The following is a 72,089-nucleotide window of genomic DNA, read 5'->3' as shown; positions in this document are numbered from 1 at the left end:
CTCCTCAGAGCAGTGCAGGAGAAGAGGCGGCTGGACACGGCTGAGCCCTGGCAGCTGCAGAGAGGTGAGTATACATTGGTTTTTTTTTATTTTTACACATTTTTAGGATGGTTTTCAGGGAAGGGCTTATATTTTAAGACTTTCCCTGAAAATCACTGCAGCGCTTGCCAGCAGCCCATTGCTTTCAATGCAGTCGGCTGTATTGCCGACTCTATTGAATTCAATGGGAGAACATCTTTCTCCTCTTCCACAGCTGTGACAGCTATGGCAGAGGATCACTATCTTCATATATGTTCTCAGTGGGGTCGGCACTGCTGCCACCGGCCACATGAAGCACAAGGTGAAACCCCCGGATGCGACAGCATACACAGAACACTGGTTTGTTCTATAATTTTCACCGCAGGCGTTTTTCTGCATGTAAAATTTGCCCATGTGATCACTCACATTGAAAAGCATTGGTTCTAACTGGTGCGAATTTTTGGACGTGCGGAAAAACGCCGGTTACAAACGCCCGTGTGACTGCGCCCTAAAGCTGGATCTTTGCAAAACTTCATACAGGTGGTGTATGAACAATGAACATTTTGTAAAAATTTCAGAAAAATTGAAAATATTCGAGCAGGGACCCTCTCCCAAATTAGATCATTTGACGTGGAATGACGCACTCCCTACATTACCACAGAGATGATGTCCCCCTGCGCAACAGATGAACGCTGTGACCAATAACATTAAAGGGCTTTTCTGTGCTCAGGATAGGTCATCAATAGTTATCAGTGAGGGTCCACTATTTGGGATCCCTACCAATCAGCTGACTGAAGAGACAGCAACACTCAGATAAGAACCTCTGTCACTTCAGTCCATGCCAGGCACAGCACCATACACTGTATAGTGCCTGTGGCTGGTACTGCAGTTCAAGTGAAATGGACTGAGCTGCTCTCTAGCCATGACCGATGAGCGTGATGTCACATGCCTGAGAAGAGGACGTGGCACTCATCAAAGCACAGCATTTCAATTGGAGGGGATCCCAAGCCCTGGATCCTCCATGATCAACTATTGTTGACCTACTTTTAAGGATAGGTCATCAGTAGTGTTGTTCTGGAAAACCTTCTAAGTAGTAACATACCTCTTGGCTCCTTGAAGGTTGTGACACAGCAACTTCATCGTCCTGATTAGTTTGTTCAGCATCTTGAAGCTCTGGATGCTTGGGTTGTTTTTTTGCTGCGACCTAGGGCCATAAATAAAAAAGTAGAGATTTGTGAAACGTTGTATGGATAAGATACAATATAGCCGGCTTCACACGGGCGGGCCAGATTCCGCATGCGGAAGGGCCTGCAGCCGATTCGGGCTATGAAGCCGGTGACCCCACTTACCTGAATTTTCTGTCCGTCGGTCATGTGCAGTAGTTTTTTTTTCCTTTTTTAATGCTTGTATTTCCGGTGCAGTCGCTTAGCAATGGCGTGGATACCCGCGGGCCATACACAATGTTAGCTGCGTATGGGCTGCAGGTTAGACTGACTCCACTGACTTCAATGGAGGCCGTCTGTGTGGAGTCCGCAGCAAAATATGGCATGCGGCAATTTTTCCCCTGGTCACGGAATAGATAATTCATATCTGCGAGTGTGAGCAAAAATGTGATTTAACATGGTTTACAATGTGGAGAGCGGGACTCGGGAGCCACACTTCATCTGCCGCAAACCTGGAAGGACCGCTGCAGGCCCCCACAGAGAGAGTAGCAGCAGGCCACACACGGCACTCCTCATACCGCTGGTAGTGGGAGCTCCGGCAGCTAGACGCAGCTCAGAGAACCACGTGTGAGGGACCAGCGGCTCCCCATCAGGGACAGAGCGGGAGACGCTCACAGCACTCCTCTGCAGCTTGAGGTACTCCCGGGTGCCAGAGAAGACCCCCTGACCCCGGGAGAAAGAAGCTGCACAGCCAGGGTTGCCACCTTTGTCACGAAAAAATACCGGCCATGGTAAAATGGGGGCGTGGCTTGGGTGTGGCTTATCACGGCATTCTGCTGGTGATAGTGCCCCCTCAGTAGCTCCAGTGGTAATAGTTCCCCCCTTGGTGCCCTTCCCCACAATTGAAAATTCGGACCGCACATCACTATATACAGGAGATGCCCAGAGCTCTGCTACATCTCTGTGTGACTGCTCTGCCCCCTGCCCCTCCTGCAACAGTTGTGATCCAACCTGGAAAGTTGGTGTCACTCACTGACTACTGTAGAAACCCCCCCAGACCACCAGGAGTGACAGCAGCCTGTGCCTGACCTCTGGATGCCATATAAGTATGCCATATACTGCCATCCAGGAGCACTATATGGAGCTACAGGAGCACTGTATGGAGCCACAGTAGCACTGTATGGATCTACAGGAGTACTGTATGGAGCTACAGGAACACTGTATGGAGCTACAGGAACACTGTATGGAGCTACAGGAGCAGTGTATGGAGCTGCAGGAGCACTATATGGAGCTGCAGGAGCACTATATGGAGCTACAGGAGCACTATATGGACCTATAGGAGCATTGTATGGAGCTACAGGAGCACTATATGGAGCTGCAGGAGCACTATATGGAGCTGCAGGAGCACTATATGGAGCTACAGGAGCACTATATGGACCTATAGTAGCACTGTATGGATCTACAGGAGTACTGTATGGATCTACAGGAACACTGTATGGAGCTACAGGAACACTGTATGGAGCTACAGGAGCACTGTATGGAGCTGCAGGAGCACTATATGGAGCTGCAGGAGCACTATATGGAGCTACAGGAGCACTATATGGACCTATAGGAGCATTGTATGGAGCTACAGGAGCACTATATGGAGCTGCAGGAGCACTATATGGAGCTGCAGGAGCACTATATGGAGCTGCAGGAGCACTATATGGAGCTACAGGAGCACTATATGGAGCTACAGGGGCACTATATGGAGCTACAGGAGCACTATATGGAGCTGCAGGAGCACTATATGGAGCTACAGGAACACTATATGGAGCTACAGGAGCACTATATGGAGCTACAGGGGCACTATATGGAGCTACAGGAGCACTATATGGAGCTACAGGGGCACTATATGGAGCTATAGGAGCACTATATGGAGCTATAGGAGCACTGTATGGAGCCACAGTAGCACTGTATGGAGATATAGGAGTCCATACAGTGCTCCTATAGCTCCATCCAGTGCTCCTGTAGCTCCATACAATAACAGTGCTCCTATAGTAGCCCCATCCAGTGCTCCTACAGCCCCACCCACCCAGTGCTCCTATATTGACTGTCTGCAGTCAGGCACCGTTCAGGCTCTTTTGTGTGTCCCACACTCCCTGGGACCCAGACTCCAGAGTCCCCACTCCCCAGGCAGCGAGCAGCCTCCTCCCTCGTCACCATATCGACTAGTCTTCTGTGCTGCTCTGCAGCCTTTTTACCTCTCTCAGTCACGGTCTCACCACTAGACTCACCCCTGCCTCTATAGCCACCGACGTTCAAGGTCCGAGCAAGTCCCGAGTCAGTACTCCCACTCCTGAGTCCCGACTCCCGCCACACACGCGGGCTGTGTCTCTGCTGCCCGCGCACGCTAGTAGTCCAGGAGGCTAAAGCGCATGTGCGAGACTTCCTGTGCTCTGGCGGACACTCAACAGGGGCGCGTCATCACCATAGTCTGCTGGCTGCTGACTGACGCTGCCCTGCATCATGGGTTGCCTCCTGCAGAGTATACAGGCCAGTATTTTTGTCGCAGCCTGCTGCAGTCCCCGGGGCCCGACAAAAATACCGGCCTTTAATAGGGCCGGTAAAAAAAATACCGGCACCACCCTGGGCGGTAAAAATACTGGCCAGGCTGGTGATTTACAGGTCGGGTGGCAACCCTATTCACAGCGGAGGCACGGCAGCTGGACCTGCAGAGTGCTGGTGAAATGACTGCAGCATCTACCAGGGTGAGTCCCCTGTTGCTCTGCTACACCCCGCACAGCAGAGCCAGCAGCGCATACACCAAGAGGCCACTCAGAACCACAGGGGCACCACATAGGACTGACGGCATCCTGCATATTGTCCCTACTGCCACAATACCTGCAAGCCCTGTAAGGACACCAACTGCACTAAGGCAGGACTCTCCCACCATTCCTAGTTGGCTCCACCCCACAACCAGTACCAGCTCTGTAAAAGGGCATTCTCCACCTTGTATGGACCCATGCAGGGTTCTATATCCCTCCCAGCACTGTGAACAACACCCCACCTACATTGGTCAGTGCTGGTAGTTCAGGACCCACTGCAAAGCTCTAAGTTTTCTCCAACTGCAGTACACCTTGCCAGATATACACAGTAGGAGGAATCTGTTGCCACCTAGTGGTCGGTATTGCTATAACAAGCAAAAAGCAATCGTGCTTTAGTTACAGCGCAGACGGAAGCTTGTGGTAGCCCCTGCAGTACAACATACATATAACGCACGCATCGCCACACCAGTGCATCTTACTGAAAGTGTATCAAGAAAGAGACTCTGGTGTCTAAATAGAATGTTGTCATACTAATGCAACGTTAACCACATACGGCTACGAATAGTGATCACAACTCCGGAGAGACCCTAAGACCCACCCTACCCAGGAACTAGAACAAAGCATCTTTTAGCCTACTTACTTCTAACACAGCAACCATGCACCCCATTCAATGCAGAGCAGGGAAAAATAGCCTAAGATCGCAGCAGGATGCTAAAAAATCATCAACGCTGCAGGAGGCCCCCTATTTCCTCTGATGGAGGACTTACAGCTTCCCTCAAATGCCAACACTGGGAGCCCTAACCATAATGCTTCAGAAAGTCCAACTCTCCAAAATAGCGACTAAACTTTCCAACGAATTTCGAGAGCTTAGCTAGAGGACAATTACTCTTGAAGACAGGATGTGCAATGCTACCATAGTCCTAGACTCCCATGAAAAAAAAATAGAGCAGCTCCCTGAAGAGATACTTTCTTTATCATAAGTTGGAAGTTGTTGAAAATAGGGTGCGTCGGGAGAAAATACAAATCATGGAGTCCCCATCAAATCCTTCAAAGATCTTCAATCAACAGTGACGGCGTTGTTCCAGGAGCTCTACCCGAGCATCACAATTGACCAATTAGAACTTGACAGAATTCATAGAGCTTTGCGAGCACCAAACCCAAACGGCCCCCCCCCCAGGGACATTGTGTTAAAACTCCACTTCAATCGCACTAAAGAGCAATTGTTGCGCGCCACTCGCTCTTCCCGCAAGCTAACATTCCAGGGCTTTAACTATCAGTTGTTTCCCAACTTGGCACCATCAACACTATCCAAGAGGAGGGCCCTCAAGCCGTACTTATTGATCCTGCATCAGGAAAGGATACAATACAGATGGGGCTTTCCATTTAAGCTGATAAGGAATTAAACCTTCAAAAACCTCCTCCTCAGCTGGGCTCTGCAGCTTCATCTCCTACATCCCCTCACCTCCTATACCTACACCGGAGTCAGAGAGAAAAATGCCACAACTCCCAGAAATGATCCATAATCCCATGTTCCCCGAAAATAAGACAGTGTCTTACATAAATTTTTGCTCCAATATGTTTCTTTTTTACATGTATAACTGCCTGGACACTATTTAAACATCTTGCTAGGGTTTATTTTGGGGGTAGGGCTTATTTTCAGGGAAACAGGATCTCTTGGTATCACGGTTATATAAGATTTTCGAGGCAAAGTGACCTGGAACTCTTCTGCTGGCTCTTTCTCCCTCACCTGTTGTGAGCATTTCTTTGCATCCAAATGAGTGGGAAATCACCTCCCAACAATACTCATGAGTTCCCACCCAACAAACAAGGAGAAAAGAGTACAACAGGCATGCTCCTGGTGACAAATCTTTAGGAGAATGGAACAACGCACCTTCTAAACAGATTAATACCTACAAACAAGCTTCCCTCTCTCTCCTTGCTGTCTGCTTCCCCCCCTTCCCCTCCCTACCTCCCATAGGGTCTTTTCCTACCTTTTATCTTTAGCCATCAGCACTATAAACCACCCCATTTCGGAGCTGACTTAGCTCCTAGAGCTAATTGTATTTGTTGGCCACACCCTGTTTCCCCCTGCCTCTTCCCTCTCCCTACTCCCTCCCAACCTACCCTCCCATGGGGTGAAGGATCTAAGACAGTTTCCATTCTTAATAGTCCTTACTTCCACCCATGGACCTAAAAATAATTTCTGAGAATGTACAAGGCTTTAATTTACCTCCAAAGTGTTCAAAGGCGTTCCGATATTACAAGAGCAGACATGCAGATATAGTGTGCCTGCAAGAGACCCACTTCTCCACCAACTCTGCCCCACGTTAGCTTTCTTCTCAATACCCCACATTTTATTCAGCGAAAGCACAAACCAAAACCAAGGGAGTCACCATCTTCTTTAGTAAATCAGTTCCTTTCACACACGCCTCCACTATTGTGGACCTAGAGGGTCGCTACTAGAGATGAGCGAACGTACTCGTTTCGAGTAATTACTCGATCGAACATCGCTATTTTCGAGTACCTGGCTACTCGGGTGAAAAGATTCAGGGGGCGCCGGGGAGCGGGAGATGGCGTGGTGGCAGCGGGGGGTAGCAGTGGGGAACAGGGGGGGAGCTCTCTCTCTCTCTCTCCCTTTCCCCCCCACTCCCCGCTGCAACCCCCCACTCACCCACGGCCCCCCCGAATCGTTTCACCCGAGTACGGAAGTACTCGAAAATCGCGGTGCTCGGGTGAAAAAGGGGCATGGCCGAGTAGGTTCGCTCATCTCTAGTCGCTACCTATTATTTTTTTTTTTAAATTTGTCTTTATTAAACAGGTTAAAACATACATTCAGTGTTCTCGTAGTTTTGCAGGGTTTTTCTTTGTTTCTTGTATCAACCTGCATTTTTTATATTTTTATAAAACATAAAATAAAACATTAAATCAAACAAACTATACATATTAAATCAAAACTTTTGACCCACTTTGACCACAAGTTTTTGTTTTTTTGGTCTACTGACCTGTTTGTTGAGGATCTGCAAAACTTTGTGGAGGCCCCGCACGGCTACGGCACGGTCTGTGTTTCACCCTAGATAGGTATGTCTCCTATTGCAGTCGCTACCTATTATTAACAGGCTCCATGCAAGATGTCCATCGTCTCCCACTATACTCTAAATTCAAGGCAAATTCAATATTTCACAAAACTTTTCAAACTGGTTAAGGCCAATAAAAGGGGCACAGTAATTTTCTGCAGTGACTCAAACTGCATTCTTAACCCGAATCTGGATAGAAATTCTATCACTCTCCGTGCCCATCCTCTGTTGCACAACGTTAAGTCCCTCCCTCAGCAATACCACTTAGTAGACTTGGCGGGAACAAAACCCAACCCCTATAGACTATACACATTTTTCAGCTTCACACTCCCTATACAGGAGAATAGACCACATTCTAGTTCCCGACATTTTCGTACCTCAAATACTGCAGTCTAAAATCCTGTCGGTGCCATGGTCTGACCATAGCCCGCTGTCCATCACCTGTAATTCCTTGATGTCTAAATCCAGAAACACATCTTGGATCCTTAACGACTCTCTTTTATCAATCCCTGAGGTTGTATCCCTATTAACGCCACAACTGGAAGAATATTTTCAAATTAACAACCTGTCCGCCTCCTCCCCCATTTCTCTTTGGGAAGCACACAATATAGTGATTTGAGGTCACCTAATACAAATAGCCGCCTGCCGTTAACAGGAACGTATGTCACAACAACTGGAATTAGAACGAGTCTCTAAGTTTGAAGAGGTGTCCAAAAAACATCCATCTAAAAATAATCTCCAAGCATTATCTCGAGCTAGAACTGAACTGGATCTTTGTCTTACTGACTCCATAGAACAGAAAGTACGCTGGCCCCGTCAGCGATACTATGAACTTAGTAATAAACCCTCCTTGCCTCTCCACCGCAGACTCCGCTCACACCCCAACATAAACCCCTTTTACAAACTACGTACAAACAGTACGTTTCTTGCAGGCCAGTCCACTTGAATATAACGGGATTTCTAGAAATGAGCGAGCACGCTCCACTTGTGTTCAGCGCATTTAATTGATTCGAGGGGGCTGTCAAGTTTGTATAGGTCTCCTTCATGTGAACTGCATGACCAACAGGAATAGAAGGAAGACGGTTGGCATTGTGAAGTAATACAGCTTCAATCTAAGCTTGGAGGAGTCTATGAATAGCCTTCATTCAGTTGGATCATGGTTCAAATTCAAACATTTCATCAAGCCATTAACGTCACAGCAAACAACCAGATTGTTTTTCTTCTCAAAAAAAGGAAGCAGATCCCTCTGACGTTCTCTGTACTGTAAGACCCTGACATCACGTTGGAGAAGATTCCATTGCTGTAGTCTTGACTCTAGAAGTTCAGCCTTCTCCTTTGACAAGTCATGGTCTTGAATGAGATCACTCAATTCCCCTCAACTCAGTCTGTGCGTTGTATCATCTTTTACCTCAAACTCAGGGTCATGGGATGTGGAAGGCTTGTTGGGTTCTTCTTTTTCCACACTTTCTTCATTTTCTACTTCAAGCTCATAATGTTGTGGTGGAGAATAGAGATGAGCGAGCACCAAAATGCTCGGGTGCTCGTTACTCGAGATGAACTTTTCGCGATGCTCGAGGGTTCGTTTCGAATAACGAACCCCATTGAAGTCAATGGGCGACCCAAGCATTTTTGTATATCGCCGATGCTCGCTAAGGTTTTCATTTGTGAAAATCGGGGCAATTCAAGAAAGTGATGGGAACGACACAGCAACGGATAGGGCAGGCGAGGGGCTACATGTTGGGCTGCATCTCAAGTTCACAGGTCCCACTATTAAGCCACAATAGCGGCAAGAGTGGTCCCCCCCCCCAACAACTTTTACTTCTGAAAAGCCCTCATTAGCAATGCATACCTTAGCTAAGCACCACACTACCTCCAACAAAGCACAATCACTGCCTGCATGACAGTCCGCTGCCACTTCTCCTGGGTTACATGCTGCAAACCCCCCCCCCCCCCGCACGACGCAGTATCCACAGCGCACACCAAACTGTCCCTGCCCAGCCTTCAGCTGCCCTCATGCCACGCCACCCTCATGTCTATTTATAAGTGCGTCTGCCACAGGAAAAGCAGGCACACACTGCAGAGGGTTGGCACGGCTAGGCAGCGACCCTCTTTAAAAGTGGCGGGGCGATAGCCCACAATGCTGTACAGAAGCAATCAGAAATCCAATCCTGTGCCACCACCATCTGGAGCTGCACACGTGGGCATAGCAATGGGGAACCTATGTGCCACGCACTATTCATTCTGTCAAGGTGTCTGCATGCCCCAGTCAGACCGCGTTTTTTTATATATAGTCACAGGCAGGTACAACTCCGCAATGGGAATTCCGTGTGCACCCACAGCATGGGTGGCTCCCTGGAACCCACCGGCGGTACATAAAAATATCCCATTGCATTGCCCATCACAGCTGAGGTAGTATTGTCATGTTTAATGCAGGTGGGCTTCGGCCCACACTGCATGCCCCAGTCAGACTGGGGTTCTTTAGAAGTGGAAACAGATGCATTTACAACCATGCTGTGGACCCACAGCATGGGTGGGTGCCAGGAACCCATCGGCGGTACATACAAATATCCCATGGCATTGCCCAACACAGCTGAGGTAGTAATGTTGTGCTTAATGCAGGTGGGCTTCGGCCCACACTGCATGCCCCAGTCAGACTGGGGTTCTTTAGAAGTGGAAACAGATGCATTTACAACTCCCTGTGGACCCACAGCATGGGTGGGTGCCAGGAAGCCACCGGCGGTACATACAAAAATATCCCATTGCATTGCCCAACACAGCTGAGGTAGTAATGTCGTGCTTAATGCAGGTGGGCTTCGGCCCACACTGCATGCCCCAGTCAGACTGGGGTTCTTTAGAAGTGGACACATGCAGTTACAACTCCGTGTGGACCGACAGCATGGGTGGTTCCCTGGAACCCACTGGCGGTACATAAATATATCCCATTGCAGTGCCCAGCACAGCTGAGGTAATGTCAGCTTTAATGCAGGTGGGCTAAAAATTAATTTGATTACACTGTAGGCGAGGGCCCACAAAAATTGCTGTATCAACAGTACTAATGTACCTCTGAAAAATTGCCCATGCCCAACCAAGAGGGCAGGTGAAACCCATTAATCGCTTTGGTTAATGTGGCTTAATTTGTAACTAGGCCTGGAGGCAGCCCAGTTAAAATAAAAATTGGTTCAGGTGAAAGTTTCAACGCTTTAATGAGCATTGAAACGTATAAAAATTGTTTAGAAAAATTACATGACTGAGCCTTGTGGGCCTAAGAAAAATTTCCCGTTCGGCGTGATTATGTGAGGTTTCAGGAGGAGGAGCAGGAGGAGGAGGATGAATAGAATACACAGATGAAGCGAAAAGGTCCCCGTTTTGGATGGTGATAGAGAACAATGCTTCCATCCGCGGGTGCAGCCTACGTATTGCTTAGGTATCGCTGCTGTCCGCTGGTGGAGAAGAGAAGTCTGGGGAAATCCAGGCTTTGTTCATCTTGATGAGTGTAAGCCTGTCAGCACTGTCGGTTGACAGGTGGGTACGCTTATCCGTGATGATTCCCCCAGCCACACTAAACACACTCTCTGACAAGACGCTAGCCGCAGGACAAGCAAGCACCTCCAGGGCATACAGCGCGAGTTCAGGCCACGTGTCCAGCTTCAACACCCAGTAGTTGTAGGGGGCAGAGGCGTCACCGAGGACGGTCGTGCAATCGGCTACGTACTCCCTCACCATCCTTTTACAGTGCTCCCGCCGACTCAGCCTTGACTGGGGACCGGTGACACAGTCTTGCTGGGGAGCCATAAAGCTGTCAAAGGCCTTAGAGAGTGTTCGCAAAACAATCCATTTGCAGGAGTCCAGCTTATTGTGAGAAAAACTTGCTTTTTATTTTCTTTAGTGCTTGAATGATACAGAGAACGCGTTTCGGTTATGAAACCTTGCTCACCTCTGACTAACAAAACTGTTGCACAAACCTTTAAAAAGCTTAGTGAAGATTAGTGAATTAAAAACACATGCAGTTAACCCTTATGGCAATCAGTTACTTCAGTTTCCAAAGTTCGTCCCTCCTGCAGGAACTTACCCTGATTAGTTACCATACATAATATATCAAATGGCATATAGAATAAGACATTTATACATTATATATTCCAATAAATACAATATAGCATATAATCAATTCAATCTTAGTTGCAGAAGCAAGACAGTCCTCCCGACAGCAGCAATAAATTTAGTCATAGATTATTATCATGGGATAGTACCAAAGGTAACATATGATGTTCAAAATCATTGCATTATACAATTACAGCACAATGGAATCATATTGGAATCAGTGTATATTACTTAGTGGATGTTATTTACCAAGGCTAGTAAATGTATAGAAGGTCTGTTTTATAATTCATTCCCTTTGGGAATCTTGTATTTAAATTCAAGATCCAGAACGCCTCCCTTTTAAACACTCTTTCCGGGCTAACCGTTCCTTTCTTTTTATTTATGACCTTTTCCATTCCAAAAAATGAGAAAGTGTTTAGATTTCCTTTATGTTTATCACAAAAATGTTTAACCGCACCCGAACTATTCACATTGTCTTTTCTAATGTTACGGATGTGTTCATTGATTCGAGTTTTTAACTTACGTGTGGTGCAGCCTATATAATTCAAATTACACTCTCTACATTGAATCATATATACTACATTGGTACTATTGCAGTTGATATAGTTACAAATTTTAAACTCTTTATTATTGCTGCTGTCAGAAAAGGTCTCTCTTCTATCAGCCAAGTGACAGACGGTACATCTAGAATTACCGCAGCGGAAAAAACCTTGAAATTTCATCCACTGCGGTTTTCCCAGATTAGAGGAAAAATTACTAGGTGCTATCAGATCTCCCAAATTTTTACTTTTTTTTGCAACACATTTGATTCCCTCATTTAATATTTCGTCAACAGTATCGTCCTGTCTTAAAACAGGCAAAAATGTGAAAAAAAATTTTTTAATTTCATAAAAATTTCTGCTGTATGCCGTGGAGAAAACTATTCCCTTATTAATCTTTCCTTTTTTATTCTTACATTTATCTCTGAGTAACTCCTCTCTATTGACTGCTTCTATTTTTGCACATGCCTCCTTTAATAATGACTGTTTGTGACCTCTCTGATACAACCTATTTTTGATGTCCATTTTTGCTGTATTAAATGAAAAACCATCCGAGCAGGATCTTTTTGCGCGTATAAGTTCTCCTACGGGGATAGCTTTAATAGTGTGTCTGGGATGACCGCTATTTGCGTGTAATATGGTATTGCCCGCTGTTGCTTTTCTGTATAATTTGGTTTCTATTCCTTTGGTACAATTACCTTTTAAGGTTAAATCCAGGAATGGTACCTCCTCCTCACTATATGTCACAACGAACTGTAAGTTAGCAGAATTACTATTAATATAATTTTCAAACTGACTAACTTGTTCATACACCTCATTTTGTGCTGGGCCCTTATTCCAAATAATTATTATATCGTCAATGTATCTGGCATACCACATCATGCGGCCAGCAAAAGGGTTATTATGACTAAAAATAAAGGAATCTTCCCACCAACTCATAAAGAGATTGGCTATCACCGGAGAAAATTTAGACCCCATCGGGGCTCCAGAAATTTGCAAAAAAAATTGTTGATCAAAAGAGAAAAAATTATGGGTTAGTAAAAATTCAGTAGATAGCAAAATAAATTCTTTCAGCTCATTATTGTAATTGCTAAAATTCTGCAAATGAAAACGTACTGCTTCTATGGCCGCATGATGTGGTATGCAAGAATAAAGATCCTTGACATCACACAAAATCCAACACAGATCATCACTCCACTTCATATGTTGTAATTTTTGTATTACATGTTTGCTGTCCCTCAAAAAACCAGGGGTTCTATATACTAACGGTTGCAGGGATCGTTCCAACCACGAACTTAAATGCTCACAGGGTGAGCCGATCCCCGCAACTATCGGTCGTAATGGAGGTGGAAATATACCCTTATGGATTTTGGGAAGACCATGGAAAACAGCCATGGTGGGATTTGAGGGAGACAAATATGAAATAGTTTTATCATCTAAGATGCCAAATTCTTTGCCTACATGCAATAATCTGTCAAGTTCTTTTAAACAGCCTTGTAACGGGTTAATATCAATTTTTTTATATATATCATTATTATTCAATATTTTTTTGACAAGATTTGCATAAAGGTCAGAATCTAGCAATACTATATTGCCCCCCTTATCAGATTTACGTATCACTAAATTTTTATTATCCATGAGTTCCTTCAGACCGATTCTCTCTTTTGTAGTGAGATTATCTTTTTTCTTTTTTCTATGTAAATTGGTTTCTTTGATTTTAAACAGTTCTTTCTCCATGGCTAATTGAAAGTCATCCATGTGTTTTGTTCTAGCACTCAATGGGTAGAAGCTTGGATTTGGAACATGGAAATCGATCTTATTCACATTTTTTCTATCAACCAATTCACTCCCACCTTCTTTTTCCAACTCCATTAAATCTTTTATTACCAGAATTTCTTTAAAGGTACTTCTAGATGTACCGTCTGTCACTTGGCTGATAGAAGAGAGACCTTTTCTGACAGCAGCAATAATAAAGAGTTTAAAATTTGTAACTATATCAACTGCAATAGTACCAATGTAGTATATATGATTCAATGTAGAGAGTGTAATTTGAATTATATAGGCTGCACCACACGTAAGTTAAAAACTCGAATCAATGAACACATCCGTAACATTAGAAAAGACAATGTTAATAGTTCGGGTGCGGTTAAACATTTTTGTGATAAACATAAAGGAAATCTAAACACTTTCTCATTTTTTGGAATGGAAAAGGTCATAAATAAAAAGAAAGGAACGGTTAGCCCGGAAAGAGTGTTTAAAAGGGAGGCGTTCTGGATCTTGAATTTAAATACAAGATTCCCAAAGGGAATGAATTATAAAACAGACCTTCTATACATTTACTAGCCTTGGTAAATAACATCCACTAAGTAATATACACTGATTCCAATATGATTCCATTGTGCTGTAATTGTATAATGCAATGATTTTGAACATCATATGTTACCTTTGGTACTATCCCATGATAATAATCTATGACTAAATTTATTGCTGCTGTCGGGAGGACTGTCTTGCTTCTGCAACTAAGATTGAATTGATTATATGCTATATTGTATTTATTGGAATATATAATGTATAAATGTCTTATTCTATATGCCATTTGATATATTATGTATGGTAACTAATCAGGGTAAGTTCCTGCAGGAGGGACGAACTTTGGAAACTGAAGTAACTGATTGCCATAAGGGTTAACTGCATGTGTTTTTAATTCACTAATCTTCACTAAGCTTTTTAAAGGTTTGTGCAACAGTTTTGTTAGTCAGAGGTGAGCAAGGTTTCATAACCGAAACGCGTTCTCTGTATCATTCAAGCACTAAAGAAAATAAAAAGCAAGTTTTTCTCACAATAAGCTGGACTCCTGCAAATGGATTGTTTTGCGTCTAATCAAAGCCAGAAGTAGCTGGATGGCAATGGCTTGTGAGTATACTTGCCTGCGGGACTGAGGTTGCAGCACAAGAAGATAAGGTGGGACTCTTTGCATTTTGCTTCATACTTAGAGCGTGTTCCCCTGCCTGCGCTGTACATGCTGCCTGATCTCTGCGCCTCCCCTGCTACCTGGGCCGCGAAAATGCGCCTTCGGCCACTAGCGCTGTCGGATGGGAAGTTTACCATCAGTTTGTCCACCAGTGCCCTGTGGTATAGCATCATTCTCGAACCCCTTTCCTCTTCGGGAATGAGAGTGCAAAGGCTCTCCTTATACCGTGGATCGAGCAGTGTTTACACCCAGTAATCCGTAGTGGCCAGAATGCGTGTAACGCGAGGGTCACGAGAAAGGCATCCTAATATGAAGTCAGCCATTTGTGCCAGGGTACCTGTACGCAACACATGGCTGTCCTCACTCAGAAGATCACTTTCAGGATCCTCCTCCTCCTCCTCAGGCCATACACGCTGAAAGGATGACAGGCAAGCTGCATCTGTCCCCTAGATAGCTACAAAGCAGGTAGCGTAGGAGCGAGGGACTGGGGGGCGGGAGATTAGGACAGGAAAGGGTTAAGCGACCAGAGGAGGTGGGAGGAGTTAATGCAGGAAGAAGAGAGAAGGAGAAGGAGTAGTGTGCCATTCCACGTGGAGTAAGAGAAGAAGGAAGACGTGTGAAGGAAGGCAGAAGATTAAAAGAGAGAAAACATGGACCAGCTTGTTCTGCAGATCAAGGAAGCTGTTGCCAGCCAGGGACCTGAGTGGCTGATGAGGATGGCCGCGGAGTTCGGAGCCACGCCGTCGGGAGAAGCCGGGGCAGGAGAAGAACAGCCGGCGCAGATGGCTTCCAGTGCGCCCCGCGGAAGACCCCAGAGAAGGAGGATTCCCCCTACCAGGCTGAGCCCGAGCCCAGCCGTGAAGAAGGGGGGCCAGAACGCAAGCCCGAGACCTGCGCGTTCAAGTATCGGTGGCGGAGCGCGGCCGCAGCGAGCCGCGGCGGGAAACAACATGGGCGCGACCGGAAGAAGCGCCGGAAGAATAGAAGAAACCCCCGAGGGACTTACCGGGACTTCAGCAGCGGCATCAGGAGCGAGTAAGTCCAGAGTGGGAAGGGGTTGCCCCGCGGCTGTCCAGCGTCAGGCGGAGAGAGAAGGGGGACGGCCTGCGCGCCGTGCCGGCGGCGGGCGGATGGATCCGCGGGCCGGAAGAAGTACCGGCGCCGGGACTCCCGAGCGGAGGGAGATGAGCGCCAGCGGCGGCAGCGAGGCTGGAAACAGCGCAAGCGGCCACAGCAGCGCGAGCGCAGTACAAGGGGGAGGGGGGGGGATGAGAAGGGCGGGAAAACAGAGGGGGGGAAGGGGGGGGAGTACTATTAGGCAGTATGGCCCCCTTGTCGCCCCAGGGCTCATGCCCTAATATGAGGGGCAGCGGGATATATTATAAAGACGCCTCAGGCCGGCAAGGGGCTTACGGGGTACGAAGGAAGGAGGGAGGGGGAGGAGGGGCAGCGAGCAGCGATCACATGTCGCCCCGGGGTTCTTTCCCTTTTGCGAAGGACAGTCGAGCACAAGCAGTCGAAGGCACTTCAGGCCGGCAAGGGGCTTACGGGGTGGAGCAAAGCGGACAGGTGAAACAGAGGAAGGGTAAAGGGGGGGGGGGGAAGCTACCTGCCCGGTAGTCAAGGGGTCGGTAGCGGGACGGAGGGGGGGTTAGGCGGCAGGCAGGGGGTTGGCAGCATGGCGCGAGGAAGCTGGCGCAGCGAAGCAAGGCTAGATAGCTCGTCATCGGAGTCTGGTGAGCCTTGTACACGTCGGGAGGCGCCCCATTTCGCCAGAGGGTACAGGCGTTCGGAAGCGGTGGACAGGAGCGGTAGGCGCAGCGGCTATGGGACTTCGGTTTGGGCTTCGCAGCAGGCGTTACCATGTTCACCGGCTTCCTCCACAGATGAGAGGCGGGCCTCACGTACCGAAAGGCAGGGCGAACGGGCCGCAGCCTCCAGGGCGTCCTATGGCTATAGCATGCTACCCCGTGGTGTCTCCCGTAATAGGGACAGGGTACGACACGCGGTGGCGAGTCCGGAAAGGAGCCAACCGGGACCGAGTCACCCGTCTTTCCCCTCGGCAGGGCCGGAGGACGAATTGGAGGGTGAGTCCCAATGTGATAGAGTGTGGGGTGATTCGTCGCCCAATAACGTGAATAATTTTATGGTAGCGCTGAGAGCGCTGGTGAATGAGTTTGATAAAGGTAAAGGAACGGTGTTGTGTGTTAACCCGGGGAGACGAGACTCACCCGTGGTTGGTGATGTGGCTCACGCTACCGGGTGTTCGCCAGCGGTGGCGACCGGGAAAAGCGAAGAGTCGGTAAAAGATGGTCTACGTTTTTCAGATTCTCTATTTTGTGGCGTGGCCCCGCTGGGGGTGGGCCTCGCGGAGGACACAATTGAGAAAATCAAAAGTGGAATATACGTGGACATTTGGTCGCTCCTATCGGTGGAGCATGTGTCGGTTGATAAGGAGCGCTTCGCTGAACGGGACAAGAAGCCCAAAATAGCTAAAACATTTAGCAATTGGCTACAAGCCATGTTGACCCTGGCTCACGTTATATGCCAGTACCAGCCGGGAAAAGGCCCGGAGCTACTGGTATATATTAACACTATTCATAGCGCTTACAAGCTGCACGGCGGTGCAGCATGGTGGCGCTATGACGAAGATTTTCGTTGACGGATTTTGGGAATGAGTAACGTGAGTTGGGCGACAAAAGCGACAGATGCTTGGATCCAGTTGATCCCGGCGCAAAAGCCGGCGAAGCCCCTTTTTCAGAGCAATAACGCGGTAACTGGTGGACAGCAGGCACCCGTGGCACATAAGCCCTCGGGTTCCTGCTGGGCATTCAATGAGGGTAACTGTCGGTTTCTTGCAGCATGTAAGTTCCGGCACGAGTGCTCCTTTTGCGGCGGTGCGCATGCAGCGGTACGTTGTTTTCGGAGACAAAAGCAAAACTTGCCCGCGGCCACAGCGTCGCCCGGGGGCAACGCCAGTGAACGCGCTGTTCCTGGAGGAGTGGTTAGGCAAGTACCACAGGATAAGGGAAGCAAACCTTCTTAAAGAAGGTTTTAACACGGGTTTCGTCATTCCGCATCAACCGGGTTCGGCGTTAACGCTTAGTCGCAATTTAAAATCGGCGTAAGACAATAAAGAGATGGTGATGGAGAAGCTGCTAAAGGAGGTAGAACTGGGTCGGATGGCGGGGCCTTTTCAGGAACCGCCATTCGAGAACTTACGCGTTTCACCTTTGGGCTTGGTACCAAAAAAGGAAACGGGTAAGTTCCGGCTTATCCATCACTTATCCTACCCGACGGGCGAGTCAGTCAACGACGGGATTTCCAAGGAGCAAACAGCCGTATCATATACTTCCTTCGATAGGGCTGTCTGCCTAGTACGACTGGCCGGAAAGGGGGCTCTGTTGGCAAAAGCTGATATCGAGTCCGCTTTTCGACTATTACCGATGCATCCAGATTGCTTTCACTTGTTGGGCTGCCGCCTGGACGGCTTATATTTTGTGGATATGTGCTTACCGATGGGGTGTTCCATCTCTTGTTATTACTTTGAAGCGTTCAGTTTATTTCTGGACTGGATGCTTCGATACGAGACGGGCATCCGATCGGTGTTACATTATCTGGATGATTTCCTTTTCGTCGGGCCATCAGATTCAGAGGTATGCGGGTTGTTATTGGCATAATTTCAGGATCTGATGGGAATAAGCGGGAGTACCGCTGTCACGCGAGAAAACGGTCGGTCCGGTGACATGTCTTACATTTTTAGGCATTGAAATCGATACCATGGCAATGGTATTTCGTTTACCGGACGAGAAAGTAGCACGGTTGCGGCAAGAAGTTAAGTTGGCTGGCAGTTCTAAAAAAGTTACACTGCACCAGCTCCAAGTAATTATAGGCTTGTTAAATTTTGCGTGTCGGGTCATTCCGATGGGACGCCCGTTTGCAAGGCGGCTGTCATTGGCGACAGTCGGGATAAAAGAGAAACACCACTTCGTCAGAGTGACAAAGGGTATGAAGGAGGACTTGCACACATGGCAAGTCTTTCTTCAAACGTTCAATGGTCAGGTGATTTGTCAAACTGCGGAAGTTGCAAACGAGGAGCTGGGACTGATGTCGGATGCATCGGGCTCCTGTGGTTTTGGTGTAATTTTGGAGGACAGTTGGTGCAGTGCACCATGGCCCAGAGAATGGTGGGTGAAGAACATAACACTGCTGGAGATTTTTCCGCTAATGGTGGCGGTGGAGATCTGGGGGCCGGTTTTGGAAAACAGGAATATCTGCTTCTGGTCGGATAACCAGGCTGTAGTGACAGCGGTGAACAAGCAGACATCCAGATCTCCCTTGGTTTTGGCAGTTTTACGCCATTTGGTCTTGAGATGCCTGCAAAATAATATGAAGCTGAAGGCGAGACACGTACCCGGAGTAAACAATAACACGGCTGACGCTCTTTCTCGTTTCCAGATGGAGAGATTCAGGGAACTCCACCCGACAGCGGATGTCAAAGGGATATGTTGCCCGGCGATCTTATGAGAGATAGTAGAAGAGAGCTCACGACTCTGATTCGCAACTCCGTTGCGGAATCGACGTGGAAGCGATATATATATATGCAATATGGAAAACATGGTTGATGGCAGCACGGGGACAATTCCCTGATGGAGCGCGGGCGAGAGCGGTGACGTTAGACATTATGGCGGAGCTGCGGCGTCGGGGCGCATCGGCGAGCTCGGCGCGCAAGCACTTATCAGCCATTGCGTTTTTGTTGCGCCTGCACGGACGGCGCGATGTGACAAAGGATTTTGTCTTCGGACAGATACTTAAAGGTTGGAAAAAAGAAAGGTCGTCAAGAGACGACAGGCGGCCGATAACATTTGAATTGCTAAATGCAATGCTGAACGTTTTGGGAGCAGTGTGCAAAGACGAAAGCGAGGTGCTGCTCTTTCGGGTTGCGTTTTCGTTAGCGTTCTTCGCAGCATTGAGACTGAGCGAAATAGTGGCTCCCAGCTGTAGGAAGCTGGGGGGGTTGCGTTTCGAGGATGTGCTGTGCAGTACAGATGATATAAAGTTATGCATCAAAAAGTCCAAGACTAATGTGTATGGCGCAGGCGAGTGGCTGCGCTTGACGGCGTTGGGGACAGCTGCGTGTCCTGTGGCATTGCTGAAACAGTTTTTGTCGCAACACAGCGGAAAAGGACAACTGTTGGCGCATGCTTTAGGCGCCCCACTAACCAAGTTCCAATTTGGGGCGGTCATGCGCTCATGCTTGAAGAGATTAGGTTTCGAACCCAGCGAGTTTGGCACGCATTCATTCAGGATTGGCGCAGCAACGTCGGCGTTCGCTTGCGGATTAAGAGGAGACGAGGTGAAGCGGGTTGGACGCTGGAGGTCGGAGGCGTACAGGGCGTACGTCCGACCAAATTTGAGAGTTTTATAGTTAAAGTTACATTGTGGTGTGCCGTTATGTGTTTGTTTTGCAGGTTCGGAGTGGACAGTTTGGGTGGTGGGCCACTCTTTCATTCATTGGGCAGAGAAAAGAGCGGGGACCCGGCCCATTGGCAGGAACCTGGGCCTGAAAGAGGTCCAGGTGAAATGGCACGGGATAAGAGGTTTACAATGGGCCAGGCTGCTGCACGAGGTATTGTGTATCAGCAGATGGTCTTAAGGAAAAGTAATCCTAGTAATTCATGCAGGCGGTAATGATCTGGGGAGGGTGAAGGTAGCGGAGTTTGTCGCCCTCATGAAGGAGGATATGCTGAGGTTTAAAAAATGTTTTGAGGAGACTGTTATAGTATGGTCCGACATAATCGCTAGGAGAGTGTGGAAGGAAGCAAGGGATGTGGAGGCGATTGACAGGGTCAGAAAAAATGTGAATTTTAAAATTTCAAAGTTTGTTAAGGCTATAGGAGGGGTAGCCATTAGGCATTGGGAGTTGGAGAAGAAGGTGCCAGGGATGTGGAGGAAGGATAGTGTCCATTTAAGCGACATAGGCATGGACACATTCTTATCGGGGTTGCTGGACGGGGTTGAGGCGGCGCTGACGCTGGCATGTGGGGGGCGGATGGCAGCGTAGGCAGGCTGCATCCTTCGTGGCGGTTTAGCGGTATTTCCATGCCAGCTGGAAGATTGAGGGTGCGTACAGGCCGTAACGGGCTTTCTCACGCCTCGAAAGGTTTAGAGCATTAGAAGTTAAGAATAGGCGATAGGCATGGAAAGAAGGAAACAAGTTGATGTTATATATTAATAATAAATAAGCTGTGGCCTTCCCACATAATTTATGCCAGCATAGAGTGATATATAGATGTCTAATAAAGAAGTTTTGTTAATAAAGAAGTTTTGTTACTAAGAAGTGGTCACGTGTTTTATTGGAAGGGAGCGGGAAGAGTGGGGAGTCCCCCCAGTCGCTCAGCAGTGGGCCAAGCTGTCTCTTCCCCCTCCTCCTCATGCTCCTCCCCCTCCTCCTCAACGCGCTGAGATATAGACATGAGGTTGCTCTGACTATCCAGCGACATACTGTCTTCCCCCGCCTCCGTTTCTGATTCCAAAGCGTCTGCCTTTATGCTTTGCAGAGAACTTCTCAAGAGGCATAGCAGAGAAATGGTGACGCTAATGATTGCAGCATCCCCGCTCACCATCTGGGTAGACTCCTCAAATTTTACAAGGACCTGGCAGATGGCTGCCAACCAGGCCCACTCTTCTGTAAATAATTGAGGAGGCTGACTCCCACTGCGCCGCGCAAGTTGGAGTTGGTATTCCACTATAGCTCTACGCTGCTCATAGAGTCTGGCCAACATGTGGAGCGTAGAGTTCCACTGTGTGGGCACGTCGCACAGCAGTCGGTGCACTGGCAGATTAAACCGATGTTGCAGGGTCCGCAGGTGGCAGCGTGCGTGTGGGATTTGCGGAAATGTGCGCAGAGCTGGCCCACCTTCCCGAGCAGGTATGACAAGTGGGGGTAGCTTTTCAGAAAGCGCTGAACCACCAAATTAAACACATGGGCCAGGCATGGCACGTGCGTGAGGCTGCCGAGCTGCAGAGCCACCACCAGGTTACGGCCGTTGTCACACACGACCATGCCCGGTTGGAGGCTCAGCGGCGCAAGCCAGCGGTCGGTCTGCTCTGTCAGACCCTGCAGCAGTTCGTGGGCCGTGTGCCTCTTCTCTCCTAAGCTGAGTAGTTTCAGCACGGCCTGCTGACACTTGCCCACCGCTGTGCTGGCACGCCGCGTGACACCGACTGCTGGCGACGTGCTGCTGCTGATACATCTTGATTGCGAGACAGAGGTTGCGTAGGAGGAGGAGGAGGAGGGTTTAGTGGAGGAAGCATACACCCCCGCAGATACCACCACCGAGCTGGGGCACGCAATTCGGGGGGTGGGTAGGACGTGAGCTGTCCCAGGCTCTGACTTTGTCCCAGCCTCCACTAAATTCACCCAATGTGCCGTCAGGGAGATATAGTGGCCCTGCCCGCCTGTGCTTGTCCACGTGTCTGTTGTTAAGTGCACCTTGGCAGTAACCGCGTTGGTGAGGGTGCGTACAATGTTGCGGGAGACGTGGTCGTGCAGGGCTGGGACGGCACATCGGGAAAAGTAGTGGCGACTGGGAACCGAGTAGCGCGGGGCCGCCGCCGCCATCATGCTTTTGAAAGCCTCCGTTTCCACAAGCCTATACGGCAGCATCTCTAGGCTGATCAATTTTGCAATGTGCACGTTTAACGCTTGAGCGTGCGTGTGCGTGGCGTCGTACTTGCGCTTGCACTCAAACTGCGGCGCTAGCGACGTCTGGACGATACGCTGAGAGACATTGCTGGATGGGGCCGAGGACAGCGGAGGTGAGGGTGTGGGTGCAGGCCAGGAGACGGTACTGCCTGTGTCCTCAGAGGGGGGTTGGATCTCAGTGGCAGGTTGGGGCACAGGGGGAGAGGCAGTAGTGCAAACCGGAGGCGGTGAACGGCCTTCGTCCCACCTTGTGGGGTGCTTGGCCATCATATGCCTGCGCATGCTGGTGGTGGTGCCTCCCCAGCTGATCTTGGCGCGACAAAGGTTGCACACCACTGTTCGTCGGTCGTCAGGCGTCTCTGTGAAAAACTGCCACACCGTAGAGCACCTTGACCTCTGCAGGGTGGCATGGCGCGAGGGGGCGCTTTGGGAATCAGTTGGTGGATTATTCGGTCTGGCCCTGCCTCTACCCCTGGCCACCGCAGTGGCTCGGCCTGTGCCCACACCCTGACTTGGGCCTCCGCGTCCTCGCCCGCGTCCACATCCTATAGGCCTACCCCTACCCCTCAGCATGGTGTATTACCAGTGATTTGATTTCCCAGGCAGGAAAGAAATTGGCGCAAGCCTGCTGTTAAACGTAGCTGGCTGCGTATGTTTTTTGTTAACGTTCTGCACCCACCACACACGTACCCAGAATGCTGAGGACTGACAGAGGCAGGGCACATAGAATTTTTCCCTTTTTCTTTTAAAGAAAAGGCCCACTGACTATATTCAATCAGATAAGAAATCTGTTCCACAGAAATGCAGTTATATGAAGTGCAGCAGAGCGGTGATTTTTCCCAGGAAGGCAGGAAATAAATTGGCGCAAGCCTGCTGTTAAACGTAGCTGGCTGCGTATGAATTTTTTACTATCTCCACCCACCACACACGTACACAGAACGCTGAGGACTGACAGAGGCAGGGCACATACAATTTTTCCCTTTTTTTTTAAAAGAAAAGGCCCACTGACTATATTCAATCAGATAATATATGTCTTCTGGCCCTGCCTACACAATTCTCTCCCTGTAGTATTACTGCAGGGCGCAATGCTCTGCACAGCCGATTTTGAAAAAAAAAAAAATGCAACACTGCTAACAGCAGCCTGCACAGTACTGCACACGGTTAAATGTGGCCCTAAGAAGGACCGTTGGGGTTCTTGAAGCCTACACTCACTCCTAACACTCTCCCTGCCTAACCACCACTTCTGTCCCTGGACTATTACTGCAGGGCGCAATGCTCTGCAGACAGCCGATTTTGAAAAAACAAAAATTGTGCAACACTGCTAACAGCACCCTCCACAGTACTGCACACGGATAGATGTGGCACTGAGAAGGACCGTTGGGGTTCTTGAAGCCTACACTCCGTCCTAACACTCTCCCTACAGCAGCACCAGCAGCAGCACTTTCCCTCAGCTAACTCAGTCACAAGGCATCTGAGGCGAGCCGCGGGAGGGGCCGACTTTTATACTCGGGTGACATCTGATCTCCCCAGCCACTCACTGCAGGGGGGTGGTATAGGGCTTGAACGTCACAGGGCCAGAAATTCAATTGGCCAGAAAAGCGCTCTAACGTCTCAGAGAGGAAACTGAAAGTAACCCGAACATCGCGTGGTACTCGTTAAGAGTAACGAGCATCCCGAACACCCTAATATTCGCCCGAGCATCAGACGAGTACGTTCGCTCATCTCTAATTGTAACATATTTTAAATATGATCCTTAATTTATGATTATGATGGCACTGGTTATTAACAGGCTTTTCTAATATGCATATGCATATTTTATAATGTTTGTGTACAATATATTTTTAAATGAGATATAATTGGTTAACAACATTTTATCTATACAGTATTATACTGGTAGATGGTTTTAGGGAAAGGTTTTAAGAATGAATTTATAATAATGATGAAAAGAATTCTATCTCCAGTGTATGACTGAGGGCGGAGCACTTAGATAAATCCTGTTGAGATCACAGGATGGTCAATAAAGTTGATAGAGAAATTGAGACGCACCTTGCGGTCCAAACTAAATCGGGTGATGATTCACGTTAGAAAGAGGGGAATCCCTCCCACATCCATTACGTCATGAATTGGAAGGCGGAAGATGTAACTGTGTAACAATGTATTAAACTTCACAAAGTCACAATAATAGTTCTGAAACACGTAGCGGAATAAAAGATTTTATCAATAGAAGTTTCGTAGTTCATAATGGCGCGGGTAGGTTTTAAATAGTATATAGTGATATTCCTGAACTGGCTTTGCCTGAGAGCAAAAGCCTGTGTTACCCTGGACGCCTCTTCCCCACCAAGGAGAAAGTGGACAGAAAAAGAAACTTCCTAAAGCCGACTTGGACAACAGGTGCCGGAGGGTTCTCCCAGTGAGATGAATTAACCTTTCGAGCACCAGGTGAGTTACATATTCACCTTCCACTTTTATTTATATACATATAATTGCTTGAGGCACATTCTGATGTTATATAATTTCTTTCTGGTGACGGGGCTTTAAATACCCTTCCTCCAGCAAAGCGAGCGCTGTGATTGGATCGTGCGCCAGCCAGTCATAGCCGGCGTTCGATCCTATCACAGTGCTCGCTTTGTTGGAGGCGGGGTATTCAAAGCCCCGTTTACCAGACAGAACTGATACGAGGGGGTGCTGATAAGTCTTTGGCTTTGTGTTCTTTTTTTGTTTCTATGGTAACGAATGTTACATCACATGAAAGCCTTATATGTCTAATATATGTTTTCAAAATTTTTTGTTTGTAGCTTATGGCAACAGTGATCTAGGCAGTCGGGAAAACAAAATGGTGGAGTCTAAGGCGATATTCACAGCAAATGAGAGCAGAGGAGTGATAAAATTCTTGTTTCTGCAAGGAAAGTCCGTAAATGATATTCATGGTGATATGTCACAGACATTTGGGGATCAATGCCGTTCATATTCTACAGTTAAGAACTGGGTTGCCAAATATAAAACGGGCAACTTCAGCACCAATAATGAGGAACGTCCTGGACGACCGAGAGAGGTTGTTGTCCTGGAGATCGTCGATGCTGTGCACAACCTCATACTGGAGAATCAGAGAATTTCAGCTAAAGGAATAGCAGACATCATGGGGATTTCTCGTGAACGTGTTTGTGTCATTATCCATGAACATTTGAACATGAAGAAGCTATCTGCAAAGTGGGTCCCCAAATGTTTGACAAAAGATCAGAAAAGCATGCGAGTGAAAACTTCCCAGTCCATTTGTCAGCGTTTCCAGACTGATAAGAACTTCTTGGATCGACTGGTCACTATGGATGAGACCTGGATTTATTTGTATGACCCTGAAACCAAGGAGCAGTCAATAGAGTAGAGGCACAGTGGTTCTCCTCGCCCAAAGAAGTTCAGGGTGCAAAAATCAGTCACTAAGGTGATGGCTTCTGTGTTCTGAGATAAGGAGGGCGTGCTACTAGTGGACTACCTTCAAAATGGTTCCACCATCAATTCAAGGTATTACATTGAACTTTTGGACCAATTGAAGGCAGCTCTGAAGGCCAAAAGGCGTGGCAAGCTGTCCAAAGGAATCTTGTTCCTGCAAGACAACGCCTCTGCTCACACTGCACAAGCAACCACGGCAAAACTGGTGGAGCTAGGCTTCCAGCTGGTTGACCACCCACCTTATTAACCAGATCTAACTCCCTCCAGCTCTCATCTGTTTTCAAACCTGAAGAAACACCTCAAGAGTACCAAAATTCACACCAATTCTGATACCATGGCTGGTACGGATGACTGGTTTGAGGCACAACCGAAATCCTTCTTTTCGCAAGGCTTACAGAACTTGGAATACCGATGTAAGAAGAGTGTTGATATCAGTGGAGAGTATGTGGAATAAATGTAAAGTTTCATCTTCCTATCTTGTTTCTTTCTGGGTAAAGCCAAAGACTTATCAGCATGGCCTCTGTGATAAATTCTTGTAGATCAATCATATAATTGCTGTAATGTCTCAAATGATACTGTTAAGCCAACATAGCCACATCATGTAGAATACAAGTATGAATAGAAACCGCATCACGTCCTATCCAAAAAAAACTGAGAAGACCAACTTTAGGCTCAGAATTCCTGTGGACACCTGTGTAGTCATGAATGTACCCAGGAGCTTGCCGTACCAGAGGCTGCAAGAGTCCCAATCCAATTTGGCAAAAATCTGATCGATCACGGTGAACAGCAGTACTTAGATCAGCATATGAAATGCTAGTCTGAGTGATTATGCTCCATTGCTTCTCGGCAGAAAATATCCTTGATATGGCAGCTTATGGAGGCACCATAAGGCAGCACACAGTGCTTACAGCTCTACCTTGTACACAAGTCCTTCAAAATGCTAAATTCTAAAGAAAGCATAAAACTAAATTATGTACCCATCAAAAGTATTAACATTGATTATGTTTTGTGCAAACATTCTGAAAGACCGTCTGCTGGTGAACCAATTATCTTTTGTGGGTTCATTATTATTTTTTTGGCTGAAGCCTTTGTTTGTTTATCCAAGCTCCTTTTAATGTATATTGCCCCCTCCATACATTACTCATATAACATGATGATTATCTTGCTGGGTACAAGCAGGATGTACATTTTTAAGAGCCCTGCATAAAGCATTTAAAGGGGTTGTCCCGCGAAAGCAAGTGGGGGTAAGCACTTCTGTATGGCCATATTAATGCACTTTGTAATATACATTGTGCATTAAATATGAGCCATACAGAAGTTATTCACTTACTTGTCTCCGTCCTCGCGCTGTCTCTGTGTCCCCGTCGCCATGGTGCCGTCTAATTTCTTCTTCACCAGTCCGTTTTAGACGTGCTTGCGCAGTCTCTTCTCTTCCCTCTGTGAACGAGCCTCTCGAGCGTGCCCACGCGATACAGCTCATCTGCGCATGCGCAGACGAGCTGTCACTGCACGGGAGCGCGCAGGGGCGGCTATTCAGTTCCCGGCGTCCCTTTAAACACGGGTGAAGGAGCAGTCTAGCCTTTCACCCCGAATCAGCAGCAGCCAGATGGGACCATCCAGGAGCAGCCAGACGGGACCATCTAGGAGCAGCCAGCCGGGACTATCCAGGAGCAGCCAGCCGGGACAACCGACCAGCAGCCAGCCGGGACAATCGATCAGCAGCCAGGAGCCACACGGGACCAGCAGCCGCCAGCCGGGACGAACACAATCCAAGCCGTGCAGCTGCCTGGGTAAGTGAGGTGTCTGTGATGCTGTGGGCGCTGGGGGGGGGGGGGTGAGGTGTCTGGGGTGCTGTGGGCGCTGGGGGGGGGGGTGAGGTGTCTGGGGTGCATGAATAAATGCATGGCTGGATATGTGTGCATAAGTGCGTGCGGATGCATGGATGGATGAGGCTGAATGAATGAATGCATGCATGGATGTGTGCAGGCCGCATGAGCGTTGGGATGAGGCCGCAAGGGCGGATGTGTTTGTACGTGATGATGGGTGCATAAGTCTGTGTGGATGCATGGATGGGGCCGCATGGGCGGATGTGTGTAGGCCGCATGGGCGGATGTGTTTGTACGTGATGATGCGTGCATAAGTCTGTGTGGATGCATGGATGGGGCCGCATGGGCGGATGTGTGTAGGCCGCATGGGCGGATGTGTTTGTACGTGATGATGCGTGCATAAGTCTGTGTGGATGCATGGATGGGGCCGCATGGGCGGATGTGTGTAGGCCGCATGGGCGGATGTGTTTGTACGTGATGATGCATGCATAAGTCTGTGTGGATGCATGGATGGGGCCGCATGGGCGGATGTGTGTAGGCCGCATGGGCGGATGTGTTTGTACGTGATGATGCATGCATAAGTCTGTGTGGATGCATGGATGGGGCCGCATGGGCGGACGTGTGTAGGCCGCATGGGCGGATGTGTTTGTACGTGATGATGCGTGCATAAGTCTGTGTGGATGCATGGATGGGGCCGCATGGGCGTTGGGATGAGGCCGCAAGGGCGGATGTGTTTGTACGTGATGATGCGTGCATAAGTCTGTGTGGATGCATGGATGGGGCCACATGGGCGGATGTGTGTGTGGTTGTGTGTGTGTGTATAGGGATGGATGCATGCATGTATGTGTATGTGCAGATGGATGGATGTGTCTGTTGGTCTGTATCTGTGGGTGGGTGGGTTGGTTGTTGTAGCTTAGCATCTCTGTTGATCTACACCTTCTTGTCTTTAAAATGCAGAGCGTACACGTCGGAGCGCATCGGTGGCCATTGGAGATTCCAGGGTTTGGACTCGTGATATTCTTCCGAAGTTACTGCAGGAGGGTGAGTATTTGCACCACATTTTCTTTCCCACACACAGCAGATCAGTCACTTTAAAACACAAAATCACAATGCCTAGCTGCGTGGTTCCAACTTGCACTACATACTGGAAGAAGGGAGGCGAAAGTGCTTGTCTTCATGTCTTTCCAACGAAATCGAAAAAACAAGACTTTGGCTACAGCAGGCTCCTCACATCTTTGTTGACGTTGAAGAGTGGCTTACTAAGATTTCCCCAAAAAAAGATTCTTACAGTTATCGTTTGTGCAGCAAACATTTCTTGGAGGATTGCTACATAACAGTCGGCGACCGTAAAAAATTGAAGCCCAATGCTGTGCCAAGTATATTCCCAACAGCGTTGGAAATTGAGACCCGGTTAGCGAAGAAAGGTGAACCTTCAAGAAAACGCAGAAGAATTGGGGAGACGCAGCAGCCAGAAAGTTCAGCCACAGAAACTTCGAGGGAAGAAACTTCGAGGGAAGAAACTTCGCACAAAGAATCTACCCTGGTTGCACCTAGCGCGGTTCAAGAAATGACAGTCGACGTGTATCTACAAGGTGATGAAACACAGCTAGAAATTCCTATGACAGTAATCAGTGAAGGTTGTACAGTAGATGCAAAGGTAATTGTCAATTTCAAAAGACAGTTTGAGCAAAGAGAAACCGACAACGAAGCAAGCAATGCAGGGAGGGGTAAATGCAAGGCCTGTCAAGCAGCGGCAAATAAATCGCAACACAGGACACAACTCCAGTCAAGAAGCATTGGCATCCAATGCAATGAAGTAGAAGCCAGTCCACACCGGAATCCAATTTCATTTAAAATCCCACAGGGCACTCCGTGCTCTTCTACACCATTAAAAACCAATATGGGTAATACTGCCTTCCAAGAGATACCAGAAGAGAGCCCAATATCCAAAACAGCCAATGAGGCCGATAGAATCAATATGCAACCCTCAAGTTGCAATATTGCTTCTACTTTTGAGGAAAGCCTTTCAAGTGTTTTTTCTGATGATCAAAACGACTCGACATTCAAAGCATCGCAAGCATCGGAGAGTTCCGGTAGTGAGGATTTTGCCATTCCTTCTGATTCCAATAACCCCTTGAGCTACCCCTTACCAGAATTTGTAACCTTAGCTCCAACAGAGATGGACCCATCCGCTGAAGAAAAGTACATAGTTTTCAAAAGCTCCTTGATGGGTTTATTTTCAATGATCCCTTGCCCTTACCGAAATCAATGCTTTCTTAAACTAACTCATGTCAAGATTTTCCCAAAGGGATCAATGGTAATTGTGAAATCTTTCTGTGAAAGAGGCTACACCTGCAACTTGTGGCGAAGCCAACCACTCATCCACAATTGCCCGGCGGGGAACATTTTACTTGCTTCCAGTGTCCTTCTTAGCGGATCTAATTTTGCAAAAGTTAGTAATATGCTACATATTCTGAAACTTCAAGGAATCTCAAAAACCACTTTCTACCGCCACCAACATCACTTATTATTCTCAGTGATAGATAATCATTGGATGCAGCAGAGGGCAAATCTAATAGCAGAAATGAAATCAACACCCTTGTATTTAGCTGGCGATGGGCAATCCGATAGCCTGGGTTTTTCAGCAAAGTACACCGTTTATACTTTTTTGGAGTTGAAGAGCAAAAAAATTGTGGGCTTCACGGTGGAACAACTTGTTCCACCTGCTTCGTCAGTTTCACTCGAAACCACTGCATTCCGGAAAACACTACTTGAATTGATCGCCGATGAATTAAACATTCAAATAGTCACAACTGATCGGCATGTCTCCATACGTAAGGTAATGCGCCAGGAATTCCCAGAAATTATGCATGAATTTGATGTCTGGCATGTGGCCAAAGCTGTCGGCAAGCAGTTGCTTGTGGCTTCCAAAAGCACACACTGCGCAACCATTTCCCCGTGGATATCGAGCCTCAAAAATCATCTGTGGTGGTGTTCGCATACCAGTCAAAAAAATCCCGAATTACTGGTAGAAAAATGGAAATCGGCAACAAATCACATTATCAACGTTCACGAGTGGGAGAACAATGCCCAATATCACCGCTGCAGTCACGCCCTTCTTGAACCAACCACCGCTTGGTTAGCCCCTAACACTACAGCACATACCAAATTCAAAACCGTGGTTCTGAAAACAAGTTTACTGAAAGACATCCGCCATCTTTCCAATTTTTGTCACACTGGCGATTTGGAGATTTTTCACGCAAGTGTATTGAAATACAGGCCCAAACGAATTCATTTTTTTTATGACGGAATGGTGGCTAGAACGCAACTTGCTGTTCTAGACCACAATTACAACGTAGGTAGGATTCAAAAGCTCAGAAAAACGCAATCAGAAGACGGGATAGAGGACCGGAAGTGTTACCGAGTGGAGTACTCAAAAGCACGGAAGCAGTGGATTTTGAAAGCTCTTTATGAGCCTAAGTTCATTGCATTTGTATTTGACATAATTCGTGAGATTGTGATGTTCGCCAAAGGTGAGATGTCCATCTCCTGGCATTCAAAATCCTCAGAATTCCCTCATAATATTGCACCTGTTGTGAAACCCAGTGAAGAGGAATTGGTTCACAAATTTCAAAGTCGATTTCCAAGGTAATCAAGAAAAAATTTTGGTGGGTATAAAAAAAAAAACAAAAAACCAACACACTTTAACGAAAAATTTAGTAATATTTTTGTATCATGTGCAACCATTGTTTCATGTCTGTCTATTGTAAATAAGTGAACTACAATTTTCAACGGTTCGTCTGTCTCTTTTATCTGTGTCTCTTTATTACTTACTTTGTCTTTTGTATAGTTTACATGTGCGTTGCAATCTTATTTCCATGTGTGTATAGTGATATTTATTTAACATTTTGGTCACTTATCCTTATTTATTTCCTATGCCCTCTAGTCCCTTTTGTTAATCGCATTAACATCCCTTTTTACTCTTTGCAATCATCTGCATAAAATGTCTTTTTTGTATAGAATGTATAACTGGTACAATGTGAAATGTTGCCGGTCTTATCCCATAAATCCTATGCATTTTTCCACGGGTGTTTCTAACTAATTTTAAATTTTTTATTAATTTTTTAAATTTTGTAAAAAATTCGGTCCTTTACGGTAGAATTTTTAGTTAGGGAATTTTTAATTTTTTTAGATTGGTCTCGCAAGAGAATGAGGATCCTTGTCGTGGATTGCGGGCTTACGGTAAAATGACCAAATTAATGACACTCGTATTTAAAAGTATAGCCATAATATTTATAAAATGTTTTTGCACAAAAATTCTTAATTTGGTCATTTTATTAACCAATACCTCATTGCAAATTTTTTTTGATGTAAGTTATTGTACTAACATGACTTACAAAGTAGGTGCATGTGTTTGCGAATACATACGCACGCGCACCTTGTCCAAGTGTCCACTTGTCCAAGTGTACAAGCGTACATGTGTACATGGTTACGTCTGTCTGGGAGATATATATATCTCTCTCATACACACCCACGCAGACGTATGCATATATGTATGTATTACACACATACACACACACCTGTGGGTATGTTACATACATGCATACATAGACATACACGCGTATACTATATATATGTGTGTACACGCATATATACCCACACATATTTTGGTGAAGAAAACTATTTGTTCCATCACACCATCGATGTTGGGAGTGCATTGCAGCTATTACAGTACTTTCTGCTGAGACTTCAGCACTCGACAGCTCCCTGCTATAACGAAGCCTTGCCTCGCTGTGCAGGGGAAAGGTTCAGCACTGGACAGCTCCCTCCTCCCTTATAGAGACCTGCAAAGGAATACACAGGCAGGCAGGCAGAAAAACAGATAGAGGCAGACAGATAGAGAGAGAGAGGCAGACAGATAGAGAGAGAGAGGCAGACAGACAGAGAGAGGCAGACAGAGAGAGGCAGACAGACAGAGAGAGGCAGACAGAGAGAGGCAGACAGAGAGAGGCAGACAGAGAGAGGCAGACAGAGAGAGGCAGACAGAGAGATAGAGAGAGGCAGACAGATAGATAGAGAGAGGCAGACAGATAGAGAGAGGCAGATAGATAGAGAGAGGCAGACAGATAGATAGAGAGAGGCAGACAGATAGATAGAGAGAGGCAGACAGATAGATAGAGAGAGGCAGACAGATAGATAGAGAGAGGCAGACAGATAGATAGAGAGAGGCAGACAGATACACAGGCATACAGATATATATGTGTGTCAAAATACATACACACACAACCCACAGTTTGTGTGTGTATATATTATACACACTAACATACGCATATGTAGTCATGTATATACATAATGATAGAACGATTAGTGATTATAGTCGAGACGTTCCAAATAAAAAAACCACACACTATATTTCACAAAAAAATGTATTAACATTTTAAAATCTGTAAAGCCTGAATACAAAATTGCACAAATTAAAACATCCTACAAGTTCAACTGGAAATCCAAATTGCTTTCAGTCGGGTCCATGTAGAACTGGAAACCAGTGTAATTTCCTTGCGGATCAGGGTAAGCTGTCCGTATTGATTTAATCACACACGCTGGTATGGGGATTCTATTGTTTTTCCCCAAGAATCCATGTATCCACGCTGTATAAGAGCGATATGCGCCCACACGCATAACCCTAAGAAAAAACGAAAGGAAATATATTAATATTTCTAAACTTATTGAAAAAATTTTAATAGTCTACATGAAAACAAAAAAAAAAAGACGCATTGATATCTTATGTTTTTCCATGTTGCCTTTTTCACTAACCTTTTTTCCTTTTCAAATAAACTTTTTCCTTTGTTAAAAATTATACTTGCATTGTCTTGTGTGTTGTACAATAAAATTGTAATAAATACCTATTGTTTGTGGTGTCGTACTGTCTCTGGGTGACCAGTGCAGATAGTCTTATCGCGTGTTCTATGTTTTCGCGCACAAGCGCATACTGAGCAAATAACGGATGTTGTGTAACACATACGCAAGCTTCTGGTAACATCTGTAGGACTACTTCGTGTTCTCGACAACAGACACACTCCGCCACTGTGGGCATGCAAATGCACTGCCCACAGTGACACCACTCTTTGTTGGCAAGCCTGCCATGGGGATCTTCAGTGGATCCTGAAGCACCCGCTTCTGGTGCACCCTGCGGATCGTTTTGAAAACACTGGAGACTGCTTATGTCCGCCTGAGCATATAGCGAGTCTGCCAGTTGTTGTTGAACCTAAGAAGGGATTAATATGAAGAATACTGTATTTAATGTTTTAGGAAAAAAGGAAGGGGTACATTTTTAATTGTATGGTGTTGCTGAAAGCGGCATGATCATCCTTATTAGGCAGGGCACAGATTCCTGTATGTATATGTGCATACATACACAGACGTACGTACGAGTTTGTATGTATATACACAGATGTACGTACGTGTTTGTATGTATATACTGACTTACGGGTGTGTATGCATTAACACGTACACGCGTGCGTACCAGTGTATGCCTAAACACGTACACGCGTGTGTCTGTGTGTATATATCTATATATATATATATTAAATATAATGTGTGTGTACACACGTAATTAAGTGTGACTGTATATACACATACACTCGTTCCTACGTGTGACTGTATATACACATACACTCGTTCCTACGTGTGTATGTATATACAGATACACACGTACGTTCGTGTGTATATACATACACACGCGCATGTGTGTATATACACACACATGTGTGTATGTATATACACAGGTGTGTGTATGTATATACACACACACACACGTGTGTATGTATATACACACACACACACACACGTGTGTGTATGTATATACACACACACACACACACGTGTGTGTATGTATATACACACATGAAATAATGTATTGAAATAATAAATTGTACAGGACTGATGCATAGTTGCGGTTTCAAACAATAAACAAAAAAAATTTTATACATATTTCAACACATACCGCCGAATAATGCCGAGTTTCGGGGAAATCCTCATCATTTTCCTCGCTATCAGATTAAAAGTCCTGCTAAAAAAAAAAAAAAATGTATTCTGTTTATTACCATTGGTTTGCTGCAACCTTTCTATTTTCAGCAAAAACTTACCTCTCCAAAAGAATCGGATGAATAATCAAGCTCCTCAAATTCAAGATCTTCCTGGTACATGTTTGTTCTTGAATTGGACTACAAAAAAACTTTTAAAAAAACAAAAAAACACCAAGTTAGTGGCACTTCAATAACAGTTATGGAAGCAGCAGCATTTTCTAATAACAATCTTTTAAAGGTCCATGGCAGGCATAATTTAGGCAAATTTTAGATTGATTACTGGGCGATTGTGGACAGATTGTTGATAGCTAGCATTATCCGCAGTCTGTAGGCAGATAGCATGCATATTGTATGTAGAATGCAGGTTAATAGTGTCGATTGAAGGCAGTGTTTGTGTGTAGATTGCATGCAGATGCTATGTCTATTCCATGCAAATTTTCCGAAGATTGCATGATAATTGTATGAATGAATTGTGCGGAATGTATGCTGATTCAAAGCGGTTTGCAGTCACATGCACATTGCAGCACATGGCAGGCACATGGAAGCACACGGCAGGCACAAAAAAAAAAAAAAAGGCAGGCACATGGAAGCATACGGCAGGCACAAAAAAAAGCAGCAAACGGAAGCACACGGCAGGCACATGGAAGCACACGGCAGGCAAATGGAAGCACATGGCAGGCCCCCCCAAAAAAAGAAGCACACGGAAGGCACAAAAAAAAATAAAAAAAAACATGGAAGCACACGGCAGGCACAAAAAAGAATTAAAAAAAAAAGGACATGGCAGGCACACGGCAGGCACAGAAAAAAAAGCAGCACATGGCAGGCACACAGAAGCACACGGCAGGCACATGTTAGAACCCGGCAGGCACATGGAAGCACACAGCAGGCACAAAAAAAAAAAAAGGGAAGCACACGGCAGGCAAAAAACAAAATAAAACAAAAAAACACATGGAAGGCACACGGCAGGTATATGGAAGCACACGGCAGGCACAAAAAAAACGAGAACACGCCAGGCACATGGAAGCACACGGCAGGCACCAAAAAAATAAAAAATACCCCTGGCAGGCACACGGCAGGCACATAAAAGCACACGGCAAGCACAAAAAAATAAAATAAAATACACTGCAGGCACATGAAAGCACACGGCAGGCACAAAAATAAAGAAAAAAAAAAAAAAGCCGGCACAAAAAAAAAGAAAAAAAAAATACACGGCAGGCACATGAAAGCACACGGTAGGCACAAAAAAAAAAAAATAAGCACATGGCAGGCGAATGGAAGCAGGCGGCATGCACAATAAACACTGCAGTCGCGATAGCAGCACACAGCAGGAAAAAAAAAACGCAGCACATGGCAGGCACTATAAAAATGTAAGACACATTACTATACAGGGCATGCACAATACATTTTTCATGCACAGACTCACTGCATAAGGCAATGATCCTGTGCTAATAAAAGCATGAAAGAGTACCGCGGAAAGGTGCACTTACCTGCGCTTCTGTGTGGTCAAGAGATGGGAGAAACAGCTGTTTGCTGTTTTCTCCGGTAGACTCCACCTCCCGCTGTGACGCTTTCTGCCGACCAGCCAATGTGGCGGCTGGAGCGGCGTTTCATTCATTTGCAAGTGCACGCCTCCACCGATGACGTCAGTCACCTGCTCACGTGACCGGCGTCTCGGGAGCGCGCATGAAGGCCTCCAGGAAGAGCGAGCATTGCACCGTGGAACGCACCCAGGGACAACGCAGGCGCCATCTTACATGGAGAAGTTTAAAAGTTATTATTTCTGCTAAACTGTAAGTAGGATGCGGTTTATAACCGCTCAAAAGGGCTGCTTTATGACGGGGGGTGACAGGGGGAATGGGCTAATAATATAAAATTTTGCGGTTTTGCCTCGGGACAACCCCTTTAAAACAAATTAAATTTCAGAAAAGCTTTGGGAGCTCAAGATGAATGTTTATGCGAAATCCAAGAAGCTGTTGTACAAACAGGTAAACTAAACATAATAATTCAAACTAATTGACTTTGAAGTTAATTTTTGTTTATTTAGCATCTATGAAAATATACCTACTTATCTTAACTCTAAGCTGCTCCATTACTTTACTGGGAATATAAAGTTTTGTGCTTAGCTTAAAGCCATATATAAAAGTTCTTCTAAATGTATATAGTATGATCATTTTCCTTAGGACTCTAAAATGTGGCAAAAAATGCCATTCTCACACCGTTATCCTACCAGCTGCAGGGTGTATTTTTTAGTGCTGTGCCACAGCTGCTGCAGAACATCAAAATATACACTATCAAAATAATTTTCAGACATGAATGTCTCTTTACTTCTAAGGCCGGAATCACACAGGCGAGAAACTTGCGCCAGTTTTCTGCGATGCAAGAGCCCGGAAAATGACACAACTATGAAATGTATTTTTTTCAATGTGTTTATTCCCATGTGCGACTTTTCTCTTTATGTGATCCTGCGAGAATTTAAAACCGCAGCATGTCCTGTCTTGTTTCAGAATGGTATGTCTTCTTGCCCATGTGTTCCTAAGGACCCTCTGTATTCTCGCATTGCCTTGTGTTGTCTTGCAATGTTTCTGTGATGCATTTTCATGCGTATTGCTATGGGAATATATGCAAATTTAAGCGGACGTGCTCATCAGCTTCTTAGCAGTGTGGAGGCCTGTTTGGAGCAGCGTGGAGGCAGGAGTTGTTGGCAACTTTCAAAAACACGACATACATTTATATAGACGAGGAGCACTTGATCTATCTGGTGCAGGGGCACCCCATCCTGTGGTACATCAGGAGAGTGGAGTACCATATCAGGAGCCGGAGGGACTTGGTGTAGGAGGAAGTTGCAGAGCTTCTTTTAGGGAAGCAGTGGGAGTCCCCACACTCCCTCCACAATACTGATGCCAGCCATAAGCCCCGTTCCCTGCAAATGATGCAACAGAATACCCGCCTGTATCACATCTTGTATCCAAGCTAAAGGCAGCCCAATAGGTTACTAGAGCCTCCATGCCCCCCTGTATCACAATTTGCATCCAAGCTAGAGGCAGCCCAACAGAGTACTAGAGCCTCAATGCCCCCGTATCACATCTTGTATTCAAGCTAGAGGTGGTACAACAGGGTACTAGAGCCTCCATGCCCACCCATATCCCATCTTGCATCCAGGCTAGAGGCGGTACAACAGGGTACTAGAGCCTCCATGTCTGCCCATATCACATCTTTTATCTAAGCAGGAGATGGTACAACGGGGTACTAGTGCCTCCATAGCCACCCATATCATATCTTGCATCCAAGCTAGAGGTGGTACAACAGGGTACTAGAGCCTTCATGCATGCTGTACCACATCTTGCATCCAAGCTAGAGGCCGTACAACAGGATACTAGAGCCTCTATGCCCACCGTTATCACATCTTGTATGCAAGCTAGAGGCAGTACAACAGGGTATTAGAGCCTCCATGCTGCCCTTATCACATCTTGTATGTAAGCTAGAGGTGGTACAGCAGACTACTAGAGCCTCCATGAGAAGGAAATATATATATCCTTGTAGGTAGATAAGAGAAAACAATGGAATATATACATTTATATAGATATAGTTATGTGCCTTTCTTTTTATATGTATACTAACTTTATTCTCATATGTACTAACTCTATGAAAAACTTAATACTTCGCCTTACATCAGATATGCCAAGATGCTTTGCAAGGCAAACAGAGAAAGAATGTCCAAAGAAACTGGATGAAGGTTAAAGTGAAGGAGAGAAGAGATATGGAGAATGCATGCTTAGCTGCTTTTTTAGAATTGAGTGGGTGATTCTTTGCACTGGAGTTAATTGAATATGTGATTTTCTGTACATAAGCCAGAGGCGCCATATCAAGATAACGACTGTTCAACTATGCATCTGAACTTTCACTATCTCAGGCCGGAAATCCGGACTTTCCATATATGGTTATACGGTGGAGTTGAGCCAATGAGCTCATCACCCATTTCTAGTTATGAGACCAAAGGGTATAAGATCCCATGTAATCTGTAATAAAGCGCGCGGCGCAGTCATGTCCCCGTGTGAGGAACTATACCAGACTTCCGTGTGTGGTGTTTTCTTCCTTACCGCCGGCAGCGGGGCAAGTGGGGTGGGCCTGATTGGTGCTGTACTTAGAATTTCTCTGACAAATGGTGCCGAAACCCGGGACGACAAAACCGGAGCCGTGCAGCCCTGTCCACCCGGATCCACGCCACGGGGAAGCCGTCCTGCTGCAACCGAGCCTGATCAACTCACAGAACTCCAGGTAAGACCAGCATATATTTATGTTGTGTTTTACACTGCGAGTCTTGCAGCAGGAGGGACTATCTGTGTTTTGTGACCGGACGGGTTGGGTTAAGAGTTCTACACGGTAACTCGTGTGGGCTTCGGGTTTGCCGTCATGGACCACTGACCGTGATATGCGCACCAATCGCTCACCCAGAAACTAGTCTGTAGTCTATTTGTACTTTGAAGTCCATAGTGTTTTAACAATAGTGGAGATTGTTGTATCTGCAGAATTTTTTTTCCTCTTACTTTTCATTTTGTCTCATAGTAGAAGGGACCCTCGGTTTTAGTTTAGTTAGTTAATGGTTTAGCAGAGGAGGAGATGCACTCTATGAGATAGGTCTCATAGAAGAAGGAACCCTCGATTTTAGTTTAGTTAGTTAATGGTTTAGCTGAGGAGGAGATGCACTCTATGAGATAGGTCTCATAGAAAAAGGGACTCTCGGTTGTTTTGCCTTATATATGGGGCTAACGATTTGATTTCAGAGAGATGCATTCTGTGAGGCTGGTTCCATAGGAGAAAGGACCCTCGGTTGTTTTGCCGGTATATAAGGGGCTGACAATTTGGAATTAAGAGGGATGCACTCTATGGAGCGTGTTATTATTATTGTTGTTGTTCTAATATGCGTAAGATCTTATTAAAGAAGACAGAGCCCTTTATGGGCCGCCGCCGTGCGGATCAATTGGTGGAGGAGAGACAGGAGTTCCAATGTGTAAAATGTAAGAAAACTTATGAAAATGTGTAACAAGGACCCGCACGGTAGATTACAGCATGGTGTCTGGGAGGAGGTCTTTAGGACCAAGAAGCGTGCCTTGAAAGACCAAGGTTTGCTAGAAAGTGCTGGAGTGAGGAGGAGAGAGAGACAGTCAGAGAAAGTTAAGTATGTACACATTATTTGTTTAGTAAAGTATCCGTAAGTGAAATGTTGGAAAGTACAGTAAGTGATCAAGAGGGTGTCGGGAGAGTGTCTATTGAAGGTTACATTGGCAGTTAGGTAGGGAGAGAAATATGGGGAACAAGCAAAGTCGAGAAGAAGGTTACAATGCATGTGATTTGTTGGCAAAGAGAGAGGAAAAGGTGTATAATATGTATAATCCATACTTGATGGATATATATATGTGTATATATGTATATACTGTATGTGCAAATGGTTAACTGAACTTGCTTTTAGATGAGAAAGATTGTTTACATGAAGCTGCAGAGCTTGTGTTTAGTTTTCAAGGTCAAGCGATAACAAAGTAGAGAGAATGAAATAATGACCCTGAAAATATCTTTGCTTGCTTAAATGGAATGAAAGCTTATAATGAATTTAATTAATTATACTGTCTTACAAGGCAGGAAATATAGCAATTTCTAAGGTATATTCTTACTTATACAGGGGTTGAAAATGCAAAACAACTCAGTCAGTGAATGCATATTCGGAGAGATAACAGTTGGTTTTACAAAAGGTGGGGGCTTTCAGATTTCACTCCAAACTCAGGGTCACAGAAACTAAAATACTTTAGCGTTTAATATAGCATATAATAGCTTCAGTAAATAAGAAAGAGAGAATGTCTCAGTCACTCAGCAAACTTTTTTCACATAATTTGTCAAAGATAGCGCTCATTCACAATCTCATCTCAATAGAATCATGTACTTTATAACATTATAGCACTCACCTCAATGTTTTTCAACTGATGTATGTTTGTTTGTCAAACTTTTTTTTGTCTGTGCGTCTGTGTGTACTGGGACACCTTCAATAGGGGGTGACGGAGCAGACTTGAGCGCATGGATGGATGAAAGTTAATGCCCAGTGCTCAGGCTGTGATGAATGTGGGATGTGTGATGCAGATATTGACTAGGGATGGAGGTCCCCCCCATGCATGGGACTTTACTTGGTTGTGATGTGGATGCTTGGACGGTTAAGCTGAAATGAAGGTGTGAAAAAAAAGACGCAAGCGACCAATATCGAAGGGGTGGAGCTAGATGATGTAAAGGACGTAATGTTTCATCCCTCTTGTCCACAAGGGAGGGGGTGAGGATCTTGAGCAGCTAGTAAAAGTTTTTTTGTTTTTTTTTCTCTCTCTCAAATTTGATAAGACATTGCAGGCAGGATCAGATTAATAATTAATTTGCTTAAAGGATATCACATTTCCAATATTAATAGATGTTTGTAGATTATTCTGCCCCGATGTAACTCATGTCTCTGTTATTGGTGCTAACATCTTACAGGCCTTATCTGCATCCATCAAATCTTTTTACAATGTGATACTACCTTGAACTCGGCTACTCTTCTTACAATTGAGTATCCTGGTTCAAAGGGGGGGGGGGGAGGAGAAGGCATAGGTGATCTAGGTATTGCAAATCAGCCATTTTTAAATTTTTTGCAACAAGATTCTGATCTTTTTGAAATAGAATATCAGCCTGATTGTCTAGCATTGATGCAACAAGAAAATTTAAGTTTTAAAAAGTTACTGAAAGCCCTTGTTAACAATGCATATTTTGAGTTGTTTTTTATAGATGGTACCAGGGTGATTGACGACTCCACACTGGATATGTAGTGGTCACACAACAAGATGTCCTAAAAGCAGAATGCTCCGCATGTCGCAGTACAAGAAGCGGAACTAAAAAGGCCATCACTGAGGCGAGTAGAGTGGCCACAGGTAAGACGGCAACCTTTTACACTGACTACTAGAGCCTCCTTTCAAGGGGTCAGTTTTTCACAATAAATTATCCTTTTGCACTGATATTGTAATCACTTACTTGTATCAAATATCAGAGAGAAAGTTTCATTCCATTCCAACAACTTCTCTTATGGGAGAGATTGTTTTTTGACAATGAGTGTACATGGCGGATTCTAAATCTGTATGTGGGTTTTGAGAGCAGAATTCAACCTTTAAGACCTAAGGCAAACTGCACCAAAATCCATGGCAAAATTCTTACCATTTTGTTTTTTCATTAAACTAAGCTTTTTATGAAGGGGTAGAAGAAGAACATCTTTTGGGTCCACAAGAGGCTCAGCAACGACATTTTTCTCGGCAGAGTCAAGATTTATTGCAGGCCAGTCCGCTTGAATGTAATTTGATTTCCTATCCCTACTCCAAGTGCTGCAGACCTCTTTTCAAATATTTTCCTATCCCTACTGTCCCACATACATAAAAAGCAACAGTATTTAGTGTACCCCAGTTGCATTCCTAAGAGTACAACCATGACTTTTAGATTTTCCTCTTGTGTTCAGCATATTTGATTGAGTCGAGGAGGGCTGTCATGTTTGCATAAAAGTCTCCTTCACGTGAACTGCATGACCAACAGGAAAAGAAGGAAGACGGTTGCTGTTGTGAAGTAATACAGCTTTCAAACTAAGCTTGGAGGAGTCTATGAATAGCCTCCATTTAGTTGGATCATGGTTCAGATTCAAACATTTTATCCAGCCATTAACGTCGCAGCAAGCAACCAGATTGGTTTTATTCCGAAAAAAAGAAGCAGATCCCCCTGACGTTGGAGAAGACTCCATTGCTGTAGTCTTGACCCTAGAAGTTACGCCTTCTCCTTTGACAAGTCAAGCTTTCGAATGAGATCACTCAATTCCGCGTGACTCAGTCTGTGCCATGTATCATCTTTTACCTCAAAGTCAGGGTCATGGGATGTGGAAGGCTTGTTGAGTTCTTCTTTTTCCACACTTTCTTCAGTTTCTACTTTAAACTCATAATGTTGGGGTGGAATAGGAACTGGTCAACTATCTGAATGTGGAATAGCAGATGGAAGATTTGGGTATTGAACTGTTCCTGTTTTCTTCATTGACAATCCTTCCTTTATAGGCTGAGTCAAGCAGAAATAGCAGTCATCTGTATGGTTTGTAGGCTACTGCCAAACCATAGGCACGGCAAAAGCCATAGATAATTTTTTATTTTTCAGCCAATCTCGTAGTTTAACTGAGCAAGAGTTGAAACATATATGTGGAGCCCATGACTTATCCCGGTCCCCTACATTCATACCAAAATAATGCTGATAGGCAGTCTTTATAAGATTGCGTTTCTGAGACGAAAATGTTATTTCACCACAAATGTAACAAAAATTCTTCACTAAATTTACACATTTTTGTGGCATTTTGATATAGAAAATGTTACACTTCAAAGGCACTCCAAAACCAGAAATTCTGAGAAAAGGTAAAGCAAAAACAATATGAAACTCAGTCATAGCAACACTTATTATGTTTATAACCTACAAACATATGGAGAACGTTGTGTTATGTCAGATGAGAGGTGTGAGAACTACCCCCACCCCAAAAAAACCTCCAACAAAATAAGAATGTAAACTCTAAGAAATGATATGTCACTGTATCTCCAAAGCAAGAGCTAATCGGTCATTTTTATGTTGATTTTTGAATTCAGCAGATGAAAATACATAAGAATACGCTAATTTTGAGCCCGAAACAAAATCATCATTGGGCAGTGTAATCAATGTTAAATTTGTACGGCTTCTAAATGGTTAAAAAAACGAAAGCTTTTCAAATCTGCATCCAAAATAAGGTAAACGGATGGAAATATATATCCTAGCAAAAATGTGTACAGTATGTTTGTACATATTTATTATATTACAATTGAAAATGTGAAAAAATGAGAATTTAAAAAAAAATTGCCCAATTTTGGCGCTTTTAATAAATATACACAAATATTATTGGACTTCTGACCTAGTTGGGATAATTTGCACTCACAATGCCTAGGCCTGTGTTCCTTCCAGATTCCGTGGGGTCTGCTCTGACTCGTACTTTCGCTGCTGCAGGGAGGAAAAAGTCTCTCTGACGGCTGGGTCCACCATCTTTGTATCACTATCTCCCTGGCTTGTGATTGGCTCAGACTGGCTGGTCTGAGACTCAGCTTTCCCTCTTGTGTCCGATCTCTCCTACCACATCTTCTCTTCTCTGTCTCTCTCCCTACATTAAACTCTGCCCCCCAATCAATCCTAACCCAGACAGAAACCGCTCACAACACACAGAGCAGGTTAGGGTGACAGGGGTGCAAGAACATACAAGTTGGTTGGGACAACAATGACACAGACATACACACATACACATTCCACATGAGATAGCCAAACAAGAGCTGTGGGGGCCCCAACCTCAGGCAACTACAGTTGTTTGTCTATAATTGTCCTGTATATAACAACCAGTCCACATTTTTTACTAATTAATGTAGAAAAAGAGTTAATTACAAAGGGTTCACTTACTTTTTCTTGTAGCTATATGATATTAAAATCCCTTTTAATTCAGAATTGATCAGGAACTGTCAATCAACACCAGTGCACTGAAACTGCAAATATTAACCCCTTCAGCATTTGTATTTGTTGATGCACCATGCAGCTACAATGTATATATACATCCTCTACTTTAGCGGCACATCTTATCGTGTAGCTTTCTGCCAGTAGGTTAGCTCTTGCTAATAAACAGTGAGGAATGTAGTGGTCAAAATGAGTCAAATTACCAGCTAGCGACAGGCGAAACCAGAAAATTGAAATGGGGATCTTTGTTCTCAGGTCTTCTATTGATGATAGGCATGGGTGGACTGGCCAGTGAACTCACCAGGAAAATTCCCAGTGGGTCGATTGGGTCCTGGGGCCGGTGCTGGGGGTGACAATTTTTTTTAAATTTGACTGCAGAAGTGACATAAAATAAAAAAAACACATTTACTCACCTGGGTCTGTCTTCTCGGCTCATGGGCTCTGAAGTTCACTCAGCATTGGTTTTGCACTGATTTTCACATTACACGGTCACGTGGTTGCTACAATCAGTCTCCAGCCTCACCAATGCTAGGGACTGGCACTAGACGTAGCGATTACATGACCATGAAACCCAGGTGAGTGTATGTGGTTTTTAATTTTAATGCATACAATAGGGGGCAAAGGGGATATTATTATTATGATCAGGAGGAGTATTCTTATTACCAAAAGAAGGACAAGTGAGGCATTATTTTTATTACCAGAAGGTGGCCATGAGGGGCATTATTATTACTGAACGGGGACAGTAGGGGCATTGTTACTTAAAGGAGCCCGTATAGGATTTTATTACTTACTGAGAGTATAAAAGAAGGCACTTTTACTTTGTATGGGGCACTAAAAGTGGTACTTACTCTGTGGTGCCTACAGAGAGCACAAAAAGGGAATACTCTTATGCTTTATTACTATCTGGGCCACTCTGGATAGGAAGATTATGTAGAAGTATGCAAAACAAAGGCAGGTGGCTAGAAAATTGAGGAGTCACAGATGTCTATGTGTCAAATTCTGCAGACACAGGTTGTGACTGGGAGAAGTCATGATCGCAGTCTGGGCCATATGGATAAAAGGGAAGGGGTATTGGTATTCTTTAAAACCCTTTACTTTCCTAGCACATAGCCAGGTCGCTTTCTCAATTATAACACATTTAATCAATTGATCTTTTTTTAATCATAAGACCTTATCATTATACCATTATTACAACTATTAACCCTTTCCAATCCAATTTGTATCCTGGTTTTCCTAGGGGACTTACTCTTTTTCTGCCGTTATACAATGGCGCTATCTGTTGGCTAAAGCAAGTACTGCATGAGGTGACACGTTGGATAGGCTCCGACAGCAGAGAGGCTGGCAATATACAGTAAGAGAACCCCGATGGACGTCTTCTAACATCGGAGCTGTACAGCCTTAAATCATAATGTCTTCAGACATCAGACAGTGGATTGGAAAGGGTTAAGACATTGCAAAGGCTGGTCATGTTAGTAGCCTAGCTGTAATAAAACAGCAGAATGCTGCTACTATAATGCATCATTATCACTTATCTATGTAGGAAAAAACTGCTGAAAATTTGCACCATTTGCAAGAATTTTGACCATGACATGAAACCGCAATTATGTTTCTTTCTGTTTCTCCTAATTCATGTGGATTGTACACTATAACCATAATGGTGGAATAAATTGTATATTCAGTTGTATCTGTGAGTGGTCAAAACTAATCCTAAAGCCTTATGTCCACTTGCATGCACGGATTACACTGCTGAATCCCTGTGTGCCCGGGGACATGGAGAGGAGAAGAACATTATCTTACCTCACCGAATCCAGCGCGGCTCCCCTCCGTACAGGCTGGATCTTCTTTCTTCAGCACTGCGGATGTGTCTGGGCTTTTTTTTTCTCCTTCAAATCTCCTGCTTTCCTGTGGATTTGTAGCACCTCCACAGTGACAGCTGCAGGTGTGCTGTGGTGAGGGTGGATTCCATTGATTTCAATAGAACCCGTCGCTGTTGGACCCGCTGGAAATTGAAGCATGCTGCGATTCCTTCCTATGCGTGCATCTCGCACACTGGAAAAAAAATCATATCCGCATGCTTTTACTTGCCATGCGGATGGTAATACATCCCTATGGGTGGCAAGACGCGCAGATCTCCTGTGCAGGAGACACGCACGGATTTTATAATTAAAATCCGCACCTGGACATCGGGTCTTCACAAAGGAGCTGGCTGGTTAAAACATAGTTATGTTTCATATAAAATAACTACTTTTATAGTAATGGGATTTGTCTGGTTTTTTTAACCATAAACTCTGTGGAACTGTACAGGGAAAGCTCTGTGCCCTATAGCAAGTACAAAATCATAGTAAGGTAAGTTCTGCCACCTAGAGGCAAAACATAGAAATGGCAGGGACAATGATAAATATAAGGTTCTGCACATGGGCAGGGAAATACATGTCACCATTACACACTAAATGGGAAACCACTGGGTAACACTGACATGGAAAAGGACTTGGAGGTTTTAGTTAACTGTAAACTTAAAGGGGTTGTCCCGCGCCGAAACGGTTTTTGTTTTTTTTTAAACCCCCCCCCCCCCCCCCGTTCGGCGCGAGACAACCCCGATGCAGGGGTTAAAAAAACAACCCCCACAGCGCTTACCTGAATCCCGGCGGACCGGCGTCTTCATACTCACCTGCTGAAGATGGCCGCCGGGATCCTCTGTCTCCATGGACCGCAGGGCTTCTGTGCGGTCCATTGCCGATTCCAGCCTCCTGATTGGCTGGAATCGGCACGTGACGGGGCGGAGCTACACGGAGCTACACGGAGCCCCATAGAGAAGAGGAGAAGACCCGGACTGCGCAAGCGCGGCTAATTTGGCCATCGGAGGGCGAAAATTAGTCGGCACCATGGAGACGAGGACGCCAGCAACGGAGCAGGTAAGTATAAAACTTTTTATAACTTCTGTATGGCTCATAATTAATGCACAATGTACATTACAAAGTGCATTATTATGGCCATGCAGAAGTGTATAGACCCACTTGCTGCCTCGGGACAACCCCTTTAACTGAAGTAACCAGTGTCAGGCAGCTGCTGCCAAGGCAAATAGGATCATCAGATGCATTAAAAGAGGTCTAGGGGCACTCAGGAAGGACGTATCAGAGCCTGAGCGGGTACAAAGGCGGGCAACTGAAGTAATAAACGTAATGGGCGGACTACAATACCCAGGGAGGTTATCAAAATTGGGATTATTTAGTTTAGAAAAAAGACAGCTGAGGGGCGACCGAATAACTATGTATAAATATATCAGGGGACAATACAGAGATCTCTCCCATCGTCTGTTTATACCCAGGACTGTGACTGTAACAAGGGGGCACCCTCTACATCTAGAGTAAAGAAGGTTTCTACACCGATATAGAAGGGGGTTCTTTACTGTAAGAGCAGTGAGACTATGGAACTCTCAGCCTGAGGACGTGGTGATGGCAAAGTTGGTAAAAGAATATAAGAGGGGCCTGGACGCCTTTCTTGAGCGATACAATCTTACATGTTATATCACTGATTACTACAGAAGGTTTGGTGATCCGGGGATTATTCTAATCGCCAGATTGGAGTCATGGAGGATTTTTTTTCCCCTGTGATATCGCTGCGCTTTTTTCAATGGGAACGCAGCGATATTGCAGCATGAAAAAAACGCTAGTGGGTAAAAGCCCTAAGGCCTCCTGTCCACGGGCAATTCTGCATTGCGTTATCCGCGGCGATAATCCACATGCGGGTAACACAATGAACGCTTGCCATAGGACAACTATGGAAAGCGCAGCCCGATGTACACAAATGGAAATCCGCCACAATTTTCCGCTCAAGTATAAAATTTGCGGCATGTCACGATATTTTCCTCGATGAACCTATCATAATGATAGGATAATTGCGGTGACTTTAGTGTCCTTCCACGACAGAAATCTGCTTGCCCGCGGGCGTAAAACCGCAACACCCATGAACAGGCAGCCTTAGTGCTCCCCCCTCTGCCATAGGGGAGGAGGGGGAAGCAATAAAAGGTCTTCGCGATCAGCCTATATTAATGATAGGCTCACCACGAAGAGTCACTGCATGCAGCAATTTTAATCACACGAGCGGAAAATCGCTTTCATTTTCTGCTTGTGTGCAGTAGGCTACGCTTTCCATAGTAATCCTGGCATGCGAGTTCCGTGTGCGATTTATTGCCACGAATCTCGCAATGACACCTCGCCCATGGACATCCAGCCTCATTGAGGAAAATTGGCTTCTACCTCACTGTTTGTTTGTTTATTTGCCTTCCTTTGGATCAACATTTGGGAGTAATAGGCTCACCTGGATGGATGTGTCTTTTTTCAGCATGAGAGTGCATTCACATGAGCTTGTACATACATAGGTGCACACAAAACCGCGCACCCATGTACATGCACAAACATGCATGAATGCAGGTCTGTGTCCATTGCCCTCAATGGGGCCACGGCTGCTGTTGGCGGCCCCATTGCAATCACAGAAAATGGCCGTTAATTACTGACTGAGGAGTGCATATAGATGCATCCTCTCACCATGCAGGTAGCTGACTACCAAATGGAGGAGCCAATAACACCTGTGCAGGACCCCCCTCACTATCAAGAGGCAGTGTGAGTGGTTGTTTTATCGGTCTCCTGCACAGGTGTTATTGGCTCCTCCATTTGGTGGTCAGCTACCTGCATGGTGAGAGGATGCATCTATATGCACTCCTTACTCAGTAAGTAACGGCCATTTTCTGTGATTGTTTTTAATTCTTGATTTCCCCTTCTGTGATGCATTTATATTAGTGTAGGGACCCACTACAACGCAAGGAACCGTGAAGTGGCTAGTGGGCTCATGTATCTTGGCCAACATCCAACCAATGCCTTGCATTTATTATCTATCATTCACATACAGTGTGGCATTAAGACTCCAGGTTGGCGGAATCTGCTCATTCACCTACTCCTGGAACCCCCGTAAAAAATCCTCATGACACTTCTACAGTTGTATATAATTCCTCTCATAAGGAACATTCATACATTATCTCTATAGCTGTTTTAGGTACTGGGTTGGAGCATTAGGTGTAGCAGCCGCAGATGTGGAAAGAGTAGTTGGGGACGAGCCAGGAGTCCGCAATAGGAGGTCTTATGGGCAGAACAAATGGAGTAGATGGGTCGTGTTGTCAAGAGGGAAGCCAGGGGTCGGTATCAGAAGGTCTCAGTGTTGAGTTAGAAATGGAGAAAGTGGGTCACGTTGTCGGAAGGGAAGCCAGGGGTCTTATCAGAAGGTCTTCGTTGAATAGCAGAGAAGCAGGCAGTAGTAGAGCTTGATCAATGGCTGCTGAGGCACAATATTCACGCAAAGGAGGCGGGAACATGGCCTGGTTTATATAAGAGGCTTAATCAGAAACAGAAGCATGGCCATTTTTATATAGGAGGCCTAATCAGGAACATGGTGGGGACAAGACAGGGAAACAGAGAAGCATGGCTAGGTTTCAGCAGAGGAGCTGTCCAAGACCTGGACAGAGCTGCCGACTGGAGCGCAGCAATATTCTTGAGGTGCAAGCGAACTGTTCAGGCCAGAGATTGGATGTAGGGGTAAAGGAGGGATTGGAGTCGAATGGGCCTGTGGTGCCTCACACTGAGATGGAGATGTCAGGATGAGGTCGGTTAGTAGCGGGCGGAAACAGGAGAAGGTCAGTTTTTGGGAGGTTCAGTTTAAGGTAGAGAGTGGACATAGGGTTAGAGACCACGTACATCCGGTTGCATACTGAAGAAACGGTGCTGTAATGTCATGAGAGGAGGTGTATAACTGGGTGTCGTCGGTGTAGAGATGGTACTGACAGCCAAATCTCCTGATGGTCTGTCCTGATGGTAGTGGCTGTGTTAATGGAAAAAAGGAGGGGGCAGAGGACTGAGCCCTGGGGGACCCCAACAGCAAGGGAGGAGGATCAGTAGGGAATAGTTGCCCCTCGATTTAGCCGTTAGGAGGTTGTTTGACACTTTAGTCAGAGCAGTTTCTGTCGAGTGTAGAGGATAGAAGCTGGACTGTAGGAGGTCAAGAGGAGAGTTTTCTGATAGATAGCTTTTAAGGCGGGAGTAAATTAGGCTTTCTAATAATTTGGAGATGAAGGGGAGATTTGAGAAGAGTCGGTAGTTGGCAGCATCGGTCGAGTCAAGAGTCGATTTCTTTAGCAGTTGGGATATGATAGTCTATTTGAATTAGGAGGGGGAGATGCCAGAGTTTTGGGTGTGAACGGTCTGAAGGTCCTGTACATATGGTAGGCTGGTGGGTCTGATGAGATTCTAGGCAGCTTGACAGGCAAAGAGAGGAGGTTATGGTCCGAGAGCGGGATAGGGGAGTTAGTGAAGTGGCAAGCAGAGCAGAGATGGAGGAAGACTAGATCAAGAGTATTGCCATCTCTGTGAGTGGGAGAGGCTGTGAGTTGTGAGAGACCAAGGAAGGAGGTCTACATTTGCTGTAATTGAGCCTCTAGAACATGCAAACTCGTAGACTGTCGAAGTTGGCATCCCAGATGGTCCAATACATGTTCTATTGGCGATAAATCTGGCAACTGGGCAGCCATGGAAGTGTGACAGTGTTGTAGAGACATTCCTAGAAACCCTTGTTGTGGGCGGCCAACTATTATCCTGTTGGAGGCCGCCATGAGAGACAACACATGTGCCTGCAGGATGTGCTGAACATATCACTGAGCTGCCATTGTCCCTCGTACCACCACTAGCGGTAGCCGACTGTCATGCAATGGCCCCCAGATCATCACACCAGCAGTGTGAGCAGTGTACCGCTCCACAGCAAAGGCAGGATTGCAGTGTTCACCCTCAGGTCTCCAAACACGAACACAGCCGCCATCAATGCCCAAACTAAACCTGGATTAATCGCTGAAGACAACTGGAATCCACTTTGTAGCATCCAGTTTAATCGTGCATAACACCACTACAAATGGTGATGGTGGGTGTCAAAGGCAGTACACATCATGTGTGCCATGAGACCAAAGGTCCTTTAGCCAAACACCTGGAAATGGATACAACAGATGCAGGGGTCTAACGATGGTGTCACCTGTTTCTGAACTGCTCATACTTGTCGAACGATCATATGATGTTGTCTACTGGTGGTCTGTCGAGGGGGTCCTGAGCCCAGTCCCCTTGTGTGCCCTTACACATCCACTGGTCCCAACACCTCCTAACAGTCTGGTCAGAACGGTCCAGGTGTCGGCAATTCCTTAATATGACCATCCAGCTTCTTACATCCCAAGAAAAACCTTCTGTGTGTCTTAGAGGCGTCTAGTGGTCAACAAGCTCTACACAAGCAGAAGAAGAGGTCACTGCACACAAGTAATCACTGCTAAAAGGGATGAAGCTGATTTTTAATCTGCATGAATTATTTTAGCTCCTGTTGTTCTAGCGTATGAAGCGGGGTTTTAAAAAAAAAAAACAAGAAAAACCCCAACATATTCTGACTCTTCGAACTTCGCGCCAGTGTGTGTGAGCGTGAAAAGACGGGTCCTGCCGTAACTCTTCTTGCACACAACATGCGAGCGTCCCGGTAGTGGAAACTAAACCAGTGATCAGTGGTTTCGTATCGTCCCATCATGCGGCCACATAACGGCCCGTGTGTTGAGGCCCTTACCAAGGATATTCATCGGGGATCTTACAAGATGCTATATAATACAAACCTGCAGCAAAATAGTGTTACATGAGACTGGATTTATCACCAAATCACAGCAAAATCATGGAGATTCTGATCCTGCCCTTATACTTTGTATTACTAGTCAGCATTATTATAGTATTACTACTGCTGATTCCGGAAGGTCTCAGATGCTCCTCGAATCGCTTCTCTAAGATGTGACAAATGTCTTCTCTAGCAGTATAAGGCTGCTGTCACGCCTGCGTTGGGGTCGCTTCAGGGTTTCCGTCTCTCTGCTCCATTTTTGGAGAACAGAAACTGAAATAAAACAGAAAACAACGAATCCATTTTTTCCCCATTGATTCCAATGGGGTTTCAATAAAGCAGAAAGGCTTCCGTATGCTTCCATTTCATTAGATTTTCGTTTCTTTGGATGATAAAATAGCGCAGTCTGCAGCGTGATTTTTCTGTTTAAAAAACGTAGGCCTGACAGAATGAAGGCAAACAGAAGCCTTTCTGTTATTTTTCAAACCCCATTGAAATCACTTGGGTAATAAATCATTTTTTCTCTCCTCTAAAAATGGAAACCGTGAACTGACCGTCACGCAGGTGTGAGCGCGGCCTTATTCTGTAATCCCTGTGCCTCGTGTTTTGTATGTGGGATATATGTGTTTGTCAGAACTTCCAAGTCATTTCATGTTTTAGAATCTCAAACATTTTGATCTTAATTAGAGATGAGTGAACCTACTCGTTTTGAGTAATTACTCGATCGAGCACCGCAATTTTCAAGTACTTCCGTACTTGGGTGAAAAGATTCGGGGGGGGCGGGGGGAGGCGTGGCGGAGCGGGGGATAGCAGCAGGGAACAGGGGGAGCCCTCTCTCTCTCCCTCTCCCCCCCACTCCCCGCTGCAACCCCCCACTCACACACGGCGCCTGCCGAATCTTTTCGCCCGAGTATGGAAGTACTCAAAAATCGCGGCGCTCGGGCGAAAAAAGGGCCTGGCCGAGTACGCTCGCTCATCTCTAATCTTAATGTAACACATACAACAACAGTAGTTTCAGGCTTCCCTCACACAGGCGTTGTGGTAAGCGCTACGATTTAAATTGCGGGGCTTTGCAGCATTTTACTTTAGTTTTGATGAGGAACGCGAAACGCTCAAAAATAGAACAAACCCTGCTGGAAAATCACAGTGCTAAAAGTCACTGCAATCGAGCGGCTGTCTGAGCGGTCTAATCGAAAACAATGGGAGCGCTATACCGCGATGCTGAAAACGCCGCTCTAGTCGTGGTAAAAAATGTCTCTATGAGGGAGACCGTAGGCAGGTGTGAAAAATGCTGCAAAGTGAGAATGCTTTCAGAAAGAGAAGAAGTGTTCTCAGTTTCATCAAAAACCAAAATGCAAAGTGAGTGAAGAGAGGAATCTAAATCAGTATTTGGTGTGACCGCCCATTACCTTCACAACAGCATCAGCTCTTCTAGGAACGCTTGCACACAGTTTGTGAAAGAGCTCGGCAGGGAGGTTGTTCCAGACATCTTGGAGAGCTAAGTACAGATCTTCTGTGGATGTCGGCTTGTGAAACCATTGGTCACGTTTTGCGGGCGTGATTTTAATCGCTTAGTAAGGTTGGACTTGATGGATATTTGTCTGTTTTCAACCTACATAAACCAAGTAGCTGAAGAGTTTGTGCCTGCGGCTGCTGACGTCTCCTGATGCCCCCCACCGATGACGGTTGTCCCACCAGACCCCTTGTTCCCCGTCTTCCAGTAGTCAGGCCATATTCAGCATCAGAAACATCCAACACGGACTTCAATGGAAATCCATGGCATAAATCTGCATGTTAACGGTAGATCTCTGACATGGATCTGGATTAGAGCTGCCGTAGGTACGCACACCAACTACTTGCATTCAGTCTGTATGTGGATACACCGCTGCGGAATCCACATCAACAAGGGACATGTCACTTCTCTTCTTTCCATGAAGCCTTTGGGCCATGTGCTGTCTGTGGTAAATCCCGGGCAGCACATGACCCCATTATAGCCTATGGGTCTATGCAGATTAACGAGGACCGCTAACTCATCGCATGCTCTATTCCTGTCCGTATCACGCTGATGCATGGCTATGTGCTATATCCAAGTGAGTCCGACAGCACATGGACAAGTGTCCGCGTGTTGTCCGATGCAAGTTAAACCCCAATCACTCGGGCGCAACTTGTACACACGGTAGGTGTGCACACGGAGTAATGCAGATTCCACCATGTGAACACGGCCTAATGGATACAAGTAGTAATCTTGTATATACTCTATGCAGCACTAGTTACAGGAGGTCCAACCATGTGAACACGGACTAATGGGTACAAGTAGTAATCTTGTATATACTCTATGCAGCACTAGTTACAGGAGGTCCAACCATGTGAACACGGCCTAATGGGTACAAGTAGTAATCTTGTATATACTCTATGCAGCACTAGTTACAGGAGGTCCAACCATGTGAACACGGCCTAATAGGTACAAGTAGTAATGCTGTACATACTCCATGCAGCACTAGTTACAGGAGGTCCAACCATGTGAACACGGCCTAATGGGTACAAGTAGTAATGCTGTATATACTCCATGCAGCACTAGTTACAGGAGGTCCAACCATGTGAACACAGCCTAATGGGTACAAGTAGTAATCTTGTATATACTCCATGCAGCACTAGTTACAGGAGGTCCAACCATGTGAACACGGCCTAATGGGTACAAGTAGTAATGCTGTATATACTCCATGCAGCACTAGTTACAGGAGGTCCAACCATGTGAACATGGACTAATGGGTACAAGTAGTAATCTTGTATATACTCTATGCAGCACTAGTTACAGGAGGTCCAACCATGTGAACACGGCCTAATGGGTACAAGTAGTAATCTTGTATATACTCTATGCAGCACTAGTTACAGGAGGTCCAACCATGTGAACACGGCCTAATGGGTACAAGTAGTAATGCTGTATATACTCCATGCAGCACTAGTTACAGGAGGTCCAACCATGTGAACACGGCCTAATGGGTACAAGTAGTAATCTTGTATATATAAAGCTGAAAGCCCTCACTGACTCACTGACTGACTGACTCACTGACTGATTGACTGACTCGCCAAAAGTTCTCCAACTTCCCGATATCGTAGAAACATGAATTTTGGCACGAGCATCGATTATCTCCAAAATAGGAAAAGCTAATGGGTCCCAACTCGATTATTCAATTCTAGCGCAAAAGAATTGGCTTCAAAATTTTTCGTGCGGAATGTAATTTTTTCACTTTCCGGTGTCATAGAAATGGGAAATTTGGCACGAGCATTGATTATGTCATAAACAGGAAAAGCTAATGGGTCCCAACACCATTATTCAATTCTATGTGCAAAAGAATTAGCGTCCAAATGTTACGTAGATAATGAAAATCTCTCACTTCCCAATGTCATAAAAACATGAAATTTGACACAAGCATTGATTGTGTCATAAATATGAAAAGTTAATGGGTCCCAACTCGATTAGTCAATTCTAAGCGCAAAAGAATTAGTGTCCAAATTTTATGTACGTAATCTAATTCTCTCACTTCCTGATGACATTTTATATAAAGGAAACGTCGCATGGTTTCCTCCACGTGGTGTTTCCTGGGTAACGCAGAGAACTATGCAAAATGGTGAACATATGTTTTTCTTCAGTATCTCTAAAGTAACCACGACTTCGTAAGATTTTCCGTGTGAACACCAGATAAACACCAGTACCAAATTAACTCGGGCAAAGCCGGGTATATCAGCTAGTCTTGTATATACTCTATGCAGCACTAGTTACAGGAGGTCCAACCATGTGAACACGGCCTAATGGGTACAAGTAGTAATCTTGTATATACTCTATGCAGCACTAGTTACAGGAGGTCCAACCATGTGAACACGGCCTAATGGGTACAAGTAGTAATCTTGTATATACTCTATGCAGCACTAGTTACAGGAGGTCCAACCATGTGAACACGGCCTAATGGGTACAAGTAGTAATCTTGTATATACTCTAAGCAGCACTAGTTACAGAAGGTCATGTGAAAGACCTGTGGATGTGAGGCATTTTCATGTGGCAGCAGCGCCAGCCCCATTGAAAGCAGTGGGAGAACTCTGGGAGATTCTCTGTGACAGCAGCAGCAGGGGATTCCTTCATCCCCGCAGGGAATCGCTTCACCCCAGTCAGGGCTGAAGGGATTTCCCCACCACATCTTAAGGGATTCCCCGAGAGGATGAAGGAATCTCCTGCCGCTGCTGTAATGGAGGATGACCGCGTTCTCCCATTGCTTTCAATAAGCAATGGGCGATATCGCAGCCAGATAGAACATGCTGCGATCTGTTTCTCACATAGCACCGTGCTGCCATGTGGGATAATATCTCTCATGTGTATGAACCTATTAAAATGAATGGGATTCATGTTTGTGCGTCTCGCAACGCAGAAATCTCACCCGATCTTATCAGCCGTGTGAAACTGGCCTTATTCTTTAGTTGCGGGTTTGTAACTAATTGCAACCTCCGTCCCCCGGAGACTGAACCTAGCTATCGGGTTGTTCAATATAAAGTTGTCTTCAGGTCCTTTTAGACGAGCCGATTATATTATTGTTCGACCGGGCGAATGGCGTCACCGCGGCCTCGTTCACTTGTGCTCTCTGTTTAGACAGGCAGATCCATTGTTGAATCATTCAGTCTGTATAAACGGAACAATAAGTGAAGGAGCCGATGGTGGCGTATATGCCTGCAGAAAATGAATGAAACGCGAATGAATATCGTTTGTCGTCCAGTCGTTGGCTCGCGTTTAGACTGAACGATTTTTATTCGCTTTCGCTTGTTTGAACGATAATCGCTCCGCCTGTAGGCACCTTTAGGCCTCATGCCCACGGGGAAAATCAGGCCCGCTACGAATTCTCCATGGAGAATCTGCAGCGGGTCCCTCCTGCCCCGCGGACATGAGCGCTGAAAATCAGAATAAATCAGAATTAACTCACCTCCCGCACGCTCCGGATACTTCCTTCGCCGCGGCGTCATCTTCTCTGCGTCGCGGCCGGATCTTCTTTCTTCGGCCCGGCGGATGCGCAGGATGACGTCGGTGACGTGCCCCGCGCATGCGCCGTCCCGAAGCAAAATGATCCGGCCGCGACTGAGAGAAGATGACGCGGCGGCGAAGAGAAGAAACGGAGCGGGTGAGTAAAATCTGATTTTTGTCTCCCGCGGATCCGGACGGCTTCCATAGGCTTCAATAGAAGCCCGCGGGAGCCGTCCCCGCGGGAGACCCGCATGAAAATGGAGCATGGTCCAGATTTTTTCATGCTCCATTTTTTTTTAAAATCACTTTTATTGACCATCCGCGGGTATTTATCTACCCCGCGGGTGGTCAATGCATCCCTATGGGGTGCGGATCCGCGTGCAGGAGAAGAGTTAAAATCTGCTGCGGATTTTAATTCTTTTGCCCGTGGACATGAGCCCTTAGGCCTCATGTCCACGGGGAAAATTAGGCCCGCTACGGATTCTCCATGGAGAATCTGCAGCGGGTCCCTCCTGCCCCGCGGACATGAGCGCTGAAAATAGGAATTTAAAAGAATTTACCCATCCGGAGCGGTTCGGGAAAGTCTTCTCTTCCTCACGGCCGGATCTTCTTTTTCGGCAGCGGATGAACTCGGCACGTCGCCGGCGTGCCGCGCGCATGCGCCGGGCACATCCGCCGAGCCGAAGCAAGAAAGATCCGGCCGTGAGGAATAGAAGACCTTCCCGGTCCGCTCCGGATGGGTAAATTCTTTTAAATTCCTATTTTAGGTCTCCCGCGGATCCGGACGGCTTCCATAGGCTTCAATAGAAGCCCGCGGGAGCGGTCCCCGCGGGAGACCCGCACGAAAATGGAGCATGGTCCAGATTTTTTCATGCTTCATTTTTTTAAAAATCCCTTTTATTGACGATCCGCGGGTATTTATCTACCCGCGGGTGGTCAATGCATCCCTATGGGACGCGGATCCGCGGGCAGGAGAAGAGTTAAAATCCGCTGCGGATTTTAATTCTTCTTTTGCCCGTGGACATGAGCCCTTAGGGAACTGGGCTGTCATTATTCCGACTACCTGGAGAGGGATGCCCTGCCTGGGGGGCTCATACATTTGGCCCCAGCATGGCCGGTATGCTGCAGCCGCCTGAGGGAAGAGAGGAAGACCTTCAGCTGACGCCAGGCCCGGGAGCGATGGCCAACATAATGACCATATTTGCGCATGCTTTTGCGTACCTAAAGCAAAGGTGTAATAGAACGTCAATGTATTTACTCCGATGAGTGCGTTTTGCACGAGGATTTTGCGTACTTGGACAAAAGTAGGAACTGTCGTATTTTCCTGTGGTTTGTGCAGCAAAGTCCCCCAGAGAAGTCTATGGGAGGAGCGCAAATACGCAAGAGGGAGCGTGAAACACTGCGCAAAACACGGGGAATACAACACATCTGGAGCTTATAAAGCTAAATGGTTTTTTAATCCACGGAGGGGTGTGTCGTGTGACCTGGCCCTGCGTTCGCACAAAGTACAGAACTACACGCAAACACGAGCGCAAATATACTTAATTCACTATAATGCGCTGCGGCGAGTGTTTTTCTGCATATGGTCGTGTGAAGAAGCTCTAAGGCCGGGCTCACACGGCCAAAAGTGTAAAGCGCAGCGTGGAGCCGGCTGTGACCGTGCATATGGCGGCAAAATCCTACTGCACATGACTGTGTACTCACGCACCCCGCCATGCGCAGCACACCTGTGTCTTTTTATACTCCCCTTAGTGATGATGCGTATACCCCCGCCCGTATGCATGTAATTGTATATACATACGCGTATATATGCTTGGCAATAGAGAATAATGGGCTCTAACTCACGTATTAATGGTGCTTGTGTATTACGCAGTTCCTTCTGATAAGCGTACAGCAATGTAAGTGATGTTGAGTTACCGCGTATCGCACGGCGTACAGATCCCATGTAATACGCTGTAAACATACGGATGTGTGACTAGCCCTGAGACAGGCTGTGAGGTAACAGCCATCGCAGAACCCTCAGCCACCAGCCATGGCTTCTTCATCTGCCCCAATAGGGCCACCAGCTGCTTCCCTACAGAATGGGGGCCGCTGCCGCAGTGTGTGAACGGCCGTGGGAAGGGGACTGCAGCCGTCTGTCGGGACATGTATTCTGTAGACGGCCCCTGTCGTGACATCCTCCAGGCTGGTGACAGAGCAGAGCCCTCCTCCTCGGCTGCCTCACTCTCCGCCTCAGTGCTACAGTCTCGGACGGAGGACATTACTCCGGTGATGGGAGCCGGGCTGCTGACAGGAGGATGCGGCAGTCATCACTGGCGGGAAACACGGTGAGTCGGGGGAGACGGGAGGATGAGCTGTGATATATCGTGCAGGGGCGTAGCTAGAGGCTCATGGGCCCGGGTGCAAAAGTTTAGCTTGGGGCCCCCTTCCAGACCCGTCCACCCACCACTCCTTTTCACAGCTACTCCTTGTATATCACTTTTAGCTACATTACTGTTTTTTTTAATGACCCATCAATGGATCATTAGTAATCAGGGGTTTTAGATTTTTAAAACATCCAGAACACAAGCCTCAAGGCACGCTTTGCTTCCTCAGGAAAGAAAAAAATAATTCTATATACACATACATAATACAGGCACACATACATTGGAGACAGCATGAGCTAACTTTTATCACATGTTAGGGCTCATGTCCACGACCAGGTTTTCACCACGTATTATGCACACGTGGTAATCCCAGCATGCTCTCTTTCTCTGCGTACCACGTAACGTGAGCCCTGTACACTTGTATGATACACTGCCCATACACATTACATTGTTTTCATACGCATTGTCACTCTAAACAGAGTGGGGAATTAAAAAAAGAATCCCCCTGTGCATGTGCAGTGCTACACAAGGCCATATGTGGTCCCTGCCGGCAGCGTGCATGGTTGGGAAATGTGTGAGATGCCGGTGGTCTCCCACAGTGTTGTAGGCTTACAGCTGTGGCATTGAGCCCTCAGTCACCAATACAGCGGCTCGGTTCTAGCATACCTCTAATAGTGAAGTCAGGTGCCGGCTCGCAGAACCCCCCTCACTCACCCCCACTCCCCATCACACAGAACCCCCCTCACTCACCCCCACTCCCCATCACACAGAACCCCCCTCACTCACCCCCACTCCCCATCACACAGAACCCCCCTCACTCACCCCCACTCCCCATCACACAGAACCCCCCTCACTCACCCCCACTCCCCATCACACAGAACCCCCCTCACTCACCCCCACTCCCCATCACACAGAACCCCCCTCACTCACCCCCACTCCCCATCACACAGAACCCCCCTCACTCACCCCCACTCCCCATCACACAGAACCCCCCTCACTCACCCCCACTCCCCATCACACAGAACCCCCCTCACTCACCCCCACTCCCCATCACACAGAACCCCCCTCACTCACCCCCACTCCCCATCACACAGAACCCCCCTCACTCACCCCCACTCCCCATCACACAGAACCCCCCTCACTCACCCCCACTCCCCATCACACAGAACCCCCCTCACTCACCCCCACTCCCCATCACACAGAACCCCCCTCACTCACCCCCACTCCCCATCACACAGAACCCCCCTCACTCACCCCCACTCCCCATCACACAGAACCCCCCTCACTCACCCCCACTCCCCATCACACAGAACCCCCCTCACTCACCCCCACTCCCCATCACACAGAACACCCCTCACTCACCCCCACTCCCCATCACACAGAACACCCCTCGTTTCCCCCACTCCCCATCACACACAGAACCCCCCTCACTCACCCCCACTCCCCATCACACAGAACCCCCCTCACTCACCCCCACTCCCCATCACACAGAACCCCCCTCACTCACCCCCACTCCCCATCACACAGAACCCCCCTCACTCACCCCCACTCCCCATCACACAGAACCCCCCTCACTCACCCCCACTCCCCATCACACAGAACACCCCTCACTCACCCCCACTCCCCATCACACAGAACACCCCTCGTTTCCCCCACTCACCATCACACACAGAACCCCCCTCACTCACCCCCACTCCCCATCACACAGAACCCCCCTCACTCACCCCCACTCCCCATCACACAGAACCCCCCTCACTCACCCCCACTCCCCATCACACAGAACACCCCTCGTTTCCCCCACTCACCATCACACACAGAACACCCCTCACTCACCCCCCTCCCCCCTCTTAATCATACCGAGGACGTTCCCTCTCACTGACTGCACTTACTTTCACTATGGTCTCTGCGCAGGCAGCCCCTCTTGCACATCGGCGTTTCCTCCCAGGAACTCCGCTCAGACTCCTCCCCTCTGATGATCTCTGTGCTGGAGAACCAGATGGGGGAGGGGTCTGAGCGGAGGTCCTGGGAGGAGCGCCGATGTGCCCGGAGAGGCTTCCTGCCTGCGCAGAGACCATAGTGAAAGTAAGTGCAGTCAGTCAGTGTCGCCTGACTGACTGCAAAGTAAGCCCCGTGGGCCCCCTGGGGCTCAGGGGCCGGGTCGCAACCGCACCCCCAGCACCCCCTATATGTACGCCAGTGATATCGTGTATATCCCGACAGACAGACAGACTGCTGTGTGTATATACTGTATGTGTGCATGGGGGTCGGGAGGACATGTCAGCTGTACGGCACGGGGGTAACAAGTTGGTCTAGTCAGCATGCAGCCCGGACTAGTTGTTGTACTTGGTTACCAAGGAGCAGGACTGTCAGCCACAACACAAGGCTGCCTGAGGAGAGGAGGCTGCGGAGGGAAGCCCTGCACGAGGGGGTGTGAGGGCTGTCAGAGAGGGGAGGGGAATATGAGGGCTGGCATTGAGGTGAGGGGAGTATGAGGGCTGGAATGGAGGTGAGAGGGGTATGAGGGCTGGCATGGAGGTGAGGGGGGTGTGAGGGATGGCATGGAGGTGAGGGTGTATGAGGGCTGGCATGGAGGTGAGGGGGGTATGAGGGCTCGCATGGAGGTGAGAGGAGTATGAGGGCTGGCATGGAGGTGAGGGGGTAGGAGGGCTGGCGTGGAGTTCAGGTGTGTGTGAGGACTGGCATGGAGATGAGAGGGGTATGAAGGTTGGCATGGAGGTGAGGGGGCTATGAGGGCTGGCATGGACGTGAGGGGGATATGAGGGCTGGCATGGAGGTGAGGGGGGTATGAGGGCTGCCGTGGAGGTGAGGGGGATATGAGGGCTGGCATGGAGGTGAGGGGGGTGTGAGGGATGGCATGGAGGTGAGGGGGTAGGAGGGCTGGCATGGAAGTGAGGGGGGTATGAGGGCTGGCATGGGGGTGAGGGTGTATGAGGGCTGGCATGGAGGTGAGGGGGGTATGAGGGCTCGCATGGAGGTGAGAGGAGTATGAGGGCTGGCATGGAGGTGAGGGGGTAGGAGGGCTGGCATGGAGGTGAGGGGGTAGGAGGGCTGGCATGGAGGTGAGGGGGTAGGAGGGCTGGCATGGAGTTCAGGTGTGTGTGAGGACTGGCATGGAGATGAGAGGGGGTATGAAGGCTGGCATGGAGGTGAGGGGGCTATGAGGGCTGGCATGGACGTGAGGGCGATATGAGGGCTGGCATGGAGGTGAGGGGGGTGTGAGGGCTGGCATGGAGCTGAGCGGGTATGATGACTAGCATGGAATTAGATCAACAGTTTAGGGACATGAAGTAATCCTGCCGTATTCCGCCCCTCAGGGTCCTGTAATGTAAGGCTGGGTTCTCACATGTCGGATTCCCGGCGAAAAACTCGCGGTTTGGCTGCAGCGAAAAAACGTGAGATTTCCTCCGGGAAAAGCGCTGCTTCAAAACCCGTGGCACTGTGCCGCAGGTTTTGAAGCGGCCTGGCCGGCGAATCCGCGCCGCAGCACCGGCTTTTGCCGGCTTTGCCGCGATGGATTCGCTGTCCCGTGTGGACAACATTTCTGAGAAATCCGCCCTGTGCGAACCCAGCCTAAGAAAGCCGTTGCGCTGTCCGTGTTTTAATGTCATACGACCCCTTTATGTATGCTGAGTATATGGCCGGGCTCACACAGTGACATTCATACTCGCTGCGCCCGCCAATCCCCACGCACACGTAATACACGTCCAGATAGAACATGCTGTGGATTTATTCTCTGCACCAGTAATACACGTGTGAAAACCCGCAGATGTGAGCGATCCAATACAAGTCAATGGGCTAACGACATCACGAGCTGCATATAGGAGAAGTGCGCATGCACAATAATAATACACCCGTGTGACACCTGTATGACTTGAAACGCGATAGCGAAGCCCAAGCACTTTTACAACACTGTGGCTATGAATGTTTTGGGGTGAAAGTGAAGAATTCCTATCCTATCCTCTGCCAGGAAGTTAAGTTGACTAAAATACTTCTTTGGTAATTTTTAGAGACATGTTTTCACAATTAATGCTAATCTGACCACTCCATAGTGTTTTTACGTCCTGCCTAAGTGAGCTGTAATTCCCGGGGACGTAAAAACATGCTGCCTCTGGGGATTAAAGCCCTGCAGGCTCTGGACATCGCAGTTCCTGGCTGCCAGCTCCCGGAGGTAACCGACAACCTGGAGCTGTCATGGGGGGCCGCAGGAAGCCCCCTTCCCACAGTTACACGATCGCCAGTATCGCCCGAATAACCCATGATCATAGTATGAGTAGTCAAAAGCACAGAGCTGTCACCGGAAGCTGCTGTATGTGGTTCCCGGTCACTTCATTGCTGTTATCCAATGGATAACAGCGACCATGTAAAAGTTTAAAAAAGGTGTAAAAGAAAACCTCTCCCCTCATGGATTATGTCCGTAAGGGGAGATGAGATTACGTTCGGCCCTCGGATTTATATGTGGATTTTACCCTGGCTGTTGCGGACGCGCCCGTCGCCAAAATAGCGGACGCATGCACAAAAGCCGGGATAATATAAAATCCCCCCGCTCTTGGCTACCAAACGTTGCCGAGAGTCTGGAGATGCCACAGGGGGCCGTGGTCCTTGGTCACATGATCGCTGCTATCCAATGGATAACGGCGATCACGTAAAAGATTTTTAAAAAGTTTCACCTCCCGTCACGGATCTATACTTGTGACTCGGCTTTTTAAGAGATAAAAAGGTTATGGCGGTGAGAAGACGGCAACAGAAAATACTATATTATTAAAGAAGACATTTTATTATTAAAATTAGTAAAGAAAAAAAAACGTATATATATCTGCGGGCTGTACCGAAAGTGCAGAAGTGGTCATAAATTCTTTATTAATTGATGTAGATTGTTCAACTTGCACATGTAGTTGGAGGGACTCTTCCTCTATACGGGGGCTTCAGAATCTTGATCTTCCTTGCAGGTCAGTAATGGATTCCAAACAGAAACAACGTGCTGTCATAGAGTTCTTGATGAAGGAGGGATGACGGCTGTCCGACATCCACAAAAGGCTGCAGAATGACACCATTGACAAGAGGAATGTTCACAGGTGGATGAAGAGGTTTACAGAAGGTGAAACCAGCACTGAAGACAAACCACACAGTGGGAGACCATCAGCTGCGACCACTGACACAAATCGTCAGCGAGTGGATGAGTTGATTCACGGCTGGACTAATGGGTTGAGGTCAAACAGTGACCTCCAGGACTGCCAAGTCTGGTAATATTCCCAACTAGTAATAACACGATTATGTGTTACAAGTACAAGTAAATCAATAATTCATCTGTGCACCAAAATGGATCTATTAGCCCCTTCTCCTATAAACAGTATATAAACAGATTAAAATGGAATGTGTAGGCCCTGTAAGAATGGTAGAGGGTGATGGGGAGAAAGCAAATCTGTTAAAAGGTTTATTCCCCAGTGCATTCACACAAGAAAATAAAATGTTAGATGAAATGCAGAGTGATTTTTCTTGGACATAGAGTGACCAAAAAGGCGCAATTGTGGCATTGTGTAATTTCTTTTTTCTGACCGCGTCCACCCTGCAGGATAGATAATGCATTATTTTTTAGGTCAGACTTTTACATTAGTGGCGGTACCAAATATATTTGGGGGGTTTTTTTGCTTGTATTTTTTAATTATAAATACAAGAAAAGTTGTTTTTTTTTTAACTTTTAGTATGTTTTTTACAATAAATTTTTTTTTGTCCCCTTAGGGTACTTGAACTTGAGGTTGTTTAATCGACTTTAACATTTGATGGAATACTTATTGCTGTATATGGTATTTTTATCAGCATTCTATTATGACGGGCCACAGGGAACCCTGAGGGCTTCAAAAGGCCTTGGGCTGCCATGACAAGCGAACAGCACCTCGCAATCTCATCACGAGGGCGCCGTTCGGGACTCTCAATCTCCGATTGGATATTTATAGGGTTAACCATCGGTGTTAGCGCTCACGCTGATCATGGCAGTTGTGGTGAATTATCAGCTGTCAAAAATAGTCGGTATTCACCATCTCTGGAGTAAAATTGGCTCCCAGTCCCGCTCCACACAAACCTTCCCCAGGAGGGCGTATATATACGCCCTTTATGGTGAAGGTGTTCAATTTTAAAACATCTGTCTTCGGTAGACCATCCCTTTTTTTTTAATAGAAATCAATAGTGATCAGCCCTGATCCGGCTGCTCTGATGCCCGGTAATGTCATGTATTTATGGGTTGTGCTGCCAATGCAGAAATTGGTCTTATAGAGCGACACACATACAGAAGGATCCGGAGCCGGGAGCCACCTTCTATGGCATCCACAGGGATTATAGTCAGGGGTTTATGTTTGGTCAATTTCACTTTTGCAGTCTCTTAAAGGGATTGTCCAAGAGTTTAAGAAATAAAGCTAACAGTAAAATGTTATAAAAATAGCAATCATTACACTTCCGTTAAATCACCAAGCGCTCTGGTGCCGATGCTCCTGGGGTCCCAGCCATTCTTTATTCTCCTGGTGCAGTGATGCACTATACTTCTGGTTAACAACCTCAGCCAATCCGAGGCCTCAGTAGACATGTGCCATACATGCTAGCATGACTGCCGAGGCCAGTGATTGGTTGTAGTGGTCACATGGCTGTGGTAGTCACATCGACAAGCCAATCGCTCTAGTATCTTTGGCTGTCATGAATGGAGAGGTAGTGCACACGCATGACCACCGGTCCGAACATTCATGGACATGTGAAAGTTCCTAATTTCTTGATCGTTGGGATCCATGCAGTCAGACCCTTGCCAATCAGATGCTTATTCTTTATCCCTAGGACATTCCCTTTAATCATATCTTAGAAGTTACCCATATCTTCCTGCACAGAGGTCTTTAATGTCTTTTACACCCCTTACATGCCCTAACACAGCAGAAGACCGGGATATTGGCGTGTAGAATGACTTTTCCCGGCGCGGATCATACAGCAGCTATATGGACAGTCCCTCTACGGGGATCACTGCTCTCACACCCTCGGTGTATATATATTTGCAGTATTTAATCATCTTAGAGGGCATTAGGCTTGAAATGATTAAACCCATTATACAGCATTTACCTGTTTAGAACGTTTATAGTGTTCTTGCTGATGGTTTTGTTGCCTTTCGTACAAGTCCGGGGTTAGAGTATATTAGAAGCATCTTGGATAGTACTAGGTAGCAGTTACGTCTTCGATATATAAAGTACTGGCGCATCGCTCACACGGATGACTATATTTACGGATATTTCACTCTATACACCGCGGCTGCAGGAAATGCGCTTTCAACAGTAATTGTCTGCTTGGCACAAATAATACTGCATATCCTGGCCTGCCAATCTTTGTCGGAATTGCTAATGAGATTACAGGTTTTAGCATTGCAAGAAAGCATGCAAGTCTCTTCTAAATCCTACCTCTGTGTCTTTTCAGGCAGCTTAAGGACAGGACCCATGAGAAGAGATTGAAAGCGGCAGCGCAGTCGTGAGTGGTCTGCTGGTGTTTTGGTGCCAGTGACTCAAGCATCAGCCGCCTAGTGGGAATAGGAGGTAGAGCATGCTTCAGGAGAGCCGTGCAAGATATTGTGTGACATCTTAAGAGCTAAACTTGGAGTCAACATTCCTATAGCTAAGGATACCCTGAAGAGTCAACATGGCCACCTCACGGCTCGCGAACAGAAGCACCAGGGACATCGCAAATGTGATGCAAAGGTTGCAAGGTAAGTGACCGTCAAATAAACTGACCTTTAGTGCATTATCACTTTAGAATACGCCTCTGCTCTGACAATCGTAGCTGGAGCCGTCCAGGTGTCATGGAAGCCAGAGGCCTTTTTTTCATGCACCCACAGAAAATAGTGGGCATTCTTGAACAAAATCACTCAAAATAGAACCTGCTGCAATATTTTTAATCTTTACCATTGGTACGAGCAAAAAAAATTCACAGGAGCGTATATCGGCCGCCGTTTTCACGGCCGGCGATATACACTACCATTTGAGCTTTCTTCTTCTTTTCCTCCCTCTCAACAGCTCTCTACATCTCTACTCCCTTCTGACTGTTTGCAATGGGAGGGGTGAGACGGAGGTGGAGCTAAGCTGCTGCCCCCTCCCCACGTGTTCTCCACAGCCATTGCAAACAGCCGGAGGAGAGGAGAGGCAGTGAGTCGGGGAGGGGGAGGGAAAGTGGAAGACAGCTCAGATGGTAGCATATATCCGCCGGTCGTAAAAACGACGTCATGGCTATCATAGATAGTAAACAAAAATTATTTTAAAAATTGGTAAAAAAAGACAAAACAATACAATAAAATTATACACGTAAAAAAGAAAATGACCCAAAGCCGACACCAACCCAAACCGTCATCGTATGCATCCTGTAATCCGAAGCTATACAAAAAATATATATCTAAACATCCAAAGCAAAATGAGGAACCCATTCCTGTACTTTATTTTAGCGTAAATAAACTAAGAAAAAAACAGGTATAAATTTCAAAAAATCTTTTGAAAAAAAATAGAAAAAAAAAGTCATTGAAAAAAGATATAAAAATAGCCCCATATGTCAGGGGAAAAATTATGTTGGTAGCTGAAGGAAAAACAATAGGGCAGTAAAACCAGCACATGGGTAAATTCTTTAAAAAGTGTCCAGTCCCTAAGGTGCATAACAGCCTGTTCCTTAAAGGGTTTTACTAATTAAAACCCGATAATAGCACATTTTATTTTTGTAATCTGTTTTTATTTTCCGATTTGTAGATTTTTCTTCAATTCTATTATCAGTGCATGACTATGGGGCCGCCCATTCTGCATTCAACAGCATTTAGAGATACGCTTTACAGCAGCCTCATGGATCATTTACACAACGGACAGGAAGGGACTCATTGCTTCTATGGGAGACTGTTCTAGACATGTGCTTTGACATGTTCAATGGTAATTTCGCAGGGAGGGGGAAGAGGTGAGCTGTGACCATTACCTATTTTAAATGGTACACCCTGTTTTATCTACATGTATTGTAGGTGTTACCTTTCATTGCAATCCTGCCTGTGATAATAGTGACTGCTGAAAAGTTTTCCGTACAGAACAGGAAAAGTTGGGTTGATGATCAGTATGAAAATATAGGATTTTAGGGATTTTTTTTTTTTAAATACAATTAGTGACCAATTCTTTTCTTTTTTAAAGGTCACCAAAAAATCTTATGATTCTTACAATTCTAAACATTCTCATTAATCATTGTGTCCCCTGTATCAGCCTCAGCAGTAATAGTATTACTATTGAGGCCTTTGTGCGGGTCACTGTTATTACTGAGGCCACTGTGGGGAGTCACTATTATCACTGAGACCAATACAGGGGACAGTATTACTACTGAGGGTCACTGTTATTACTAAGCGCGACAGTAGAGGGGACAGTATTACTACTCAGGCCTCTGTGGGGGTCACTATTACTACTGATGTCAATATAGAGGACAGTATTACTGCTGCGGCCAATATATATATATATATATATATATATATATATATATATATATAACATTATTGCTACTGAAGCCACTGTGGGTGTCACTATTATTACTGGGGCTGATATAAGGGACACTATTACTACTGAGGCTGATGTAGTGGACACTTTTACTGCTGACGCCACTATGAGGGTCACTATTACCACTGAGGCCAACACAGGGGACAGTATTACTACTCAGGCCTCTGTGGGGGTCACTATTACTACTGATGTCGATACAGAGGACAGTATTACTAATGAGGCCACTGTGGAGGCTACTGTTACTGCTGGGGCCAATAAAGGTGACATTATTGCTACTGAAGCCACTGTGGAGGTCACTATTACTCCTGGGGCTGATATAGGGGACAATATTACTACTGAGGCCATTGTGGGGGACAATATTACTACTGAGGCCATTGTGGGGGACAATATTACTACTGGGGCTGATATAGGGCAAGCACTATTACTATTGATGCCACTTTGCAGAATACCTTAAGCTGACTTAGGTTATGTTTATACTTGGCGGAAATGCTGTGGAATGTGGCAAATTATGCAGCATTCCCGCTTCCAGATACGGCCATTTAAAGCTGTTTTTTTTCTCTTCAGCGCCGTAGAAATATGGCGCTGCATTAGAAGTCCGTCGCAGGTCTCTTCTGCCAGAGGGAGCGGGTGCTCAGCTGTCAGATAATGGCTGAGCACTTGTTCTAACAGTGGGGACTGAAGATACCTTTTGTTACACGCTATTTAACTCTTTGCACGTTGCAGTGTAACCGCGGAATATAAGAAGCAGAAAAAGGAAGGGGGCTCCCTCTGTCACCCATTGGACCCCCGTAATGTGATTACGAGGTCTCAGTGGGTTGCTATGGAACCCAGAAGCTTGGATGTAGCCTCCAGGTCTGTGGCCGAGGAGGCTCAGCCTCTACTAACCTCATAGGCTTTCTAATGCACTACTATACTGGAGTGCAGGAATTACCTATATTGACACCGGCATGCGTCTGTCATGTTGTGCTACTGGGACCTGTAGTGCTACGGGTTTCCAGCAGCACGTTTCCAGAAGTGTGGGATGATTGAGCTGGCTGGGTGTATATTGCTCCAGCTAGCCAACCTCCATCGGTCTGTTGCACATATATACCAGCCCCTCTTACTAGAGGGTTCTAGTCATTTGTCATTTATATCATTCCCTCTCAGAACTGTGGAGCTTGGCATCATGCATGTTCTGCTTTGGTGTTATTGCACACATGAGGTTCTGGGTAGGATTCCCTTGTCTCTTTGTTTGTGTGAACAGTGACATGTTCAAAGTCTGTATGTAGGTGTTTACACATTAGGTGTGAATTTTCCAGTTCAGTGTGTGTTCCTGCCTGTCACCATATAGACAACGTGGTTTTGTGGGCTTACGTATTCTGGCCAAAATACAATCCCTTGTGTGTACTAACTTGTTAGATATTTCCATCTGTCTGGGTGTTGTAGTACATTGGTGAGTATTTTGGCGCTTATCGTTCAGTGTACGTGCATGCACCGACATTTATGAATTACTGCATATTTACTGTGAATGGAGGCGCGTGGGCCGGAAAGATCCCCAGCTGCCTACACCTCCATTCACTGAGCGATGATCAGGCCTCATGCAGAGTGCTGGGTCGGATTCCGCTGCGGGAATTCTCACAGTGGGATGCGAGCCGTGCTCCTGCAGTGACCCTCACGTCTTACTTCCTCCAGTGTCTACTCCGCTCTGCTGTGTGCCGTCTGCCGACAGCATGGGTGGGTGCCAGGAAGCCAACGGCGGTACATAAATATATCCCATTGCATTGCCCATCACAGCTGAGGTAATGTCATGTTTAAAGGGGTTGTCCCACGCCGAAACGGGTTGTTTTTTTTTCAACCCCCCCCCCCCCCCCTGTTCGGCGCGAGACAACCCCGATGCAGGGGTTAAAAAAGAACACCGGACAGCGCTTACCTGAATCCCCGCGCTCCGGTGACTTCTTACTTACCTGCTGAAGATGGCCGCCGGGATCTTCTCCCTCGGTGGACCGCAGGGCTTCTGTGCGGTCCATTGCCGATTCCAGCCTCCTGATTGGCTGGAATCGGCACGTGACGGGGCGGAGCTACACGGAGCTACATGGAGCCCCATTGATAAAAGAAGAAGACCCGGACTGCGCAAGCGCGTCTAATTTGGCCATTAGACGCCGAAAATTAGGCGGCTCCATGGAAACGAGGACGCTAGCAACGGAGCAGGTAAGTGAAAAATTTCTTATAACTTGTGTATGGCTCATAATTAATGCACAATGTACATTACAAAGTGCATTAATATGGCCATACAGAAGTGTATAGACCCACTTGCTTTCGCGGGACAACCCCTTTAATGCAGGTGGGTTTCGGCCCACACTGCATGCCCCAGTCAGACTAGGGTTCTTTAGAAGTGGACACATGCAGTTACAACTCCGTGTGCAATATCCCATTGCAGTGCCCAGCAGAGCTGATGTAACGTCAGCTTTAATGCAGGTGGGCAAAAAATTAATTGGATTATACTGTAGGCGAGGGACCCAAAAAATTGGTGTACCAACAGTACTAATGTACGTCAGAAAAATTGCCCATGCCCAACCAAGAGGGAAGGTGAAACCCATTAATAGCTTTGGTTAATGTGGCTTAATTTGTAACTAGGCCTGGAGGCAGCCCAGTTAAAATAAAAATTGGTTCAGGTGCAAGTTTCAACGCTTTAATGAGCATTGAAACGTATAAAAATTGCTTACAAAAATTATATGACTGAGCCTTGTGGGCCTAAGAAAAATTGCCCGTTCGGCGTGATTACGTCAGGTTTCAGGAGGAGGATGAATATTATACACAGATTGATGAAGCAGAAATGTCCCTGTTTTGGATGGTGAGAGAGAACGATGCTTCCATCCGCGGGTGCAGCCAACGTATTGCTTAGGTATCGCTGCTGTCCGCTGGTGGAGAAGAGAAGTCTGGGGAAATCCAGGCTTTGTTCATCTTGATGAGTGTAAGCCTGTCGGCACTGTCGGTTGACAGGTGGGTACGCTTATCCGTGATGATTCCCCCAGCCACACTAAACACACTCTCTGACAAGACGCTAGCCGCAGGACAAGCAAGCACCTCCAGGGCATACAGCGCGAGTTTAGGCCACGTGTCCAGCTTCGACACTCAGCAGTTGTAGGGGGCAGAGGCGTCACCGAGGACGGTGCTGCAATCGGCTACGTACTCCCTCACCATCCTTTTACAGTGCTCCCGCCAACTCAGCCTT

General features: G+C 46.5%; 2 long non-coding RNA genes across 3 annotated transcripts; one reads left to right on the top strand and one right to left on the bottom strand.

The window, feature by feature from the left end:
• Nucleotides 1-33,060: 33,060 nt before the first annotated feature.
• On the bottom strand, nt 33,061-44,290 carry LOC136598672 (uncharacterized). Of its 2 annotated transcripts, XR_010788831.1 has the most exons (5): nt 44,232-44,290; nt 34,794-34,882; nt 34,652-34,717; nt 33,552-33,913; nt 33,061-33,331 (listed from the first exon to the last, which is right to left on the bottom strand). It is a non-coding gene; the product is annotated as an uncharacterized lncRNA (long non-coding RNA). The 2 variants fall into 2 exon arrangements; XR_010788830.1 differs by lacking the exon at nt 44,232-44,290 and having other exon boundaries at nt 34,794-35,396.
• Nucleotides 44,291-61,312: 17,022 nt separating this feature from the next.
• Nucleotides 61,313-66,854, top strand: LOC136598671 (uncharacterized). Its single transcript, XR_010788829.1, has 3 exons — nt 61,313-61,412; nt 64,298-64,591; nt 66,792-66,854. It is a non-coding gene; the product is annotated as an uncharacterized lncRNA (long non-coding RNA).
• Nucleotides 66,855-72,089: the final 5,235 nt, after the last annotated feature.

The sequence above is a fragment of the Eleutherodactylus coqui genome, unplaced genomic scaffold, assembly GCF_035609145.1.
Source record: "Eleutherodactylus coqui strain aEleCoq1 unplaced genomic scaffold, aEleCoq1.hap1 HAP1_SCAFFOLD_113, whole genome shotgun sequence".
NCBI lineage: Eukaryota > Metazoa > Chordata > Amphibia > Anura > Eleutherodactylidae > Eleutherodactylus > Eleutherodactylus coqui.
The sequence above is the reverse complement of the archived record's forward strand: the minus strand, read 5'-3'. Positions and strand labels throughout refer to the sequence as shown.